The following is a 65,478-nucleotide window of genomic DNA, read 5'->3' as shown; positions in this document are numbered from 1 at the left end:
GCTTCCCTCCGTCGTAGGACCAGATCTCCTACTTGGAAATATCGTGGGTTCACTCGACCGTCATGCGCTACTTTGGCACTCTTCTGATATTCTATTAACCTCCGAGCTGCCATGTCCCTTTTTTCGTCTATGAAATTGAGTTCCGTACCTTGCATCTCATCATTCTCTTCCGGATCGTAATTTTTCTCCCGAGTGGTAGGGAGCCATGCTTCGATTGGGACTCTTGCCTCGAATCCATACGTCAGGGAGAAAGGTGTCTCATTCGTTGCCCGACGCGGGGTGGTCCGGTACGTCCAAAGAACATACGAAAGCTCTTCAACCCAGCCTCGACCCGCAGTTTGCAATTTCTTTTTCAATCCATCCAAGATCGTCCGGTTGGTGTTCTCCACTTGACCATTCGCTTGCGGGTAAGCTACGGCCACCCGGGTATGCCTTATGCCCAAATGAGCCATGAAGTTCTTAAATGGCCGGCTATCAAATTGTGTCCCGTTGTCTGTGATCAATTGAACGGGTACCCCGAAACGAGTAATCACATTTTTCCAAAGGAACTTTTGACACTGTTGAGAAGTGATAGTTGCCAAAGCCTTTGCTTCCACCCACTTAGTGAAGTAATCAATCGCCACAATCACATACTTTTTGCGTCCAGCTGCCATTGGGAATGCTCCGATCAGGTCCACTCCCCACCTCGCAAATGGTATTACCTCGCTGACGGGTTGATAGTAGGTGGCTGGTCGACCTGGTAACTTGTGAAATTCTTGGCAAGTGGCGCATCGTCGAACATACTGCTCGCAATCCAAGTTGATCGAAGGCCAGTAGTAACCCATTAGAACGATCTTTTGCGCGAGTGTTCTCGGTCCTTGATGGGCAGAACAGATCCCCTCATGAACTTCCTCCATCACAATTTTCGCCTCGTCGTTGGTTAAGCACCGAAGAAGCGGTCCACCATATGATCTTTTGTAGAGTCTATCATCGACCAATTGGAAGCGCGGTGCCCTCAACTTAACTTTCTTTGCCCGGGAGGAGTCGTCAGGTAGAGTGCCGTTGGCGATGTAATTCTTCAAGTCGTACATCCAGTCTGGCTCGCCTATCTCGACCGGGTGGACCTCTATGACATCAATGCTTGGCGCTCCGACTTCTTCAATGCGTGCGATTTTGGACACGTATTCAGGAGCTTCTTGAGTCAACTTGGAGAGCATGTCAGCGTCCGTGTTCTCCATCCTTGGTATTTGGATCAGCTCGTATTTTTTGAATTGTTGTAGTAGTTCGAGCGCAATATCCTTGTACTGTATCATCCGGTCCTCCTTTGCATCGATCGTGCTGGATAGCTGTCCGATTATTAACCGGGAGTCTGATCGTGCCCTTAACCGTTCAGCCTTCATCTGCTTAGCCAGTCGCAACCCGCCGATGAGCGCCTCGTATTCTGCTTCGTTATTGGTAGGTTGGAATTTGAAAATCAAGGCTTGATAAATCTTGAAGCCCTCAGGGGAGGTGAGCACAATTCCACCCCCACATCCCTTCTTGCTTGACGACCCATCAGTAGAAACTTCCCACCACGGTTCTTCCAGCGCAGTCGGTCGGTCGGGTTCCGGGTCGCGTGCGGTGCACTCGACGATGAAATCAACCAATGCTTGACCCTTGATGGCAGGACGGGGCTTATACTCAATCGCGAACTGGGTGAGCATCATGGCCCATTTGATTAATCGCCCTGATGATGTTGGATTCCTGAGGATCGTTCCTAACGGTTGATCGGTTAGCACTACTATCGGGTGAGCCTGGAAGTAGGCTGCAAGTCTTTTGGCTGTTGCCCAGAGCGCCAACGCTATCTTCTCAAATTTTGTGTACCTCAGCTCCGGTCCTTGAAGAGCTTTGCTCACGTAGTAGATCGGCTTCTGGATTCCCTTGTTTTCTTCACGGACGAGCACGGAGCTGACCGCTCGGTCGGACACAGCCAAATAAACGAACAAGACCTCATCTTTCTCTGGCTTCGATAGGACTGGTGCAGAGCTCAAGTACACCTTCAAATCTTCAAAAGCCGATTGACACGCCGGCGTCCATTCAAAGCCATTCGATTTTTTCAAAATCTGAAAGAACGGCAGAGACTTTTCGGCTGACTTGGATAGGAAACGGCTAAGCGCTGCTAGTCGACCGGTCAGTCGCTGAACATCCTTGACTGATCGGGGGGGTTGCATCTCCATTATCGCTCTGACCTTCTCGGGGTTTGGCTCGATCCCCCGCCCCGTCATCATGAACCCCAAGAATTTTCCCGTCTGAACAGCAAAAGTACACTTACTTGGGTTCAGACGCAGGTTGAAAGTTTCCATCACCTTGAATGCCCGGGCAAGATCGGCAGGATGAGTTTCCTTCAGTCGACTCTTGATGAGCATGTCATCCACATATGCTTCCATAGTCGACCCGAGCAATCCTTTAAACAGCTTGTTCACCATCCTTTGGTATGTAGCTCCGGAGTTCCGCAGACCAAATGCCATTACCACATAGCAAAACACTCCGTCTGGAGTGATGAAAGCAGTCTTCTCTTCATCTTCCTTGCTCATGAAGATTTGATGGTATCCTTTGAATGCGTCCATGAAACTTAGCAGCTCACACCCGGCTGTTTCATCAACCATCTGGTCGGGATTTGGTAAGGGATATGGATCCTTCGGACAAGCTTTGTTCAAATCGGTGTAGTCCACGCACATTCTCCATGTTGGCGGTTTAGGCGCAAGGACTACATTGGCTAACCATTCCGGGTAGAGGACTTCTCGGACGTGCCCTACTGCCAAGAGTGTGGCGGTCTCCTTTTTCACGAATTCCCTTCTTTCACTCGACAGGTGCCTTTTCTTTTGCTTGACCGGTTTTGAACCTGGCTGGATTGACAAGCGGTGGCAAATGACAGATCGATCAACTCCGAGCATGTCTTCCGGTCCCCAAGCGAAAACATTCTTGTATCTCTGCAACACTCCAATGATGTCTTCACGTAGGTCGACAGGGAGTCCTCGACCGATCTTGACTACTCTTTCTGGTCGGTCGGAGTCAAGTATGATTTCTTCCAATTCTGAGGCAGGTTGTGGTTTTTCCTTCAGCTCTCCTTGGTCGACCTGCTGGGATATGGTGTGAATCCTACTTTCCTCCCGGTCCGACTGCTTGACCGCTCGCACGTAGCATTGCCGAGCAGCACGTTGGTCTCCTCGGACCACTCCAATCCCATTAGGTGTATGGAACTTCATGCACAAGTGGCTCATGGATATAACAGCAGCTGCGCGAGTGATGCCTGGTCGTCCAAGTATAGCGTTGTGAACACATTTCAATTTTACTACCACAAAGTCCATGGTAGTCTTCAATACGTTCGGTTGGCTGCCCAACTCCACGTCCAAGCGGATGACTCCCTCTGCTTCTATGGAGTCGCCAGTGAAACCAGACAGCGGGGTCCGAATGGGGGTTAACCGATCGGTGGACAAACCCAATTGTGTAAAGACGTCAAAATATAAAATGTTCACAGAGCTCCCTGTGTCGACCAGCACCCGCTGGACATCCGTTCCGCTGACATCTAGTGTGACGACGAGCGGGTCATTTTGGGTTTCCCCATGGAGTGGTAGATCATCGTCAGTGAAAGATATTGGCTCTGTACGCTTTTTCTTCTCTCGGGGTTCCGAGTGGATCGTCCCAACGTATAAGTTCCTCGCCCATTGCTTCCTTTGGCGCGAAGAGTCACCTCCTTCAGGGCCCCCGTAGATGACGTGGATCACTGGTTTCTTTCCGACAGCCTTCTCGTCAGCTGTCCCAGGTGGGACGAATGCCTTGTTGTTCTTTTCGGGATTCCTTTTCCACACATTCCTCTCCGTTTTTCCTTTGTTTCTATCTCCCTTCATCACAAATTGCCCCAACTCTCCATTCTGAATGAGTTGTTCGATGAGCACGCGCAAGGCCATGCACTCCGAAGTATTGTGTCCCTTGACTCTGTGGAAAGCACAATACTTGCTCTTGTCCTCCCCCTCAGGTACCGGCTCCGGCGGGTGGACCAGATTGCATTGCTCGGCAAACTGCAAAACTTCCACCAAGGGTCTGTTCAATGGAGTGAAACGTGGTACGTCATCTGGTCGGTTGTGTTGTTTGACGTGTTTGAACGGTGGTCTATTCTTCCTTTGATCATGGCCTCTGTCCCGATTGGCCGGTTGCTCATCACGTCTCTTTGCCATGTTGGCTTCGGTGGCGTCTGCATGATGTTTAGCTCTAGTGATGGCCTCCTCATAGGTTCGGGGGGGATTAACTATGAGGTCGTAGTAGAGCGCCCCAGAACAAAGTGATGCAAGGAAAGCTTGGATTGCTACCCGGTCCTCCATTGGTTCAACCTCATCAACCTCACGTTCCCATCTGAATAAGAAAGTAGACAACGGTTCTCCCACAGCTTGATTCACCTTGTTCAGGCAAGTGTAAGATTTCTTTCTCGATTTACTTGCAGCGAAGCGCTTTACGAACTTATCGGCCAGCTGGCCGAAATTTCTGATCGACCCCCGCTCTAAATCCTTGAACCATTCGGCCGCCTTACCGACCAAGGTGGCGAAGAAAGCTCTGCAAATGACCGCATCGCTTACTCCCAACATCAACATGTTGCCATAATACATGTCGACATGCTCTTGCGGGTCGTATCGCCCGGAATAAGTGTGGGCCAACGGGATCTGGAGGTCCTGCGGGTAGTGGGCATTCATGATGTCGTCCGTAAAGGGGGTGGAAATTAGCGGGCATGATGGTTCTTTTCTCACGCCGACTTTCTCGCGAAGTTCTTGTTGCAAACGATCTACTCTTTCCTGCATCCTGGCCATTTGGCGGCGGGGACTATCTTCTTCATCGAGTCGCCTCTCTTCCCTAGCCGGTTGATCGTCTACTCGACTGGTCCGCCGATCACGTACTCGACCGGCTGGTCGTGCCCTTCTATCAGCTGAACGGGCGCCCCCATATTGTGCACTTCCAGTGCTGCTTTCCTCCACAGTCCTTCGGGACCTCTGTCTCGCGTGTTCATTGTCATTTTGGGGCCCCAAGCGAGATCTAACACTATTCTGGATGCGATCGAAAGCGCTCCTACGTTGGATGGGATCATACCGACGTCCCTCTCGATCGGACCTCCTTGTGCGATCCGTAGATTGGACTTCCTCCAAGTTACGATCTTGAGGTTGGGGGTGCGACTGTTGCCTCTGGGAAGGTTGGGGCACCTGTTGTCCCACGGCGGGGATTTGAGGGATCGCCATCATTTGGGGAGTGGGTGATACAACATAGTATCCAGGAGTCCCCGGCCACGTTTGGTACATCGGAGTCAATCCTTGTTGTGGAGCTCCTTGCAACGGGTTTCCCCCAAGTGCACCTGGTGTTGGAGTCAGCATTTGGCCCGTAGGGGGCAGCATGGCATATGTTATTGGAATTTGAAAACTCGTCTGCCCAGCACGTTCGCCTACATTCGGGTTGACCGGTTGGGTAGGTCGTGCATCTTGCCTTTGGTTGGATGTCAGCTCGTTCATCAGGCTCCTGGATCGATCCAACTGGCGACGTAGATCATCTTCTGGGAGTGGTTCCATCACATTGTTGGGGTGAGGCCCAACCTGCCGGGTTGGACTCCCCCTACGCGCATGACTTTGGCTCAAACTTTTCCTGCTGTTCGTCATTTTGAGGTCAATAGAGGGTTGTGAGAAGAAAGAAAAATAACGGGATAGACGAAGTGACTTGTCCAATCCCCATAGACGGCGCCAATGATAGCGTTAATGTAAACGGGGTCTACGATTACGCTACGAATACGTGTGCTACGGGTGGTGAAGGATGTCGCTCGGTGGGTCACCGGTCGACGACTGAACGGTTCGAAGCTATATCGCTCTACGAGTGACGAACCGTAATAAAAAGTAAGCAAGAGAAAGATGATGATCAAATCGCACGTGTACTAGTCTAGTACTGATGAGTTCTCCCTCTCCCTAATGAGGGGTGTGATCCCCCTATTTATACTAAGCAGGTCACGTGAGGACTCAACGGATGACATGTGGATGGTCTGACGCGTCATGTCGGCATTGGTCACCTTGAACAGTCGCTCTGCAGGATCTCCGTGACGTGCTCGAGGTGGCAGAGCAATTACTCACAAAATGCCATCCCTTGTCGCCTCGAGCATTGCAAACGATTAGAATCTTCGGGGAGCTCAAATGATTCCTATAATTCGGAATCTCCTAGCTCCTTAGTAGGCTGCCCGTAGGGTGGCAATAAGTCGCCCGGAGGATGATAATAGGCCGACCGAGTGGGTGTTGACGGAGTGTAGAGTGGGGGATGCGGACCGACCGAGGGGATGTCGACGGAATGTAGAGTGGTCGATGCGGACCGACCGAGGGGATGTCGACGGAATGTAGAGTGGTCGATGCGGACCGACCGAGGGGATGTCGACGGAATGTAGAGTGGTCGATGCGGACCGACCGAGGGGATGTCGACGGAATGTAGAGTGGTCGATGCGGACCGACCGAGGGGATGTCGACGGAATGTAGAGTGGTCGATGCGGACCGACCGAGGGGATGTCGACGGAATGTAGAGTGGTCGATGCGGACCGACCGAGGGGATGTCGACGGAATGTAGAGTGGTCGATGCGGACCGACCGAGGGGATGTCGACGGAATGTAGAGTGGTCGATGCGGACCGACCGAGGGGATGTCGACGGAATGTAGAGTGGTCGATGCGGACCGACCGAGGGGATGTCGACGGAATGTAGAGTGGTCGATGCGGACCGACCGAGGGGATGTCGACGGAATGTAGAGTGGTCGATGCGGACCGACCGAGGGGATGTCGACGGAATGTAGAGTGGTCGATGCGGACCGACCGAGGGGATGTCGACGGAATGTAGAGTGGTCGATGCGGACCGACCGAGGGGATGTCGACGGAATGTAGAGTGGTCGATGCGGACCGACCGAGGGGATGTCGACGGAATGTAGAGTGGTCGATGCGGACCGACCGAGGGGATGTCGACGGAATGTAGAGTGGTCGATGCGGACCGACCGAGGGGATGTCGACGGAATGTAGAGTGGTCGATGCGGACCGACCGAGGGGATGTCGACGGAATGTAGAGTGGTCGATGCGGACCGACCGAGGGGATGTCGACGGAATGTAGAGTGGTCGATGCGGACCGACCGAGGGGATGTCGACGGAATGTAGAGTGGTCGATGCGGACCGACCGAGGGGATGTCGACGGAATGTAGAGTGGTCGATGCGGACCGACCGAGGGGATGTCGACGGAATGTAGAGTGGTCGATGCGGACCGACCGAGGGGATGTCGACGGAATGTAGAGTGGTCGATGCGGACCGACCGAGGGGATGTCGACGGAATGTAGAGTGGTCGATGCGGACCGACCGAGGGGATGTCGACGGAATGTAGAGTGGTCGATGCGGACCGACCGAGGGGATGTCGACGGAATGTAGAGTGGTCGATGCGGACCGACCGAGGGGATGTCGACGGAATGTAGAGTGGTCGATGCGGACCGACCGAGGGGATGTCGACGGAATGTAGAGTGGTCGATGCGGACCGACCGAGGGGATGTCGACGGAATGTAGAGTGGTCGATGCGGACCGACCGAGGGGATGTCGACGGAATGTAGAGTGGTCGATGCGGACCGACCGAGGGGATGTCGACGGAATGTAGAGTGGTCGATGCGGACCGACCGAGGGGATGTCGACGGAATGTAGAGTGGTCGATGCGGACCGACCGAGGGGATGTCGACGGAATGTAGAGTGGTCGATGCGGACCGACCGAGGGGATGTCGACGGAATGTAGAGTGGTCGATGCGGACCGACCGAGGGGATGTCGACGGAATGTAGAGTGGTCGATGCGGACCGACCGAGGGGATGTCGACGGAATGTAGAGTGGTCGATGCGGACCGACCGAGGGGATGTCGACGGAATGTAGAGTGGTCGATGCGGACCGACCGAGGGGATGTCGACGGAATGTAGAGTGGTCGATGCGGACCGACCGAGGGGATGTCGACGGAATGTAGAGTGGTCGATGCGGACCGACCGAGGGGATGTCGACGGAATGTAGAGTGGTCGATGCGGACCGACCGAGGGGATGTCGACGGAATGTAGAGTGGTCGATGCGGACCGACCGAGGGGATGTCGACGGAATGTAGAGTGGTCGATGCGGACCGACCGAGGGGATGTCGACGGAATGTAGAGTGGTCGATGCGGACCGACCGAGGGGATGTCGACGGAATGTAGAGTGGTCGATGCGGACCGACCGAGGGGATGTCGACGGAATGTAGAGTGGTCGATGCGGACCGACCGAGGGGATGTCGACGGAATGTAGAGTGGTCGATGCGGACCGACCGAGGGGATGTCGACGGAATGTAGAGTGGTCGATGCGGACCGACCGAGGGGATGTCGACGGAATGTAGAGTGGTCGATGCGGACCGACCGAGTGGATGTCGACGGGGTGTAGAGTGGTCGATGCGGACCGACCGAGTGGTTGTCAAGTAGGGTGGCAAAGTGCGCGCGTAGTCCAATTGCGTATTTACCCATCAGGTAGTATGAAGAAAATAATGGCAAAAGTAAACATTCAATGTTTATTGATGGGGTAATGAGTTAGTGTAGAGCTCAATATGGCTGTGCTCGTGTTAGGTTAGCTAAAGACACATATGAGAATAAGTAGTTGATTAATAAAGGTGTACATGTCACTTGTTACGTGACAAAATTTATGTGAGAACTTAAGCAAACGCTGCAAAAATGCATTGTTTGCAAATTTGGTGGTTTGGAGCAAACCACTACTCCAAACCGTCATGTTACCAAACGCTAATTATAAAGTTTTGACTAATGTCAAAACATAAAAATGATGAATTCGCAAAAATTTTGGCGGATCCGCCATGGGCCTAGGCTGAATCCGCCAAATATCTTATGTAATAATAATAATAATAATAATAATAATAATAATAATAATATTATTATTATTATTATTATTGATGAATTAGGTACGAAAAACTTAGTATGTGGATTCATTCTAGACCCATTTGAATTAGGGCATGTGAAAATGTGTTGTCTCGCGCAAGAAAGTATAATTGGATCATAACCATGTTTAGGAATTAGGATTTGAGCACCATATTTAGAATTTGAACTTTATAAATATATTGAAAAAAAAATTCTAAATAGTTTGTTACGTTCTACCAAAAATACAAAAACAATTAATAACAAAATTTCAAAGTTATCTTCAAAAAAAAAAAAATTTCAAAGTATTTTTTAAGTGTTTCACTTCGTTTCATGACCACTTTGTTGGTTAGCCCTGGGCTATTTTGGACTTTTGGTAGTAAAACCAAGTAACAATAATTTTTTTTTTTTGAGTCAGATCACAAAATATTATAAGCAGACTTTTATAGTATGAGGTTAAGCTGTTATCATACCTAGATTAATCCATATTCCTATCGAATCGGTTCAATTAAGAGACAAATGCTGACCAAATTAATTTTTTCATAGTGCATAATTGTATTTCTTTTATACTGTTTAGTTATACACTTATACCCCACCACATATTAATCTAATCGCATTCATAATTAAATGAATTCCGCCGTAGAATTGAGTTATTACAGCCCGGGGACGAAATTGATTCCGGTGGAAGGCAGCCACGAATTGCCGTCGAGGAACTTCACCACCGTGAATTTCTCGGCCTCTTCTTTCCCCATGGCATGAAAACCGGGCCACCCGACTCTCCCACCCAACCCGCCTCTAGCCCCGACGTTCGCGTATTCCCCAAAAAAAAGCTCCCTGAGGGAGGACGACGACGTTCCGGGCCACTCAATCCACCCTCTCGCCGATATCGCGCCGTCGATTTCCGATTCCATCACCACCGCTCTCGAGTACGGTTTCCAGGGCCGGCCCAGATACGAATTCTTCGCCGGAGAGAAATCCGGCCCCGCCGTGATCTTACAGTTCTGAACCGAGAACCCGGTGTTTTGGCCCGGATCAGTCCTCCCGTTGGCCAGGATAACGTTGTAGGAGCGGGGACGGCGGAGCAGCAGATTGCAGGCCTGGAAAACTGCGGCGGCGTTCCCGAAGATGAAATCCACGGTGCCGGAGATGTCGCACTCCCGGTAGAACTGGCGGAGGGAGAGCGCGTAGAGCGTGTCTTGGTAACCGGAAATGCTGCACCGGTAGAAAACGGAGTGGTCGGAAGCTACCATTAAAGCCACGGCTTGTTGCGCTCCCGGCCCCGCCGTGTTCTGGAATCCAATATCTTTCGCAATAAACCCATCTCCGGTGATTGCTGTCGCAACAACAACAAATCATCACATTTTCCATAGTAAGAAGAGCTTATTGGCTTTTATGGTCTTGACTCTTTAAGTATAGGTTGATAACTACTTTCTCAACTTACTAGCACAAAAAGTGCCCCAAGAGAGTGTAACTGGGTACACCCTCAAGCTCTGATTGTATGAGACAATTTTAAGCCTGTATCATACTCAGATTAATTTCCATTCACATCGGACATGTCCAATTAAGGGGCAAAATGCTGATCAGATTGATATTAACCGGTGAGATTTGAGGTGGGGGAAAACATTTTTAGGATGAGGAGCTAACCGAAAGTCGCAGAGCCGCTGAGAGAAGAGCCACCACCGACGCTATCGTCCCAGGTAATGATGGTAGAATATTTCCCATCTCCGATCAACGTGATTCCATCTTTACTGCACCGAATTTTCTCCTTGTAAACTCCTGACTTCACATATATCACGAACCGTTGCCGCCCACTTGCAGCCCGGATGGCCTCCGCCACCGTTCTGAAGTTCCCCGTCCCGTCTTTCGCCACCACAACGTTTGCTTTTGTCGTCGTCTGGAGCAGTCTCAGCTCACGATCCTCCTCCGAAAGTTGACGTCCGGCGGTGCCGGGAATTTCGGTATTTCTGTTGACGAGTGCCAATGCGTTGCTGGCTAGTTGCGACTGGTAGTCCATGCTACGGGAAATCCCAGCAAAGAATTCGTCGGAAAACGCATATTGATCAGCCGAGTCTTTGCAAGCTTGTTGGAACGTCACGGCGGCGCTCAGCAACGTTTGGATGTCGTCCTGTCTGTTCTTCACCGGAGATTCTTTCATCGCCACCAGCGCTTGATTCAGCCGCTGCCTAGACATTCCCATCAACTCCTCACAATAACCTGAACATTTTTGGAACCACAATATATATATATACTATGCTCAACATATAATAACATATATATAAGATAATAAAGATATACTGTAACTCTATTTTATTTTGTTGAGTAACTAGAGAAACTCATAATCACCTCTGGTATATTTGACCTTAGCTAATATTAGAATTACAATGAGGTAAATCAACTTAAACTAAGAAGATTAATAGATTGTACGTTTCACTAAGAGCTCGACAGCTTGACCAACTTGGTTAGGGTTGTTGCTATGTGATTTTAAAATATAATTTTTGGTTACTTAAAAGATAGACAAATGCAAAAGAGAAAACAAAAATTAAAGATTTGTGGTTGGATCACCTATTGCCTGTAGTCTAGGTTGTGGCGTATGTGAAGAAACGAAATGGGAGCTGAGTTGGTCAAAGTGGGCAATATGGAGATCGGCGTGAGCTATCGTGTTGTTGAGAAGCAGAGCCGCAAAATCAACACGTTTGTCGTGGTGGTCGCCGGCGGAGACCAAACCGGACAACGTCTGGACACACAACCTGGGAAATCTAGTATACCCACATTGGATACGTATCCGATCTTGGGCGGCAACCTGCGAAACAGCGGCGGCGATGGTGGAGCCAAAAAACAAAACAAGCATTATTACCCAAGTGGGAGTAACCAAATCACTCTTTCCCCCCATATATGTAAGTGAACCAACGTAACTATAAACACAAATTAAAAGCACGAAATTTGTCGTTGGAAAGACAGTATATATAATGGAATTGATCGAATTGGAGATTGGTATATATAGGGAGAATGGAAGCTAAGATGTTACAGTGACGGGCCACCAAATATTCCCACGACACAGAGTTGGTTTGGTGTTCAATTTCAGACGGCCATTGTTCCACTGGTGATTGGTACGGTCCAAGTCCATGTGACTTGGATGCCTCTCATCTTAGTCTATATTAGAGCAGGGTATGCACGACCACGGCCAAGCCCGTGCCTAGAAAAATTGCACACTGGAATGTAGGCACGACCATGCTTGCGCCCATGCTTACAATGCATAATTTATGTGCAACTTATTTGACTTCTAGAAAACTTTTCACGCCTAAGACCTTTGAATTGAATTAGCTTTTATGGACTTCATGAAAGTTGTCGGTTGTAGCACTTTGAGTTGGCTTTCCAAATTCCAATGCTGCAAAGATCACTTGATTTTGGACATTTTTATGCTGAGATAGGATCAAAATACTAAACAGTTGACAATTTGTGCGAGAATTGCAATTCCTTAATCTTTTGCTCCACTTTTGTCTTGATTTACCTATGTGATCAGAACCATTAGAAACACCATTCTTTGGCTATCCAACAAGTGTTGCATCCATCTCGATCCTCAACTTCTCATTGCCTCCCATTGACTCTACATGCATTCAATATACTCCAAAAACCATTCAATTCATCTAAATCATCAAGATTTACATCTAAACACACAAATGAATCAAATGGGGAACACTGCCCTTTGGACAAAATTATAACAAATGGCAAGCAAAATAAGCTTAGATGCAAGATGAAACTATAAACAATTAGGCGCTTATCATTATCTATTTTATTTTTACGAATATTTTGTTTTGTCTAAAACTCTAAATATTCACCAATTTTACATAGATATGTATGAACTTGATCGATAGTCAAAAATATTATTGTACTAAACTGAAAATCTATGATCAAAGTAATAAAACCGCTATATATAGTCGATAGGGTAGTTTGATGATATACTTTTTTAAAAATTGAACTCTAAAATGTTGTAAAACGTACACTAATCTTTAATTTCACTAGAAGTTAGCAATCTTTTATTCTTCTAATCTTGTTGTTAGAATTTCACTATTGCATTTTCACTAAAGTGCAATAAAGTGACTGGAACATGAAAATGAACTTTCATCCTCCATGCAATATCCAATTTGGGAGCTAGGTCTCTCCTCAGCCACCCGAAAAAATAGCCATGACAAAATTAAAGCATTATGACATGAACCAGCACTACTCAGCAGGTAGCCTCTTCAATCTAAATTTGCCAAAACTAATTTCGTTACAATTTCTGCTTTAATCGATTATAAAAGGAACTTACTTATTCAGAAAATATTTAGTATTTGATGACAATGTGACATGGACTTTTGTTGAAATTACACACCACTTTTTTCTATTCATATAGGATACTTTTGTTAGGCTATTGATTTTTTATTTTATTTTTTTAAGAATGTTTTTGATTGATTTGACATTTTTAGGCAGGATATGGAGGATGGATAAAATTGTGGGAAATCCTTTTTTTTACAAGAAAAATCACTATTGTTTACTAGTTACTACCTTCTCTTGTGCACATGAAATCAAGAAGCTCTACGTTACACCATTCAAATTTATTTAAAGGTTTAATTGCATTTATAGTAATACAAACCTACATCCATTTTCAATCTAGATAAAGGCTACGTAAAAGTCTTTTCAACACCAATTTTTCTCAACTTAAATAAACATATTGTGAGAATATATAATCAATTATTAATTTTGAGTGTATAATAATCAAATTAAACCTCTCACTTAAGAAAATCTGAATCCAATTTAACTCAACCTAATTTGAAAGTTAACTCTACTCAAAATGATCATTTTAAACTAATTTTTCCAACTAAAAACTTTAATGAGAAAAAAAATGGAGATCGAAATGTTATATTTGGTGTATTTATCACAATTTTTTTTTGGAAATGCATATCTCTTAGGAAAAAACGTGACAGAAAAACTAATATTTCCTATAATTAACCAAGCTTAAATGAACTCACATTTTTGTACCCACACTTGAAAAGCTTTCCATAATGCATGGCTATACTTTTGCTAGTCATGTACACCAGTATTTTCTCCTCAATGTGACATGGACTTGTATTATAGCTAGATTTCAAGCCATCTTGGTGGCTTTGGAACTTGACAGCCATCACCTCTAATAAGTGAAAGTGCCTAACATGACACATCTTATCCTTCTTGCATCATTGAGTACTTCAATCCTTTTTTATTTAACCTAATTTTGAACAACTTAAGTTGATTTACTTCTATGTAATTTTTTATCGGCTAAGGTCACAAAGCAAGATTTTACAAAATGCACACTTTAAATAGTAGTTTCGAGTTTCTCATCATTCAAAAATTTGTGTGTCGTTAATATATTTTGCATATGCAATAATTAACCATTTTTGTACCTGTAAATAAATTGAAAACACATCACATGGTAATTACAGACACATGGTAACTAATTAATACAAACACATAAATTGTTAACTGCAGGTACAAGATATGTTAACATAACTGTTGGTTAACATGTGTATGCAGTTAACATATTTTGTACTTGCAGTTAACCGTTTATATGTCTGCAGTTATCATATTATGCGTCTATAATTACCATGTGATGTGCTTTCAATTTGTTAAAGGTATATAAACGGTTAACTACATGTATAACATAAGTCAACTGTAGGTACAAAATTTGAAGGTTATCTTTGGACCAAAATCCGCAATATATACAACATAGATCATGTTTCATGGTATAATTTGTCATCAGGTACTACACCACTTAATTTTTTTTATCATATATATCTAACAAAATCTGGTTGATTAAAATAGTTTTTTTTTTAAATTTTTTGAAAAACATGATGTCAACTAAACATTTTTCAATTCATATATATATGTTATCTTAAAATTTTCCCTTGTTTCTCCACATGTCAAATCTTGATTCAAGGCAAGAAATTATATCAATATAAAGGGTGGAACATATTTTATTATTATTATTATTATTATTATTATTATTATTGGATAAAAAAATGTTTCTTCTATTTTATTGTTTTTCAAAATTTCTCCGTACCCACCCAACTATAATGGAAGAGTATATAGGGTCTAATTGAGTGTAGTATACATATGATCGAAACAATTATTTTGCTCTTCTCTTTATATATATTAGACTATACTAATTAAATAATAAGATGAAACATGTAGAGGTTGGTAAACAAAAAAATGTGGGGCGGGGGGTGAGATCGAATAATTGTTGGGGTTTTCTAAACTTGGTTCACGACTCTAAAAAGTAAAAACCTAGGTTGCATAAAAATTAACGTTCGTAATTAACTAACTGAACTCAAAGGATAGATTCAGTTAATTAACTGTTGAAGCCGAAACTCGCCGGACATCCTGACGGTTTGATCCAAGGCTCTCCTTGTATGAAGGGAGCCACCGTGAACGGCGTCGCCTCGTCTTTCTTGAGTTCGCCTTTGTAACCGCTCCATTTCACTCTGGATTTGGTCTTCGCCCCCGGGCCGGTGTTCGCGAACTCCGCGTAGTACAGCGTTTTCAGGGCGAAGTCGCCGCTCCACGGCGTGAATCCTTCGGGGTCGATTAGGTCGCCGATTTCCGATTCCATGATGATTGTTCTAGAATATTCCTTCCACGGCCGGCCCAGGAAGGTCTTGATCTTCGATTTCACCGGCTCCAGCTTTTCGTCCGCGAGGATTTTGCAGTTCTGGAGGACGATTCCGGTGGTTTGCCGCTTGTCCGACCGGCCCTGCGCCGTTACGATGTTCTGCTGCTTGTCCAGCGGTTTCCGCGCGTAGATGAGGCACTTCTGGAACACCGCCGCGGCGTTGCCGAATATGAAGTCCACCGTGCCCGTGATGTAGCAGCCGCGGTAGAACTGCCGGTGCGCTTGCGCGTACAGCGTGTCTTGGTACCCCTCCATTCGACAGGTCAGGAATATTGCCTTGTCCGCTTGTACTCTCAGCGCCACCGCTTGGTGCTTCTCCGGCCCCGCCGTGTTCCGGAACCCCAGCGCTTGCCCCATGAATCCGTCCCCCATAACAGCTACATTCAAAACAATTTCAACAAAATTAATTACATTCTATCTCAATAAAATGTTTCTTCGTGTAACCCAAAGTTTTCACTAGTCAACATAGTGATTTAACCCCTGAATGGTCTGACACTAAGAGTGGGACAGCTAGCCCTGGAGATTTAAGGTTACCCTATAACTAAAGTTAATGATCTATCCTTACGCTTGGTACGGTTAAGTGTGGATGCGTGATGATTTCCTTCCGCTCAACCACTCCAAGTTCATAAAAGTGTACATTTTATACTCAAAGTGTGTATTGGATAATGTAGTGGCTTGGTGGACAAGGGTGTATTTGGTTTAAGGAAGGTCTTAGGTTCAGTTCTTGTTGGTAAAATAAATACATAATTGTTACTTCAAGTTATCTCTTCAAATTCAATGCTTAGGTCTTAATTATTAGGAGGGAGAAGTGATTTGGGTTAACTTATGTGTTTTAGAATTAATTATAGATTTTTTTATTTCTTAAGTAGCTAGATCAAAAATAAATATTGTGTCCTCTACAAATTGAGGTCCTGTGTTGTTGCAGCCCTAAAATTCGGCATGCCAATAAGGCCAATTGAGTTGTTGTTGTTAGGGTTGAATTTGTAATTTATGACTAAAAAGAACAGTTTAAAGTTTAAACTAATACATTGACCTACCAAAAGTTGCTGTTTGGTATGTAGGGATTCCATCTACATAGTTTTTGCTGCCAGTGATAATAGACTTTTGAGATCCATCTCCATACATTGTGAGATTTACCATCTTTTTGGTGATTTTTACGTTTTCTGCGTAGATTCCTTCCTTGACAAAAATCACATACCTGCAGTAGAAGCAAATTATTGTTTAACTAAGAATTATGCTATTCAGTTCGGGGTTCGTAGAAATGACGTGCCAAAAATAGTTCGTACGTACTAACGTACCGTCCTTCGTATTTCGCAGGGATGGCTTTTAAAGCTGCATTAATGGTGGTAAACTTTCCGCTACCGTCTTTGGCGACAGTGGCGTTGGGTGGCTGTTTGGGAATATCGGCGGCGGCCCCCTTGAGCATCCTGCGATCTTCGTGGTCCATCCATGTCGGGAATTCCTCGTCGTCGGATAGAAGATGTCGTTTGGGTTCGGAATCGGGGATATGGAGCGTGGAGAGCACGGAGGCGAGCTGGGAGATCATGGCGAGCGCGTTGCTGGCGATTTCCTCGGCGATCTTGAGGGATTTCTGAACGGCGGACTTGTCCGGGCCGTCGGGGAAGCCGTCGATGCAGTTGTCCTGGAAGGTGATGGCGGCGCTGAGCCAGTTGTTCAGGTCGGGGGTTTTGGCCGTCCCGACGCTGGACATGGAGGTGTTGAGTTCCTCCATGGAGTCGGTGAGGAGCGCCTTGCAATCTTCCAGCGCGGCTTTCTTCATCGGCATGTCGAGCTTGAGGCCGGCGACCTGTTTCACCGCCTTTTTAATTTCCTCGACGGCGATGGACATGGAGGCCTTGAGGAGATCCTTAGGGTTCTTCGCGGCGGTGGCGTTCTCCTTCGCCGCCTTGTTCAGGCTGTCCTCGCAGGTCGTGGTGAAATCCGTTCCTGTGCAGAGCGTTTTTATCATCTTCTCAGAATGCACGAGATTCGTCTCCCCCTTCGGGACAGACGAATCTGCAGTCTCAGAGGAGGAGGAAGAGGAAGACGAGTCTTCGTCCGATTTTGACTTAGACTTATGAGACTTAGCCTTAGTGGAGTGCTTGCCCTTATCGTCGTGGGGACCTTTCAACACCACAAAATAAGCAAACGCCGCGGCGGCGATGAGGAGGATAATGACGAGCAAAATGGAGGCGGTTATGATCCTCTTCCGCATTTTCGCCTGCTTCTCCCTCTTTCGCCGCTCGGAAATCAGGTCGAAATCTTGGAACGCCATTGTGTACTATTCTATTGATTGGCTTAATTAGCTTGTACGAGGTAGTGGAGGCCCGCAGGCAGGCAGAGAGCACTGCACTCTGCCCTGGATTCAGGCCAATCCAAGGCAGAAGGTAAGATTTTACGTCTGAAGAGATCGATTAAGTCTCGGCGATCTTCGGCCTTTCTCTCTTGCTTCGATTCGGTTCTTTTATTCTTGCTGGTGTTTCATTAGTTTGGCTAAGTGTGTTGCGTGATGCGGATTTGTGAGACATGATTAAATTTGTCAGACTCGCTCATTACTGCCCAGGGCAAAACTTTCTGGTGGATTGGAGACGTTTTAGGACATCCGATCCTCTTTCTCTCCTTAGTACCCATAGCCATAGCCATAGGTTCCCTCCCACGTTGCTGTCTGTCTTCCTTCCTACCGTTTTTATCGTTGATGCTCCATCTACCATTTTCCTACTTGCCCACATCATTTACTTTAGGGAAATCTCATCTCATCATTTTGTATTGATTTAATTTATTTCAATACACATTCACATTAATTTTTCTGATTGATTAAAAAGTGTAACAATAGGGTTGTTATGCCGTAGAGTCTACATCCACATACACCATACTCTACATTCACATACACTATACCCTACATTTACAATTTGTAAACTCCACATTCACACATTACATGATTATATGTTTAGTAACTATACTCTACATTCACAATTTGTAAACTCCACATTCACACATTCAAAACTCTATATTCACAGGTCCTATACTCCACATTCACACGTGCATAACTCTACATTCACGATTTCTATACTCCGTATTCACAATTTGAAACCTCCACATTCACACATTTCTGGGCAACTCTACATTCACACAATCATAAATCTACATTCACGATTTCTATACTCTACATTCACACATTTTTGGACAACTCTATATTCAACAATATATTTACTAATTATAAAATAAAATTAAAAAAAAAAAAGAGGAGACAAAAACGACGTAGTTTTGGATCCAGATCCACCTTGCAAGGTGTACCTGGGTCCACAGCATAATTTGCCAATGTGGCTATAGGTGTGGTGTATTATGGGCTCACCATATGTTGGGATGGAGGCATTTCGAGAATTAATACTGAGACTAACTCGCTTGTCTAAAATATAAGGCGGTTCATGGTATAATTCGTCCTTTGTAGTTTGTGTAGGCGCATAATAATGAGACTGTTGTTTAAACCCAAAGTAAATTTTCCAAATATGAAAAACTTCGGCCCATTGTTCTATGTAGCCCTGGACCTTCAGCCCAATCCAAGGATGAACTACATATTTCTTCGACTACTTAATTAAAATCATATAGGCCCTGTTTGATAATGGTTGTTGGCTGATTGGGTTGGCTGTTTGGGTTAGAAGGTATGATTTGTTAATAACATTAGTTGATTGTAAAAAGTTGTTTGATAGATTAGCTGTTAGCTGATAGTTGTTTGGTATAAATTTTTTTCTCAAAAAGCTAATTAAAAAGGCTGCTTTGAGTAGCCTTTTGAATTTTAGTATTTTAGAGGTACAAAAAGCTTATTAACCAAACAACTAATAGTGATCAAATAAGCTAATATTGGCTGATAGGCTGATTATTTACCAAACAGGGCCATAACAAGATTAATCTTATTGATAAGTTTTTTTTTGTTTTTTTTTTTTGTTTTTTGTTTTTTGTTTTTTTGTTTTTGTGATCCATGATTCACAGAGTGCTGTGTAGATCATAAAAAGTACATTTTTAATATACTATAAATCTATTATTTGGGTACTGAAAATACATTCTCTGAATACAAGATGCATTTTTAATATACTATATGTATATTATTTGATAGTATACAAAATAATGTACTTTCAGTACTCAAATAATGTACGTTATTTACACAAATAATGTACTTTTTATTTGTGGTCTACACAAATGTATCAGTCATTGTCAACATAATAATGATTGAACTACAACTAATCGTTATACCATGGATCAGGGTCCATACTGCGGACATTGGTCCTAAATGACATAGTTTAAAATTTTAATTTTGATAGCAACCGTTTGTTGTTCAGTTCACATTATAAAGCTTCTTTTTTAACTATAAAACATGTTTATGTGTCTTATGTTATGCGTTTCTGTGCCACATGTTATGCAATTGTATTATGCAAAGTGTATGGATTTTGTACTTGAAATAAAGTAAATATAACATGCACTTTTGTGTTTGTGTTATGTGTTTTTGTGTCTTGTGTTATGCGTTTTTAATTTTTTTAATGTCTTATGTTATACAATTTTGTACCTGAACTAAAGTAAATATAAAACATGCGTATGTGTCTTGTTTTATGCATTGTTGTGTCTCATGTTATGTAATTCTGTACCTTAAGCGTATAGATTCTGTACCTGATATAGATTAGTAGTTGTGTAACACACAACATATTTGTGTCTTATTTTACGAATTTATGTATTGTATTATGAAATTATGTGCCTGTAGGACATATATTATCTACATAAATCAGATTTGGGAATAAGTAAATATATAACATGTGTATGTGTCTTGTGTTAAAAAATTTGGTACCTTAAGAATATTGATTTTGTACGTAGAATAAATTAAAATTTGTATTGAAAGTTTGAAACATGAGAAACGATGAACTACACAATCTGTTAAAGCTTAAATATCAAAATGACATCATTTTGATTCATGATCCACAATATAAACTGCCAACTACAAAATCGTTGATTAGTCCATTCATCCAACCTCACATATTCACATGCCTGATTTTTGTAAATCATTTTCAGGATTTACAATGTTTGATAAAGAGTGAAAAAATGTGAGCCAAAGAAAAATAAGTGTTTGGTAAAAGGAAAATGCTCTCACATCACTACCGCCACTATCACACTACCACCACCACCAACACGAACACCACTACCACTGCTACCACGGCTACCGCAATCATCGCTACCACCACTACCACTATCACCACCATCACCACCATCACCACTGCCACTACCACCATTTATATTATTATTATTATTATAAATGTTGTTATTATATTATTATAAATAAAATAATTAAAATATTTAATTATACAATTATGCTCATTTTATTAAAAATGAACTAAAAACATAAAGATAATTTTATGGAATACATCTAACACGAAAAATAAAAATATTTTCTGAAAAATATCTAAGAGTCGTTTTCCTAATTTTTATATACAAAGAGATAATTTTCAAAAAAAAAAAAATACTATAAACATATAATTGAGTAAATAAAAATGGCATTCTTTTTTTAAAATATTTAACTATACAATTATGCTCATTTTATTAAAAATGAACTAAAAACATAAAGATAATTTGGTGGAATACAACTAAACACGAAAAATAAAAATATTTTCTGAAAAATATCTAAGAGTAATTTTCCTAATTTTTAAATACAAAGAGATAATTTTCAAAAAAAGAAAAAAAAAACTATAAACATATAATTGAGTAAATAAAAATGGCATTCTTTTTTTAGGAAAAAAATTATCAATCGAAGAGCTTATCACTAATTGACCTTGGAGTCGGGGCAAGATGCAGTCGTTATACCTTGGGCCATGTCCACAATGCATTGTGGACCATGGGTGATACTGCAGTTGTGTTGAAAGGGAACTGTAGTTGCGCGGAATCGAGACCGTGTCATCCATCTGAAACTGCAGTTGTGTAGAACGGATACTGCAGTTGTGTTGAACAGATATTGTAGTTGTGTTGAACGGATGAACGGTCTCTGTTTTATGTATCTGCAGTCTCCTTTCAACACAACTGTAATTTTTTTTTCCAACACAACTGCAATATCCGTTCAACATAATTACAGTATCCGCTATAATCATGGTCCACAATATAACTTGCGGGCAAGATGGGCGTAACTTGACGTATTGAAATTGAATTCTCGTATCCTGACTTTTGGCCGTTTGGGTACATTGTATAAAGCGAAATGTGCAAATATGTTAGCCTGCCACTTTCCGTCCGCTTTTTGGGTGAACGGGTGAACAACACGTGCAACGTTGGTTAAACAAAACCTATACTTATGTGGAATGTTGATCCAACTAATCACGTTCGGATTGAAGCGACACGTCATTCTCACCATCTCTTCTTTTCCTCTTGACAATGATTTCATTCGTGAATCCATCACCTATGCCCCACTACTAATTATTAATTATTTAATTAAACATTACCATATAAAAAACATCAAAATCGTTTTCCTTTACTTTTAATTCATATATGGACAATTTTTTGATAATATAAATTTTTTTGGGCGAATATATTATGCATCTTATAAACTCGCTTTTAAGTTTATGATAAATATAGACAAATTTTATCTGTTAAGAATTATAATCTTACATATTTCATACTCCATATAATAACTCTATAAAGCAAAATATTAAATTTTTTCTTTGTATGATATTCAAGATACACCAAATTAAATACCATCAGAAACAAATAAATAAGGACTAAAAATGTGATTTTTTAAAGAATTTATTACAAATAGCACTTTTAGACATGAAAATGACGAAAATGCCACGCATTGCATAGTGGTATTAATATCCAGCGGTGCAGCTGATCACTGAAATGCAGTTCAAATTATCGTAATTGTGATTGCATGCTATGCTTGCCTGCTCCAATAACTGCACAGAACAGACAAAAGCTGGTACATTATAATCCACCGTTCCCCCAATCATACTTCGCTGTTTGCTTGGGATTATAGAATTGTTTACCGCTTAATCATCATCAATCTGTCATTTTCAGTTTCACATCCGCCGTGAATCACATTTGCTGATTTGCTTCACTCCACCTTTTCCGACCGACGGACGGCGAGTCGGCGACAGATATTTTGCTAGCCTTAGGTAACGTGATCTTCACTCGCTCTGTATTCTGGATCAAGAGCTCTGTTGATTGTTTCTGCTTTCGTACTCATAACTGTTGTTATTTCCGGGAAAATAAAGTTGAGAAGTGTTATTTTGAGCTGTCTCTGATTAATCTGTGTTCATCTGTCTGTTTCGTTTCCTTCATTACTTTTTTTTGGTTACTAATCGCTATGGAACTGTGTGCGGTAGGTAAGGGACAAAAAATTCTATCGAGATTAAATCGAGAATGAGTGCATCTGAAATAAGTAGTCTAGTCTACATAGAAAATAGTTTACTCTTGTGCTTACCATGAATCCATGATTATTACTTCTGCATTGAGGTTTAGTTCAGAATTTACACTTTGTAAGGCAATAATATTAGATGTTGCAATGTAGGGGTGTTAGGTAGTAACCATGCTTGGCAATGGGATTGTTGGAATCCTTGCTGAGTCTACTAACAAGTGGGAAAGGAGGGTTCCTCTGACCCCTTCACATTGTGCTCGACTGCTGCATGGTGGCAAAGGTAAAACTGGAGTGGCCCGCATCGTTGTGCAGCCGTCCACCAAGCGCATTCATCATGATGCACTCTATGAGGATGTTGGTTGTGAGGTATCTGAGGACTTGTCAGAGTGTGGTCTCATATTGGGAATCAAACAACCCAAGGTGCTGGCATTTTACTATAATTGACTTTTTGATGTGGCCAATGGGTTCTGATTGCTAACACAAATTGGTTAATCTTGCTGCAGTTGGATATGATTCTTCCTGACAGGGCTTATGCATTTTTTTCCCATACTCACAAGGCACAAAAGGAAAATATGCCTTTGTTAGATAAGGTTAGGTTTTGATACTTATTGGATTCATTGAAGGATAATGTAGGCTGGTGACTTTTTCTGTTGACTGTTGAAAACTTTGCTCCTGATTTTCAGATCTTAGCATCAAAGGCATCATTGTTTGATTACGAACTTATAGTTGGAGATCATGGGAAGAGGCTACTTGCATTTGGGAAGTTTGCTGGTAGAGCTGGAATGATTGATTTTTTACGTGGGCTAGGACAATGTAAGTATCACTACATCTATTGTCCAAATTGCATTCGAGAAGTAATGAAGTATCTCTTACTGAATGGTTCTTCTATTTACAGGGTATCTTAACCTTGGATATTCAACACCTTTTCTCTCACTGGGTTCATCTTACATGTACTCCTCATTGGCTGCTGCAAAAGCTGCTGTAATATCTGTGGGTGAAGAGATAGCCACTACAGGACTTCCTTCAGGGATCTGTCCTCTTGTTTTTGTTTTCACTGGTTCAGGAAATGGTACATTAGAATCTTATGGGATCCTCTAATCATTCATTTAATGTAAGACCACACCATTGATTTTAATTACATCGGAATAACTATTGATATTTTTCTGTAGTTTCTCATGGTGCACAAGAAATTTTTAAGCTCCTTCCTCATACATATGTGGATCCAAGCAAACTTCCAGAACTGTTTGGCACGGTAATGTTGGACTTGGTTCCTTATGACAGTACACATGTTAGCATGTTCCTTTTAGAAATTTGTGATCAAGTCATTCTGCTAGACTGATTTTTTTAAACATGAATTTAGAACTAGCCCTTGAGATATACCACCTCTAGTAATGGCAGAACAAGGGTTGTTCCTTGAATAGATTGTCAAATCCCTTCATAATATATCTACTCCAAGAGCATATTATCTTTGCTGCATAGTTTTATGTAGCTTAGGTTCAACTGCCATGTATTACTATTAGAAGTACAACACTTCCATGTCCCTTTGCTTGTGTATTAAGCAACTTCCTTCGCTCAAGATTTTATTAATCTCTACATGGACTTGGCTAAGGTTATTTTATTTTATTTTAATTTTTTTTAGATTTATATTTTATATTATAAAGTATATGTCACAAAAAGAAATTATTATCATATGGATGACTGTTGGTTTCTTGAGTTTTCCTGTCCTGTTTTTTCTTTTCATTTGACCTGTGTCCACATTTGTATCCACTTCAACAAACAATATGGTTGGTAGGGATTCAGGAAATAATGTGTTGCTTTTGTTTTTCTTCTTATATCACTGTTGTCATAGCTTAAGTTAAACATTTACAGATTTACTAATGGGAGTTCTCATTGTTTAGGACAAGGATCTTACTCCAATGAGGCCATCATCAAAGAGGGTCTTTCAAGTCTATGGTTGTGTTGTGACCTGTCAAGACATGGTGGAGCATAAGGATCCTTCAAAATCATTTGATAAGGTTTGTGAATTGGCTTCTTTTTGTCTGATAACCACACCAATGATACTGGTTTAGTGGTTTGTGATTTTCTTTGTTTCCACTTTCCAGAATTTATCTTCTTTATAATAGTATCTAAGAGTGAGGTCAACCTATTCGGTCTTCATTATGTGAAGAAACTATTAGGAGAATAATATATAGCACTAGTGATGTAGTTTCTATGTACTGCTTTTTTATTCAACAATTTTTACTTCTTTGCTGTTTCTGGAACTGACTCACTGAGAGAATAATTGAATTTCCCTTATGTCTTAAAGGAAAGGATACTAAGCTTTAATTTAATTTTCTTTCAGGTTGACTACTATGCACATCCAGAGCACTACAAACCTGTTTTCCATGAAAAAATAGCCCCTTATGCATCTGTTATAGGTCAGTGATTAACCCTCATCATAAAGAGTGAAGCATCCCAGAACTTAATATTTATGCACTACAGACTTTATTTTTCATTTGTTCCCAGTGTCATGCTCAGAGTAAGCAGATGCAATGTTGTGTTGCATGAGTCACAATTTTCCATCAAGTCTATTATATAAGCTTAGAGATCAGTGTTTTAGGTATTCTCTAGAAGTGGGTCAAGGGCTTTATAACACCTAATATTCTAGCTTACTATGTATCAATGCAACTAAATAGTGTGGAAAAGGGCTTTTCCCAATGGCATGAATGTAGGAAGATCAAGATGTGAGAATACTGAACACTTGATCACTCTTGTGAGGTTTGAGTCATAGTTATTGAACCAAAATGCAGTCAACAACTGCATCTGACAGTTCAGGTTGAGTAATGGATGCTACTGCACCTCTATGAAGTTCCAACTTCACTCTTCATTTGATTTACCATAATATGATATTTAACTTTTCTTCTCAAAAAGATAATGATTTTTAACTCCTCTTAATTGCTAGACAGTATGGAGGTACTAGCAACACCAAGGGGCAGGCGCTGACATTTAGTAAATAGTAAGCAAACCGCCAGCTATTTAGGATTGAAAGTAAGGCAATTCATCAATGAATAAATGAATTGAAGATAGGTTAACCCATAATGTAAATATTAATTTTGTTGGAGGTCTAGTCTCTAAATTCAGCTGGACAACTTTTTACTCTTCACTGATTTAATAACTGACTCTGTAAACCATGTCTTCTCATAAACTCATACTATGTATTAGAGTTAGGGTCACTCAATTGGGCAATAATGCACATGAGCCAAATCACACTAAAAGATTGAATCCAACCAATTAGCTAGTCTAACCCATGGCCTTATAAACCCATATATTCTATGTTATTTTATAAATGTGGGACTCTTAACACTTCTGTTTCTTTTTTTCCCAAAAAGATAAAATGCTGTTTTACTTGATGTTTGTTTCAAGTGCCTAACTCTTTCTTCCAGTAAATTGTATGTATTGGGAGAGAAGATACCCTCGATTGTTAACTACCCAACAGTTTCAAGATTTGATGAAGAATGGATGTCGACTTGTTGGAATTTCTGACATAAGTTGTGATATAGAAGGCTCAATTGAGTTCATCAATCAAACTACATCTATTGATTCACCTTTCTTCAGGTATAATTTGGTATGGGTTATGCATTCTCCAATTGGAAGTTATCTTCTTATTTGACTACCTGGGAGCTTTGGAAAACCATTTATATACATATACACATTTCTTCCTTTGTTAATCAGTCAATTTTAGTGCATAATGAAAATCTATTCCTTTTACACAGAATTGTGGGCTCCAGATTTATAGTTTTTCTCTTATTTGAATTTTTATCTAATCATAGACTTTCATTTGATTCAAAAGCTTTTTATTCAAGTCACCCTATTACACACACACACACACACACAATTTTATTTAGAATTGCATTTATTTATGGAGTATTTCATTTTTTGATGGTCACAATCATTTCTTGAAAATTGATCCCAGATATGATCCCTTTAATAATACATATCATCATGACATGGAGGGCAATGGTATAATATGTTCAACTGTGGACATTCTTCCAACAGAGTTTGCAAAGGAGGTGAAGTGACATGATCTTGTAGCATTAACTGATCTTTTTATGTCCATAACCAAGCATACCAAGTACTGCTTCATTTTCCATTTCTTTTGCATTCTTTTATGTAGGCTTCACAACACTTTGGAGACATTTTATCACAATTTGTTCGAAGCTTAGCATCTGTGAAAAATATTGATGAATTACCTGCACCCTTAAAGAGAGCTTGTATAGTTCATATTGGGAACCTTACTCCCTTGTATGAATACATTCCTAGAATGCGGAAGTCCGATCTTGAGTATGTTCTTTATATATACCATCTTATTTTCTTTTGTTTCATTGCCATACTCTGCTATCTAATTGTCTTTGACTTCATCAAACTTTTAAGTGTTTTTGAGGTTTCATACTAACCTGTGTTAAAGTATGTAGACCCAAGAATGTAGTAGTGGTCAGTGTCAAAGCCGTTTGGATGTTAGAAACTGTTATCCAAGTAGTCTATTTCAGTTACAATTCAAACAAATATCAATATGTTTACCACTTTCTTTGGCAGAGATTCACCGGACATTCTTAATCACTTGCCATCCAATAAGAAGAGATACACCACATTGGTATGATTATTAATTTTAATTTATTCTTAAATTCTTATTCTAATTGTTATCCTTATTGTTCTTAGATCACTAGTTCTAGAAAGGGGGAAGGATTGAAGAAAGACAAGCATATAGGGCTTCTTAGAACCATTACAACACATCCTGAACTAGTGTAGTACTCCCATATTCAGCTAGAAAACCTGCCTACCCAATAAAAACATGATTGATTATTAATTCTGCCTTGAGTTTGGGCAAATATTAGACGATGGGTTACAAAAAGGGTGTATCAATGTTCATTCATAATCTTGATATGGTTTTCATAAGCTATTTATTATCACTCGTCACTGATAGAATTTGCAAACTGGCAGGTCTCTCTAAGTGGTCATTTGTTTGATCAGTTTTTAATTAACGAGGCTTTGGATATCATTGAAGAGGCAGGTGGCTCCTTCCACTTGATGAAGTGCCAAGTGGGTCAAAGTTCAAAAGCTTTATCATACTCAGAAGTTGAAGTAAGTTAAGCTCTAGCATATGCTTGGTTCATCCAGAAAAAATATTTTCATGATGCACTGCAGACTAGCATAAGCCTATCTGTGGGGCATCTGGGAATTCGAAATCACATTTTCTTGGGTTCTTGATTGTGAAATCTCAGTCTGATTCTGATTGATTAGAGTCACTGCATTGCTATTCATCAGATGCTTTAGAATTTTATATTGCTTCTCCACCAAGAGAAAGCCATCAGAATTTCTTCATTATGTGGTTCCCTGAGCAACATGGTTATTTATTTGTGGTTTTCAATTACAGGTTGGAGCAGATGATAAAGATGTGTTAGATAAAATACTTGATTCTTTGACTTCAATAGCTTATCCAAATGAACATCTGGGATCTAGCAACAAGGACAAAAGTATGATATCTTTAAAGGTTGGGAAAGTCCTTGAGAGCAGTGTTGAAAAGGATTGCAGTGCAAACAAGAAATACAGAGTCTTAATTTTAGGTGCTGGTCGGGTGTGTAGACCAGCTGTTGAATTTTTAGCATCATTAGGTGGTATTTCTGCTGAACAACAGCTAAAATCGTGCATCTCTGATGATTTTGAAGAACAAAACTGTGTTGAAGTCATTGTTGCTTCTTTATACTTGAAGGATGCCAAAGAGGTATTTGCTTTTTGAATTCAAGTTTTAGCCCTTGTGTTGAAGTGAAGATAAACTCTCTCCTGCTTACATTAATTTGAAATTCTCCAGTTTGGTCATATTTAGTTGTGCTGAACTTGGGAGCATTGTTATTAGTCTATATCAAGTTCCACCTTGTATCATTTGATAAACTTATTTCTTGAAATTGGGTATGTAGTCTGATATTAATGCATGATTTTCAATTGTGGTTAGGTATTCAACATATAGAAAATTGTAGCTATGATGATTTCTTTCACACTATTATTACATTTATCAATGAAGATAGTACATCATCACTCTTCCGATGAGATTCCAACACTATATGAAAGTGCAGGTTACAGAGAGTATTCCAAATGCAAAAGCAATTCAGCTTGACATCTCAGATCGTGAGAGCTTGCACAAATACATTTCACAGGTTCTGTCTTTTGTATACTTTGAGGAATTTCATTCTCTCTAAACAAATCAAGATAAAAAATGGTGCTAGCGTCTTCATTACACTAGAGGAAAAATACATTGAATGTGAGCTCCCTCTTTTGTTGAAACTTACAGCTTTATGTTACACAGGTAGATGTAGTTGTCAGCCTACTGCCTCCTAGTTGCCATTCTACTGTAGCAAGTGCATGCATTGAGGTAATCTTCTGTTGTATTTATTACTCTTAGTAGTTATCAGAACTCTGCACATTAAAGATCCAGTTTTACCTACTGTAAGATTGCACATTAGGTCTTAGGGCTCCATAATGTATTTCAAAGTAAAAACTGTCTGTCACTCTCTTTGAGAGATGGGATTAGATTAAGAAACAGTTTATTTCAAAAGAAAAGAGGCTAACTTTTGCAAGTAGGGAAGCTAAGTCAAGCACTTCTTTTCCTCTAGTTGCTACCTTACAATCTGTCAAGAAGATGATGGCCGGAAATAATATAGTTAAATAAGGAATGCGCCATCATTGCACTGAATGAGTGAAACAAGTGTACAGACTGAAAAAGTTTGCATTTTTGCAAGGGTAATTCAATGATTACACACTTTAATTTCCTCAAGTAATGCTGTGTTTATGTTATGATGTAGCTGAAGAGGAACCTTGTCACCAGCAGCTATGTTGATGATTCTATGTCAAGTCTAAGTGAAGATGCAAAAAGCACTGGTGTTACGATTCTTGGTGAAATGGGTTTGGACCCAGGAATAGGTAATGTGCGCTTATAGATATGAATTCCAAAAGGTCAAATCATGTTATTAGCTTCCAATCATTTCTTTTAAAAAAAAAAGTTTAAATACATTTAAGATAGAAAATTCATAAAAAGTTGCTAAATATTTCGAAGATGAGAGCTTTTTGTTGTTTTTATTGCTAATGCCTTTTAGCTTTGGTCTTTTACCCTTTGTTCCAAAGTAATCAAATTTCCCTGTTTTATGTTTCAGATCATATGATGGCAATGAACATTATCAACCAAGCACATGCACGGAATGGAAGGATCAAGTCCTTTGTTTCTTACTGCGGTGGTCTTCCATCCCCAGAAGCTGCAAACAACCCATTAGCTTATAAGTTCAGGTATAGCTTTAACCCTCTGAATTATGGTGCTTCAGTGTAATTTTTTTTCTGAACTTGATGCTGTGAAGTTGACTTCTGAATATGCCAGTCCATCAAGATAACAAAAAATGTGGAACACTGCCCGACATTCCCTTCCCTTGTCCCTGAGTCTCTCATCCCATGTCATTATTCCTCTATTCAAAAACAGATTTTAACTGTCTTACTCTCAAACAATTTTCCAGTTGGAGTCCAGCAGGGGCATTAAGAGCTGGGCGCAATCCAGCTACCTACAGATTTCAAGGAGAAGTTGTTGAAGTTGAAGGTGTCTTCTAAAGTGCCTTCAATTTTTACTAGCTTGAAATTTTTTTTTCTTATGGGGCTCAACTGCTCAATTCAATAGCTCTTGATACAAGCCAATAAAATTAATGTTAATGGCTAGATGTAGTCCTGCAGTGCTTCTTTATACTTAAACAGTGTAATATGCAGGTCAAAATCTTTATGATTCAGCTTCAAAGATTCGCATACAAAATTTTCCAGCATTTGCATTGGAGTGTCTCCCAAATCGCAACTCCTTAATTTATGGGGACTTATATGGAATAGGAGAAGAAGCATCAACAGTGTTTCGAGGAACCCTTCGTCATGAAGGCATGATATCTTTTAGGCTTTCTATAATATCCTTGTTTAACTGTCTGAGAGCAAATTTGCTCTTTCCCGACTGCATTGGAAAAGCAGCTATTAAGTGTGTCAAGCTTTCTAGGATGATTAAACTTACAGATTAAGATGATTTGCAGGTTTTAGTGAAATAATGGGGACACTTGCAAAGGTGGGCTTTTTCAACACAGAAACTATATCCATTCTTGAACATGGAAAGAAGACCACATATGCAGAATTTCTGCATGAACTCCTTAGAATTGATAGTAAGAAATTGTCTGCACCATCGGTTGGTGAGAAAGACATAATAGATCAGATTATGGCACTGGGACATTGTAAAACTGAAGACACAGCCGCAAACACAGCCAAAACTATCCTGTAAGTTGACAGCATAAGTCTTTATGCAGTATGAAAGTAATAAATACTACGAGTATATAGTTCTCACTGTTCTATGCTGAAAAGAGTTGTTACTGATTGAGCCAATATTTTGTTAGATTTCTGGGATTTCACGAGTCAATAGAAATTCCAGTATCCTGCAAATCTGCATTTGATGTTACTTGCTCACGTATGGAGGAGCGGTTGACATACACAGAGGGAGAGAAGGTAACTTGTCAATTAATGATACTAGCCTGTCAATCTATTGCCATTATTCATTCATTCATTCATTCATTCATTAATAGTATGATTGACTTGATAATGCCATCAGGACATGGTGCTTTTACACCATGAAGTGGTGGTAGATTTCCCAGACGGCCAGACTGAAACCCACCAAGCCACTCTTTTGGAATTTGGAAGGACTAATGATGGAAGAACAACCACCGCAATGGCTATAACAGTCGGGATTCCAGCTGCCATCGGGGCACTGGTAATTTTCTTCAAATTATTCATATTTTCACATCATACATTAGAGTGGGTGACGAAGGAAACCCACAACCACTACCTGAAGGTGTGCATTGGTTAAACTAAGCATTATAACCCTAGCCGGCAAATGACTAGGTTGTCGAATAGCTGACCAATTCAAACCAATAAGGCCAATAGGTCACTCCCGTTGAGAATTGAACTTGTAACCTTGACACCTTGTAGACGTGTAGTTATCAAGTCAACATTCTGACCAACTTGGTTGGGGTTGCCCCCCACATCATACATTTGAATCAATGGCTGTGATACCATACTAAGATTGAATTCTCTACTTTGCAGTTGTTACTGTCACAAAAGATAAAAGCAACTGGCGTTTTAAGGCCTACTGATGCAGAGGTTTATGTACCAGGTACTTTAGTCTTTCATTTCTGGGGTTTGCCCAAACACAACCTCATCTTTTACTACCTTAGATTGCTCTTCTCAGCTTCATATACTGAATACTAATGATTACCTTAATGCTGTAAGTAACACGCTTGTTCTGTGAGAATTTGCAGCACTGGATATTCTGCAGGCATACGGTTTAAAGTTGGTAGAGAAGATCGAGTAGCTGAGAAGCCCTAAATGTTCATCCAAGTGTTTATAGATGTTAGATAGCCTCTTCCCAATTTAATGGGAAGATATGAACACCAACATCATAAGCAGTAGCAGGACCAAGTTATAAGTATAGTTGATAGCAGAATTCCTTCACTATGAGACTATATTGGAAAAACAAGTAAATCTAATGGGAAAGATGGAACCCAAATGCTTTTATTATAATCATTGAAGTTACCAAATAAATTCCATGTTTTATACAAGCTTCATTCTATTGTCCACCTTTGTCATACAATCTACTTGAAATAAAGATTTTAGGAGCCTAAACCTTGCCCCATTTCTTAAAAATAATGAAAGTGGAAGGAGGGTTGGCCCTGAAAGGGAAAGGGAATAAACTCAGGTCTATCTATTATCACAGATTTGATTCAATGGTCTCCCACCAGCATTCCACCTAGCCAGGACCCAGGATAATACAAGAGTAAGAACTCAGATGAATCATCAAATTATCTACCGAACCTACTTTGCAATGATTTTGGGAAAAGTCCACGATACTAATTGCTGCTCCACTTCTTCCCAATTATGAACTTTAGTGACTAGGGGGTGGCCTTCAACCGACTCTGTCTTGCACCATGGATAAGAATTTTCGTAATCAAAGAGAAGAACCTTCATTCCAACTTCAGCACACTCGATCGCATATCTTGGATTATCATCGATCAAAACCTTTGCTCCGAGTGACCTACCAGAGTTGGTTCATCATGAATAACGTTAGACAACATTTCTAGTTTTCGTTCCTTTTGTCTGCAATAATCTATGAAAACCATTCTCCGAAGCCAAACTACACAGAATTAAGTGGCTTAAGCAAGCTGACAACACACACAACCACGAATTTTGATTTCGGTACCTGCAAATTTCTGATTTTGGTATGGACTTTCCATTTAAAGCAAAATGATTTCCAAAGTACATATTCTGAAAAAGACCAGGATAATGCTTCTCAATCCACTCAACTGTGTGATCTTTAATTGCATTTTGTCGGGACCTGTGAAGAAATTACCAAATGATCATTAACTCAACACTAAGATCACAATAAAAAGCCATTACATGTGTAGCCAGGGAGTACATACGTAACTATTGAAAGGTTGCAGAATCTGGATAAGTTTTGCAGAGCTTGCTTAGCACCTGGAATTGGATGTATCCCTTGTTTGAAATAAGATGTCTTGAAGAATTCATGAACACGAATATCAGCTGTCACAAGGGAGGAACTTTTTTACCCACAAATTAATCCACTTTTTGTCAGACATATAATCCCAATATTCAGAATGAGATAACTTAGTCTAGATATTAATAAATTTAAATAAATAAATAAATAAAAACCACATATGGATATAAATCAGAAAGTAACAATTGCACTAAATATGTGAAGAACTAAAGCCTACACTTGAAATGAGATTTGACAATACATCTATTTTTCGGTTTTTATTTATCTTTTTAATTTTTAAAGATGCTGGATGTCTGGGAATGCAAGATACTAGGTAACTAGGACAATGAGAGATAGAAGAATATATGAACAAGGCAGAGCTCTAGTTTGTAATACTGACAAGATTTTGAATCAGTAGAAAACCCGAGGAAAAAACCTCCCTCCTCAAAAGTTAAAAGATTATTATCATATTTAACATGGAGACAATACCTTCATCCCTGGAGCAATTCCATATCTGTAACAGGAAAGAGAGTGGGTCAGAAGGTGTAGACAGGTTTTGTTTCTAAACTACATCAAAACCAACTGAAAAGAATATATAGGCTAATACTCACAAAGACTGAAATCCAAATACATATTCTAGACAGGGGAGCACAGATGAAAATTTGTAGCAGGACTGAATGACCAATGAACATCATAGGCATGGGTTATTGAGTATTATTCGTATTTAAAGCTATATTTTCATTCTATGAGAAAATAAGTATATATGATTAACTCGCAGATATCAGTAGGGGATAGATAAAAGAAAATGTTGAAGTGCTACTCATAATACCTTGAAAAACTCATATACATGATATTCAGAAACCGAGTGATGCGATGCGTAGCGATCAGCAATAAACCGATTGAGAGCTGAAACAAAGTTTCCAAGAACTGCATCACACCAAAGGATAAATAATTGATTATGAGAATGGGATAAAAGTAATCAGAAAATAGAATATCACCAAATCACATGAATTAGGTAAGAAGTTTATAACATGGTCAGTCATTTAATAAAACCACCCATGGCAAGTCAACAAACACCAACCAATAGGTCAGTAAAGTGTTGATCTGAAATGGTCAAATGGCATAGCTTGGAAGGAGCAAGAAGTAAAGGTCATCAGCTATTAGAGTAATAACACAATAAATGGTTCAAATGGGACACAGAAAATGTTAATATTACCCTCATCGACATCAACAGCAACTTCGATTTTTTCAGGCAAATAATGATTGGAGAATCCAAGAGAGCTTCCTCCTCGGAGGGAAGCTTTACTGTTACTATTAGAACAGCTTGAAAGCTCATCACCCAGCCTAAACTCCTCTGAATCACGAAGCAAATGAGGCAAACAGGGAGAAACTGCACGTGGCTTAGGCAAACCATTGTTATTCCCATTTATACTACTACTGGCGGAATAAAAATTGCCGTCGGTAGGCCATTTTCCGGCGGCATTTGAAGCTTTGCCGGAGCAACAACCCCTGAGCACGAGAGCAGCAGATCCATTCCAGTATCTACCCCTACCACACACATCAAGAGACGGCCTCCCACCAGGAAAACAGCGGAACCCCAATTTAGGATGCGAGGCGAACGGAGGCGACGAAGCGGCGGCCATTAAACAACCACCACCGCAAAGGCCTCGACGGCGAGGATGATGATGGCAGAATGTACGAGAAGTAACTGCGATCGAAAACAAGCGCGCGCAATTTCGCCTGCTTATCATAACGATCTCTCAAGAATATAACCTCTCGCACATCAAATCCAAAAATAACATCTAATTTAAGGAAATCCGAATTCCAAATTGCTGTGAAATGATTTGCGAAAAGGAAGAGTCAATCTATAAACACAACACAAGCATGCTGGACGATGAGAAATCGAAACGGATAGAGCAGATCATCATCCTCTCAGCTTTGTAAGTGAATCAGGAGGAATTTGCGAAGATATTCCTATTGGGATTCAGATTTCAGGAGAAGAATCTGATGTAGATTCTAATATTATTATGTACTTTTTAGTTTTTATGATGCACCATTTCTGTTCAAAAAGAGGTTGTGATTTTGCATTCGTGTAGCCCACTAGCCCTAGCTAGCACAACCGCCAAATACTGTTTCTTTTTTAACCTTTTTTTAATATATGAAATATACCTGAAAATAGTACTGTACCTGACAGTACATAAATTTGATCGAGTCAATTTCAGTCAAATTTGGTCAGATAATTAATTTAATAATTATAATGTTTCAAGTTTAACCAACATGGTTGGCGTGGTAGTACCTCATCCCTTAATCCTGAGGTTGGGATTTGATCTCTATCCAGATGAATGGAACAGACCATTCATCCCTTAAACCTGAGGTTGGGGTTTGATCTCTACCCAGATGAATGGAACAAACCATTTGGTCAGGATCCTTATAATATTTCAAGTTTAACTCTTTCAAAAAGTTGTAACTGATCGAGGAGATCTTTTATAAAATTAAAATTATATTTTGATATTTAATTGAGTTAGATTTATTGATGACGAGAAACTAAACATGAAAAAGAATGTAAGTGATCAACAAGATCTCTAGTAAAATTTAAATTATATTTTGATATTTGATTGCATTAGATTTATTTATGTCAATAAGTAAAAAATAAAATGCTACTTGGGTAGCTTTTTGGTCTAGATTGATCATATTTCCTTATAAAATTTAATTTGCTCTTAATAGTTACGTAGTATTCTTTTTGTCCCATTTTACCTGTCCTATTTACTATTCATTGGTCAAACCAATTCTTTCTTCTTTGCTTATTTTCTTTATTAATTTTCTATTATTTTTAAATTTACTTTTTTTGTGTTTAATAGTACTTTTAATGTAGTTTCTATATATATAAATTTTATATATTAATGCCAAACTTAATATTATGAAAAATTGGATTAAAAATTACTTCAGTCAAGTCTCGTTAAACGAACTAGACAACCATTTTGGGACGGAGGTAGTATTATTTATTGTGATGCTTACAATCGTATGGACAAAAGTGCAGCACAATTCACAGATCACTTAACAAACAAATATAAATATATAAATATGTATTTACAAATAATTTCTTTGAATATACATAAATATTAATTGTTTATTAATTTTTAAGAAATGTATTTTTAAATTTAAAAAAACAATTCTTCAAATGTTTTATGAAGTGTCTATAAATTTCTTGAGAATAAACATATGGTTAACCAAGAAGATCTGGAAGTATACTGAAATACTGATAAATATACATTCAAGCTGGTCCTGATCATATTATTTGAAGAATCAACAGAAGAGATGCTAAGAAAAGAAGGGAGTAAAATGTAAAATGTAAAATGTTGGAGAGTGCAACAAAAGTTGGATGCCAACATACACTGTGTAGGATGATCAAGGTTTGAGTTCAGAGATGGCTTTTCATATCTCAAGGAAGAAAAAGAGCTCTCACTTTTAGATCACACATACAATTCTCAGCCACACTGCACTGTCTCTTCCATCTTCTTTTTCATCTTGTATTGCAACGTGGCTGGGGCGCAATCCAGTGGGGTCTCACCTGAAAATAAATAAGGTCGCATTTTTGGCGCCATAACAGTTAATAACGCACAGAAGTTGATCCAGTGAAACTGAAAATCTCTGTTGTCTATAGCACATAAGTTTGCAGCGTAGTTAAACCAAACCGGGAATTGATCGAGTTCATATAGTTAATGTTTACCTTGTGGGTTTTTGTAGTTCAAACTTGCTCCGCTTTCCATGAGGGCAAAAGCTATCTCAGTTTGATTAAAAACAGTCGCCTGTGTGAAGTAGTACATTGTTTACAATTGTCAATCCTCGTAATAAAATTGCTGTTTTTACAGATAACCAAGAGATAGAGATAGAGAGAGAGAGGGTGCGTACTAGATGCAACAAAGATGACCCTTGCTTGTCACGGTAATTTGCATCCACTCCCTAAAAGTTGAATGAGTTCAAATGGTTAGGACTATTAAGAGCAAATGACGGAGAGAGAGCAAACAGAATACCTGACTTAAAAGTCGCTTAGCAGCGGCCGTGTCACCGTTTTTTATTGCTTCTCTCATACCCTGAACAAATGAAGGTCATAAAACACACTTCTGTAACAAAGTGTAGGACCCTTGACTCAAACATACTACAGCGTTAACGGATAGTGCTATACCTCCCCACTAACTTCATAATCCCCAGAAGTTGGTCCTGAACTAGTACTTGTAACTTGGCCACCAAGATTGAATACCGTGCTGAAAGATTTACAAAGAAAATCACTTCTTACCAGACAGGATAAAGTAAATCATCAATAGAAAACAACAGTAATGCAAGTTGAACTACTCCCTATATTTTAGCCAAATAGAAAATTATTTTTCCCAATTATTGAAGAAGAAAACAAGACTGGAGCTTTGATTAGAGTGTGTATTATCATCTGTAGCTTAAACAAGTGGAAGAAAGAACGGAGAAAGTATCAGTCTCCCTGTATAGGAACAAGTAAAATCACTTAAAACCCATTTTCATATAGTGATGAGAAAAGAAAAGCATGCATGCACTACTGCTGTCAATTATTAAAACACCAAAAATGGCAATTATAATGATGTATAAATTGATGGGACATTAGATTGACCTAGTGGATCTTGTAAATATTTCACTTACCCCTGCTTGTTGTTTGATGCTGAGCCTCTACTCTTTGGCGCTGTGTTAACCTTTTTCGGTTTTGGGTTTGTCTGAGCTGTAACAGTGGAAGAAGTAGCCGTGCCCTGCTGGAATTAAAAGAAAACTGTAAGGTCATAACCTATGCCTAAAATGCACTTAATGAACAAAAATATCCTTTCCTGTAAGCTAACAGGAACAGTTTCCACTTCAGTTTCACAAATGCACAAAGGCATTCCACATTTGCATTCTGATTTGCTTGGCACAGGAAATTGCTTTTTTTCATTTTGATCATTTTCAGTACATGGAACTCCACTGACATCTAATCTTGAAATTGAATCTGTGATATGATTGACTTCATCTGATGAAGCTGCTGCGTCAGTTCCCATGAATCTAATTGGAATGAGATTTGCAAATGAGCAGAACACCGAGGTGTATTAATTTTGCACAATCAAGTCAACATGAACTCAAACACCAACACGAGTAAAATTGAAATATCAAGTTGGAACCTAAAAATAATAATAATACAACAACAATAACAAATCAAAAAACCAGGAAAAGAAACAGAAAATCATGAAACTAAGCTAAGGGGTCTGCTTTGAACATATTTTGCATGCCAAGCAATGGGGTCAGCCTCATTTTCAAGAGAAGTGCATCAACAGAACTCCTCGCATTCAATTTCAGGTTAGCATTGAAAAGAGCACGAACATTACTTGTAAAACTTAAAAGGTTTGCAGCAGATGCTGCAATATCTAAATAAAATTATGTGCACCAGTAGTTAGATATTAAATGCCTTGTGTTGTACTGTTGTCAACAACTAGATTGAACAAGACATAGTCAAGCACATACTTAGAGAAGACCCAATCCACTTAACCTATTGTTTAGTCTAATTCCAAAGCATACTCTAGCCACCAGCTAAGCAACACCATTCTAGAAGATGTCACATGTTCATTCAAGCAGTTGTGACCTCATTCAAGCAGTTGTGACCTTATATGCCTTTGTGCTTGTGATCCTATCCACAACTATCATTGCAACGTTGGATCAGAATTCACAATTTTGATTTCCCATGCTTGAGGAAAAAAAAAACACAGTGAATCTACTTGGCCCTTTTGCCCCTTTAATGGCATAGTTGGAGCTTGCTCCTAGTTACAAAATTTAATTCATTGCCATGGACTGCTTTTAAAATATTTTCAAATAAAAGCAAAATGTAGACACATAAAAGAAAGACCAGAGAAAGAACTAATGATTAGGAGAATATCCACAATCAAATTGCAAAGCATGATATACTAGTCTATTTGATACTTCAAATTGTATTTTACTGGGCATTCTTGTGAAAATATACCTAGGGGCATCATTAAAACATTCGGCGCAAACTCTGACCGGCGAATGAATAGCAAACTGTGGCAAGGCCTGAAAACAATGAACCCAAAAAAAAAAGAAGAAAGATGAGCTACCAGAGAAAATTTACATCCAGACAGATTAGAACATACACATATTTCTGGAGTACATACCATTTGATTTGATGAGTGTTCAGCACACAGAGTTCGCCCACAACACCTGCAATGATGCTACACAAAAAAGAACCCAGAGAAAGACAAGACTCAAGGCATTGCATACAATCGTGCACAATTAGTAAGTAAAAGGGAAACATCTTGACCAAAACTGAACAGATAGCATTCAATTATTGTAAAATCAAAATAGAGTAAGAAATTAGGAAAGAGAAAAAGACACGAGCATGTGCACACCCAATGTGAGTTCAATAGCATATAATGCATCACAACTTGATTAAAAAGTAAGTAAAATTCAGGTGTAAAATCTATAGGTTACGCAACACAGTTCCTGATTTTGTAGAAACAAAAGCAAGTGTAATCTTATGGTAGTAATCAGGATTAGGTACTACCATATTACAGAGTATCTTATTTTCATACAACTTGAAGAGACATGCCGTTGTCTTTTCAGTCTACTAGAATTCTCAAGAAAGGCTTTTCACTTGGTTTCCCACTAAGAAATCCGGGATTCATCATAAATTCCCATCTATATGGACTCAGCAGCCAACCTTGAAGGCTTGAAGAAGGTAACACTGAGTGAAGTTGATCTTTAAAACTAAAAATATACCAGGAAAGCAACACTGCAATATAAAGATTTTACAAACTTATTAAATCTGAAGGGACTTTCAAGTTTCGACATACAATGCCCTCTGTGCCATCTACTCTTGTCTTTACACCAAAAAGTACCACTCTTTATCAGAAATACTTCCCTCTGCAGCACAGGTTGATAAGCCACCAAAACAGTATCTACTCATGTCCTTCCAAAGCTTGCTTGTTTAAACCAATAGAAAAGCTAAAGTTGACTAAGTAACCAATCCTCAACATCCAACTAAGAAAAGGTAAAATATATCAAATCAAAGGAAAAGGTATTTTGTCATGTCTACCATCATCATACCTATTTGGGGATGAAAAATCATGAATCAATATGGCTCTAACTAAACCTTGGATTAGGAAAAGTACAGTTGCTGTCTTGCTGAGTTCTCAAACTTAGCCCTCTCCCTACTACTGCATACCAACTTTACTAAGATAATAAAAAGAACAGCTTAAAAACAACCTAGAACACGTTGAATTGTACAACGCTAACTGCATAAGAACTCCCCCAACTGTTAGGTATTTTCCAAAAAAAATAATAATTAAAGGACAAAACTTCCCACATCTGAAGAATCGATCCATGTCTCAATTCCTTTATTAACAACCAAAAAGCAGTTTCCATTGCAGAAAATGCATATGCAGATCGGATGGAGAGGTAACTTCACTCCACATCAGAGTGATCATCGGATAATATCAGAAACGGCTTTAAACGAGGAAAATTAAAATAAATAAGCAATTACAGCGTACCCGTCGCCGGAAGGTGCCGAAGCTACATTTGCAAACGTCGCAGCGCGATGCTTCCTGAAAGGGCGGGGGTTCCGACGACATTTTCCGACGAAACGCAGCACTCGATCCTGCTATCGGCCTTTCCACCGTTCGTTTTCACCGTAAAGGCGACTTTGTGAGCTGATATTCAAAGAAAATAAAAAATAAAATAAATATTTTTAAAAGCAGTGGAATATTCTTTTTATTTTTCTTTTTAAAGATATTAAGAAAAACAAACAATAGAATTTCATTTCATGTGAAATTACCCCATGTAATGTCTCGTGCCAATTATGATAAATTTCATTTAAAACTTGTTTTCAAGTAAGAGTTGTGTGGTAAAGTGATCTTCAAATTTTCATAAACATTGGGAGTGTTGTAAATTTGAGTTAAATTTCTTGTGTACAAAAATATACTGTTTGATGTTAAATCTTAAAACTGATTTACCTCTTTATGAGCCTTTCATGAGATATATTCCTTTCTTGAGATATAGTCCGGTAAAAAGGGAATAAAATCATAACATTAGCAAATTAATAATTGATGTGTTTTATAAGGTGGAAGATGACCAAACTAATATGGGCCATGGTAATGGCATCTTTGAATCTTTCTACTGCACTACCACTCTACGAGTGAAAGAGACCAGAGGAGAATCAATGTTAATGTCATTCCCCTAGTAAAAGATATGAAAACACACAAAACACAAAAGGAGAAGAGAAAATTTTACAATACAACAACGCTAGCAATATACAGTTCTTAATTTTTGCAGCTCTCATCTAAAACTTCTACAGAAGATGATTCTGAGTTGGCTGTACGCGGTCTTTTTTGTGGCGTTTCATGTTCAGCGATCCCGCCACCATCATCAGCTTCAAGCTTTGTTGAAGCCACATCAGACGAGAGCGAAACACTCGTTGGAGAGGATGCAAGACAGGGTTCAGAATCTGCACACGAACCTGTCTGGAGAGGAGCAGGAACACTGCAGCCAGCTTTCTGTTGCTCCTCCAAGATCTTCTGCAAATACCTCGCGTGTTCCTCAATCCGCAGCTGAAGGGCTCTTTGTACCTAAAATGAGGTCGGGAGAGATAAGAAGAAGAATCTGGGCTCTCGAGATATGCATAGACACTCTTTTAGAATACACAAGAAGGTTCAAAAGGGGGAATGCATAACATCAGTACTTTTAATGGTACAATGATGCTAAGATACTTCGGCCTTTAACCATCAACTAATCATCAAGCATTTACCTCCAGTTGCTCGTGTAGCTGTTTCTGAACCTCCATTTGCATTCGTAGAGCTTCCATGACTTGAATGTTCCTGCATTTAAAAAGCACCTCTTATACTTCAGGAAGACAATAAGCAAATGAAGAAGACAAACACGATAATAAAAAGAAACACAGAACAAAAGAAAACTAATTTTACCCTTTCTTCTTTCCTTCACTTCCTTTACCAATTACAGTTGCTTTCTTATCTTCAGAGCTGGAAGTCTTTTTCTCTAAGGGGGGAAATAGCACGAGACATTCAGACCATTAAAAGATTAGACCATTTACTGAATGCAGTTTGCTTTTAAATACCATATTCAGACAACAAATATAGTAAAATATGATGTCAATGAGCAATTGAGCATAACCTTAGCCAGGCTAATGAAAAAACAGAAAAGATAGCACCCTGCAACTTTTTACCTTCAGTTCTTTCTGGCATATACTTTGCAACTCTATATTTCTGCATAAAGCATGTAGTTCAATTGGCGATATTCATTAACTATAAGCATTAGATAAGGAGGTTAGCATTAAAAATCACCTGGAGGTGGCTTTTCACATGATAGATAGTCAAACCTTCAACGTTCATTAGTTTAAGCACGGCCTTTGGGGTTGCCTCTACATATTTTGATATGGAAAATAAGATAATTCTGATTTTTGAACACAAACTTACAAAAAAGAGGAAATTTTTGTAACTTAGACAAGCATTAGCACAAAAATTGCAACCCAGTTTTTCTACCTAAGAGGATGAATCGAATTGGCTTTAGCAAAGAAATATTACTTACTTTCTGCTCCATCAAGTTTCTTGACAGCCTCCATAAAACATTCATGAAGCTCAGGCGTCCATCTCATTCGCGGCTTATGCAAAGCAGCAGGCCCAGAAGAAGGCTGAACTGAGAGCTTATCGGTAGGCAATGTACAGGATACGAAATTTTGGCTCGGTGTCAATTCCCTGCTTTGTTGAATTAATGCTTGAGGTTCTTCATATATTTCCTAGGTCCAAAAAAACATTTATAATCAAGCCAAGGACAAAAAGTACTCCGTACTAATCAATAACCACTAAGGTTATAATTGATTATTTAAGCATGGCTTGAAGGGAGCTCTTGATAACTGTAATTCAGCATTTGAAGCTCCACTACTCAGTATTACATAGCATACGGGAAGGAGGCAAACTAAATGAAAGAAATTTAAAATAACGAGCTACAATAAGCAGGTCAAAATAGAAACAGAACAAGATTAATAGACAATAGACCACAGATTCTCAGCTTAAAGTGTTCGCGACTCATTACAAGTAAGACTTATCTATCTAACCACTAAAAGTAATGTAGGCTGTTTGACTCTTACAAATAGTTATTTTTCAGCATACACTTTTTTCCAGTTAAACAAGACTAGTTAAGCTCTAAACCATCAAGCTGATTGCTGAGTAGTTGCACATTCAATTTATTAATTTTGTGTAGAGCATCAAAAAAAATAATTCTAGTTGCATAAAGGATGATTCCAGTAAGGTCAGTGTTTTCAGCTTACTAAAAAGTATATAAAATTTGCTCATTACTTACATCAATCCGAGGATTCTCTACATCACCACCTATAGCAATGTCAAGTTCATCTGATAGTAACTGTAACTCCATTTGCTCAGTCAGTTGCAAATCATTAATTTCACAGTGACCGTGATTAACACTCCCATCTGACTCATCTAAGAGTATATTTTGTAAAATTTTCAAACTAGACTCTGAAGCTCCCTCGTCACTTTGAACGTGCAATGGAGAGTCTGAAGACTGAATGGTGAAGTTTTTTGGCAGTCTGTGAGGTGAAGGATCTGGAAGAAACGGCAGACTCCCTAACCGCAGGGTAGTTTCTAAACTAGATGAAGATGACAAGTGCAAACTAGTACAGAACATGGAAGAACGAGAAAATTGGTTCTGAGGTTGCTGAACATGAGAAGCGGAAGAAAAGGAACTACATTGACTGGGAGTTGGAGAAACTATTGGCGATTGTTCTGTACATTTATGCAAAAAATCAGACAAGTTATGCGGCGCTGACCCTGACGAGCAATCATCTGCCAGCAAGTGTTGTCCTAATTCCCCAGATGATACATTATGAATATCAGATTCGGTGGTACAATAAGATTCAGAGACTTCATCTCCCAGTTCGGAGTGCTTCCCAGGTAGAAACATGTAATTCTTCATCACAATAAATGCATCAAGAATGTCCTAACCACTCAGATTGATATCCACACCGGTAATAAAGTAAGTTTAGTGTAATTACCACTACCCAACAGCATAGACACATCAATTCTGAGATATCAACTGCCACAGAGAGGGCAACATCCTTTATCACCCTGAATGATACAATATATGAAATCAACAGATCTCATAACCAGCTTTGAAGCAGCAGCCATCACCTGCCATGACAGAAGAGAAAATAGTGTAATCAACCTGAAATTCAAATATCTAATTCTCCGGAATTGTGCACGGTGCAAAGAAATCACCAAGCCTGAAAAAAACCCTAGCCCATTTTCACAGTGCCGATGACCGGGACACCTATGCACAACCTACAGGGTTTAATTATTGTGCCTCTATTTTACTATTTAGAGCAAAGGACACACAGCTCGGTGAATTCTGGCATTCTTATTAGCACTATATATACATACACTAACTTGATTCATCTCAAGATCGCTGTAACTGTAACCCTTCTTTCTCCGCTGATTTTCAGATTTATTTCTTCCTAATTACCTGAAATGTGTATCATTTTTATTCCAGTTTCTGTTTCAAAGACTTTAAAACTTTAATTCACCAGAAACTTCCAAGAGCGAGGTCGTACCTGGGAGACGGAGAAAATTCGCCCCTACGGCAGGATTCAGAAGCGAACCACCCTTCAAGTTTCAGTACCGACCCCATCGTCGCCGGCGAAGCATTAAAAGTTTTATGCGCTGTGTAACTGAGAAGTAGGAGTGAGGGTTGCAGAGGAGCAGGAGTGGAGTCACCGCGTCACATAGATGGCCATTGCAATGGTGCAAGAGCTCTTGTCCCGCTCAATTCCTATCATATTACCAGTAAAAAATGTGTAGTTGAGGGTCTTGAGGTGAGAAAATTTAACGGTTGGTATATCCGTATCTGGCATATTGGTGATACCACTACCAGTCTATCATCTTCTTTTTCCTATTTTTGTCCTGAACTCTCAAATCATTATCCCTGCCAACATCATTACATCAAAGTAATCATTTTTTTTTTAAGATTAACGTACTTATTCCATTAATTCATAACATAAAATGTTTATATCAACGGCCAATGAAATGGTAAACCATTCCTTACAGTCAGACATAGAAACAACTTTTCTAACTATACTATAGAAAACTTGAATCGCAGACTGTTTCATAACTAGGAAGCTATGTTCCTCCAGGGAGCTTAAAGCTTCATCAAAGATCTGGGTCTTCGTCATCATTCTTTTTTGCTCGTTACCCAGGATAAGATCAACACTTGCCGAAACCAAACCAAACTAAACGATTTATGCTAATAAAAATGAAAAGCTCGTGAAAGTAATGAGATGAAAAATGCTTGTGAAAGTAACAAGAGGAAAACACAATAATAGAGAAAATAAAAAGTGGGTAAAGTCAAAGTAGGGTTGGGAATTCAAGACTACCAACACAAACCCCAATACCTACCTGCTATTATTTTATTCAAAGGGAGAGAAAACGAAAGAGGAAGATCTGTGGCAGTGGTCGGAGGCGGATAGAACTGCGACGGTGGTCGGGGAGGAAGAAGAGAGAGAGCAAACGTAGAAGGTGACCAAAACCGCCGGCTCAAAACTCCATTAGAGCTCCGGCCGGAGGCCGGCGGTGGAAGCCGAAGATGAGCAGCACAGAAAGGCGTTTGGTTTTAGAGAGAGAAGGGAGGCAGCATTAGGGTTTTTAACCAATATATCATTTATATGTACTTGATTTTTTATTTTTTATTTTTGGAAAGTATGTACATGAATTCAAAGGGATGTTTGGTTGGAAGGACAAGTTTTTTCATTGAAAATACGAGGAAAATATTATTTTTTGATGTTTTGTTCATGATAATAAATTCCTCACATTTGAGGAAAACAAAATCCTTGGTAACATATGAGATTTTGTTTTCCATGACTCTAAGAGAGTTGAGAAAGAAAAAAAATGAGGTGACTTGACAATTTTACCCTTATTCTTTTTTTTGATTATTATTACTTTTAGTGATAAGGGTCAAAGAGACTCTTAAACCATAGGTCAAAGCGCAATTAGCTATATAAACAAACAAAAGCTTCAATTAGACCATTCATCTCAGAAAGTAGTTATGAACATATACTTCATTATAACAATGTAACATAGTCAGTAGTAGTACTAAAAAAGTAAACCATACATCTTGTCACTTTATGCAATTAAGCCTATAACTTGTTAAATTTGTGCAATTAGCTTAATTTGCATGTAAAGACAATGTAATAGCAGGTAATTTATTTTTATATATGTACTAGTTATCACACGCGCGTTGCGCGATTAAACCAATGTCCAATGCGTATTTTTAAATTAGTGTTCTTTAATTGATTAAAGTAGTCATATAATAATCAGAGAAAAAAAAATGCTAAATTAATAAAAATCAAAGAAATAGTCTCGATGCTTATATATTTTATTAATAAAACATAACAAAATTGTAAAAAGCTAAATTGCAACTAAAATAAGTAGAAACAAATAAACCACGTACATGGGAGCAAATAGTGACTTGTTTGGACACCGGTCTGACCTTTTAAATTCATGTGTAATTGTATTTGTGATCAAGTACTTTATAGTTTGTTCGGACAGGTTTGACAATAACATTTGAGATGATGTATCATTTGTTGGTTTGTAGAGTGATATCATACATTTCAAGTGATTATCAAATACTATTGATTGAACCCGAGTTCCTTGCATTTAGATATAACATTTACAATGATGTTGGTGGTGAATGAGAGCATCTTCATAATAATAATAATACTAATAATGATAATAATAATAATAATAATAATAAAAGGAGACAAATTTTACTATTTACTTACTGTTTCATCCTCAAGTACGATGAGCATATACTTTTTCTCAGACGTTCCAATAGCGTTTTTTGGTTCGTTTTTCTCAATGATATGAACTGTACAACTTCAGCCCACAGTTTGTGTGTCAATATCAATTAACTTTATTGCATTTGTCATTACTAATATCATTGTGTCATGGAAAATATGTTCATAAAAGATGTTATGAAATAATATAATGGGAATCGCAACATAAATTCAAAAACGTAACCATAGATTAGGGAGTTAGGAGTAACTAAAATGTGTAGATTATAGAGGAATATAATAAGAACCACAACATTACATACAATGATACAAGTATAGATGAACAAATTATACAATAAGTATATTTACATAACGATATTGAAGTTATACTAATTAATGAGTATACCATCATTGATTTTTTTTTTATTTTAAAAAAACTGTAATTATTATGAGTACAAATACAAATAATAAAATTAGCATGATAATATTTTGACAATCACACCTATAGAATGTCAAGTAGATGGTGTGTTGCAGAATATGTTAGGTTTAGTTTTGGGTGAATACCAATGAAAAAGGGGAGGGGATTTATATACTGTTGTTTTGGGTAGAATAATGGTTTAGTTAGGAATCTATACAAAATTGTATTATAGAATCTTATTAAGACTTCAATATTCTAATTTTAAGTTATGAATCTATACAGAATTGTATTATAGAATATTGTCAATTTGTTTGAAAACTGCAATAAAGAAACAAATTGCCTAAAGAATTTAATGTTAACTTCCGTTATATTTAACAGAAAAATTTGGTAAAATTATAAAAGATTAGGATATATTAGGAATTTAATTGGAGGTTGCACAATAAGAAGAACACAAAGTACAATATGTTATAGCAGACTATTACACCGACATTTTTCTAGTTCCAGTTAAGGGTCTAGCATTATTGGCTCTTATTATAAGTGTAGATGTTTAGTTTGAGTTATTGGTTTGACGGCTTAGCTTATGAGTTTGATGTTTAGTTTGAGTTATTTGTTTGATGGTTATTAGTTTATTTTGAATGTAAAATTGTTGCACAGGTTATAAAAGTTGATGTGAAGTATAAATTGTAAAAACTGCACAGGTTTTGGTTGAAAATTGTAAAATAAATGTAATAATAAAAAAAAACAATAATAATACAACGTCAGCTCTTGCTAAGAACCGACATCCTATATATATATTTTTTTTTAAAACACCTACGACGTCGGTTCTTGCCAAAAAACCGACATCGTATCATTATTATTATTTTTTTTAATAAAAATCTACGACGTCGGTTCTTCGCTAAGAACCAACGTCGTAGGTTTTTTTTTAAAATAAAAAATAAAAAATTATACGACGGTTATTTATAAGAACCGACGTCGTATCATATATATGACATCAGTTCAATACCCGACGTTGTTTTTTTAACATACTACGTCTAGAAGAACAACGTCGAAAGAAAACCGACGTTAAAAGTCTCAAAAAACTGACATTAAAAGCCTTATAGTAGTGGGGATTTCAGTATGGCCATGAGAGCAATGTGTAAAGCCCATGCACCTTTGTTTTACATTTCAGAGGGTTGTTACATCATTCTAGACTTTTCTTGGGCTTTTACATAACTTCTCATAGTATAGAATTTTCTAGAAGCATGTATATAATAATAGTAGTAATAGAGATGTATGGAATATTCTAAAACCTTGTAACCTTAGAATTGTGTAGATATTTAGGGAGGGTTCTAGAGAATAATTTATAGCCGTAGTATTTAGTAGATCTCTACCATCCATTAAGAAAGTGAAATGATATAAATACCCTTATGAGACTCATTTGTAAACAACCACCACATCTAATTAGATAATGGTTTGTATTCTTTTATTATTCTTTTTTGAAGGAGTATTCTTTTATTTATTTTTACACTTTTTAAAAAGATAAAGGCTTAAACAATATTTGTTATTGCGATCAGCTGATCTAGTGATCTACCATAGTACTAAAATATTGCCCTCACTTAGTTATTTATGAATGAATTCTTTTTCGAATTGAATTAGAAAATTCTTTAAGATTAGGAAATTCTATTCATTTTCCACTTAGGGCTATCCAACCCCCCATGAAAATTACCGCCGTGGTGAATGTTTATTCGTGGAATACACCTCTGATTTTACCATGGAAGAATAAATCATCCTTGCTTTCCATCAAGAAAGCTATATTGACAACAATTTCCAGTACCCACAAAGATTGTGTAGTTGCCATTATATGTAGGAATGGAGACAAGGAGTGGAGTGCAATTCAGGATGGGGATTCTAACCCATACTATGATATATGATGATTTACTGTACTATTTGCATTGGGGAAAAATGCATCAGTTCAAGTATGGATTTGATGTTTTTCTGGTTCTTCTACCCTCCTCAAGAAAAAGGGCACAACTATTCAGCCTTCCTATCCAACAAAGTTTATGGAAACCATGAAAAACACTATCCTGAAATGCTTTATGCCACAAAGTTCTACTTAGTCCCCTGCGCCAAATCTGGACAGATCTTCTTGAGGTATGTTGGGGAGTTTGTGACCGTGATCATAAAGTTGTTTATGAAGAAGCTATGTGCGAAGAAGATGATGTGTCTGTCGTTATAAAACAATCAACTTTCACGTTTATTGCCGGGATACAACCACCTTAACTTGGGAGGCAGTGAAATCATTGAATAATCTTGGGTTGTTTCTGAGAGGAAACCATTCAGTTTCCATGTTTACTTCACAGACGATTATTGGGATCGAATGGACGAGGATTACTTGTATGGAGCCCATGACATGGGAGTTTTCAGCCCGAAAGATGAAAGAGTACATCAGTTTTTGAATATCCATTTGCAGAAAATTACACCACCTCCCTTTTGGCTTGTTCCTGAGTTACATGTACTGATCCAAAATTCTATTTTTGGATCAGGGTAGGGAGATTCTTGAATTTATATATCATCTTCAGTCATTGTTTATATTATGATGTAATGTTGACGCAGAAATTTAATTATATATTTGATCTTTGCATGTGGACATGCAATATAAGAAATTTATGTCAACGTGTTACCTAATTAGCTATTCTGATCTTTCTCTTGTTAAGTCAGTCTCGCTTAACCCTGGAGAGTAATGCTAATTTAATAATGGAATGACTAAGTAAGTAGTAAGGCAAGAACCTCACAAGAAAATTTTAAGAAAGAACACGTTGAAACTTGGATGTTTGAATTACTTGGATACTTAACTTGGATTCTAATTTAAATTATAGGCCTATTCAAAGACAACATAATGCATGTTCAAACCTTTCATGATTGACAAACACCTGTGAAAACCATTCACATTACGCATAACAGTTAGCTTAACAGCTCTTCAGATTTCAGCTTTGAGCTTATAGCTTTTCAGTTTTTAGCCACTTTTAAACTTTCAGCTACCTTTTCAGCTAAGTTTGCCAAACATAGCCTAATAAAGTGTTGACAAAATTAAATTTTATTCACTTTATACAATAAATTGGACCAAAAATATATTAACAAAAAATAAACTTATAATTTTATAATTGCTATTTATATTTGATTTTATCCGTTACATTTTAACTTTTAACAGCTTAAATTCCACGGCTCTCGAGAAGGGTACATTTGATTTGGACCGATGCTAGTGGGCTGCGGACATTGGCGGGACCAAAACTCAAAAATAGCGCCTCTGAATTTCCTGAAAACCCTAAAAATCTGACATAGATGCTCCATGGTTTTTCACTTTTGTTGTTTCCATAAAAATTCAAACTAAATAGAAAAAGTGAAGCCCCACTCCTTCCGCCAGTCCCCGCCGTTTGTCTGAACCCAACGGCCGGAAAAGGCAAAGGACAGCCTCACTCGTTGGCGGCGGCGGCGGAGGAGGAGGAGGAAGAGAAAGCAAAGCAAATATCTAGAGAGTTGTTCCTTTATTCATTTCTTAATTATTGTTATTCTTCGGTTTCCTTTTTTTCCGGCCGATCGCGAGAATCCGAACTGGATAATCCAAAAATATCATATGGCGCGTCTTTTTCTTTCTCTGATTCTCACTATGTTGCCTTCATTTGTTTAAAGGTATGGAGAGAAATGAAGCCGTGTCTCTGAAATGCGCGCTCGGTGATTCATACTTATTTATTTTTTGTTGATTCAGAGTTTCTGAAGCTTTCAACTGAATCTGCGAGTGAGTCATGGCTGTTCAATCGGAATCGCAGAAGAAGAACCTGGTCAGCTTTCTGCCTCTGGTCGGAGAGGCTTACAGTTCAGTTGGGATTGAGGCGCCAAAGGATATTTCTCAGCACCGTCTTCTTCAATTCAACAATGGCAAGAACAAAGAGCATCTTCTTGTGTTCCCTGACGTTGGTCGAGCCTTTCAGGTTCATTTCCACCGAATCTTCTCTATTTTCAGATGATCTTACATTTTCAAACATTCATCCGTTATAACCTATAGTTTGGAAAACAAAAATTGAAGTTTCTGGTCCAGTCTTCGTTTCCAGATTGCATTTTTTTTAATCTTCCAGGATTAGTTTAGGGCTCTATTCACAGTCTCATCTTTTAACAGAATTGTTTGTGTGATTATTATTTAGGCGCCAAATTGCACCAAAAATGGCATTTCTTTGTAAAATCTTTACTTTACTGAGTGCATTCATTTGCTTCAGGATTTCATTAATAGCAGAGAGGTTCGTGAGTTTCTCAGTGGTGCTTTGGCAGGGGCTATGACTAAAGCTGTTCTTGCTCCTCTTGAAACCATCAGGTTTGCTCAGCTTTCATCTTCTCTTGTTACTTTTCAAACCCTCTAGTATCTTAAACATCTTGGGTGCTAGATTCTAAACAATCTTATATTCAGTTCACTCTTCCCCATTTCATTTTGTTTGATCATAAATTATTTGAAGATTTGGTAAATAAGCAATGTAGCTTTTAAATGGTATTCAAATTCGAGACATTTACATAAAAAGTTTAGGGAAATACGTGTATTATAATGTTTTTGTAAATTTCTTGGATGAAACATTTCTTACATGCGGAAACGCTGATTGTTAAGAGTTTTTGTGCATCACTTGTTTATATTCTAAGAGTCAAAGTGATCCATTGTATGAAAGCACTTTCCTCATGTGGAAAATTAAATTTGCAGGACAAGGATGGTGGTTGGGATTGGATCCAAAAGCATTGGTCAGAGTTTCATCCAAGTCGTTGAGCAGCAGGGTTGGCAAGGACTATGGGCTGGTAACATGGTTAACATGGTGCGCATAATTCCTACTCAGGCAATTGAGCTTGGAACATTTGAGTGGGTTAAGCGAGCAATGACTTCATCACAAGAGAAATGGAAAGAGACTGGTGGGCCAAAGCTTGAAATTGGTGATATTAGCATCAACTTTTCTCTCAACTGGCTCTCTCCAGTTGCTGTGGCTGGTGCAGCAGCTGGTGTTGTGAGCACACTTGCATGCCATCCACTTGAAGTTCTAAAGGTATTTTTGCTAAGCAACTAATGTTTTGCAGAGAAAAGTGTATATATTAAGCATCGGTCTAATTAATTGTGCACTTCACAGGATCGCTTGACGATAAGTCCTGAAATATACCCCAATCTAAGCATTGCAGTAAACAAAATCTACAAGGATGGAGGGGTTGGTGCATTGTATGCTGGCATTGCACCGACATTGGTTGGCATGCTCCCATACAGCACATGCTACTATTTCATGTACGAGACTGTGAAGAAATCATATTGTCAGGCGAAGAGTAAAGAATCTTTAAACCGTGCTGAGATGCTTATAATTGGAGCTCTTTCTGGTATGATACTTGAGTTCAATTCTGCTAATTCATGTTAAGTTCCATTTTGACAAGAACATATCTTTCCTCGAGCAGGCTTAACTGCCAGCACTATTAGTTACCCATTGGAGGTGGCGAGGAAGCGTTTAATGGTTGGCGCCTTGCAAGGCAAGTGCCCACCCCACATGGCAGCTGCACTATCAGAAATCGTCAGGGAGCAAGGAGTGAGGGGACTTTACCGAGGTTGGGGAGCAAGTTGTTTAAAAGTGATGCCTTCTTCAGGCATCACCTGGATGTTCTATGAAGCTTGGAAAGATATATTGCTCAGGGAACAACGTCGTGTGTGACCGACCATATCCCTGTTTGGAAACAGATTGGACTGAATACATCAGTCATTATAGCGTGACTCAGAACTATAGACTCGCCCCCTTGCTAGAAGAAGCAAGTGTTCCAGAGCTGTTGTTCAATTCATTATGAACATTTTGACTTAGGTGCCATTTTATTTAGCACTAGTGTAACTTTTGTTTCTTCTCTTGTTGAACTCCAAAAAAATATTTAAAAAAAGGCATTTCTTTGGTTTTTTGCAATTTGCATTATCAATTCAGTAAGACTTTCTGGCACATAGGATTTATACAAGGAACTATTCTGCATTGAAACCAGGGGTATGATTGTACCTCCAAATAAAATGTAGCTATAATCCTCAAATAATACAGAACCTAATCAGTCCAAAACAAAATTAACTATAGATTTTGTAAACTCTTCACAATGTGCAATTTGCATTATCAGTTCAGTAAGACTTTCTGGCACATAGGACTTATACAAGGAACTATTCTGCATTGAAACCAGGGGTATGATTGGACCTCCAAATAAAATGTAGCTATAATCCTCAAATAATACAGAACCTAAGCAGTCCAAAACAAAATTAACTATAGATTTTGTAAACTCCTCACAATGCTACACAGAGGGCTAATGTATGCTACGTACAGAGAAATGCATGAATAACACAACAATCAACAGAACAGAAGGGTATGAGACAAACTTGGATTACACGCTGTTAGCTAACTACTATGAATTATCCTGCACTGTTGAGCAGTCTCTTGTCTGATAAATGCGGGAGGCGCATGAACTGATCAATTGTGAGTTCTCTGCAAGCATGTAAAGACAAAACAAGCACAGACCTGCACCAAGAAAAGTGAAACAACAAAATACCTGAGTGAAACGAAACAAATATGTTGGACAAAGGCTACGTGGTTCATTGCCTGAATTTAATGACACAACATGTGTTTGCTTCTACAGACCCTATGAATAATGAATTCCCATTGAAGAACCAATGATAGATATCCATTGTTTCCACTTTTAAAAAATGTTGAAGGAATCAGCAGATGCGATAAACAGTTAATTATAAAATTGTTACAGAATGAAGGCAGAAATGAACCAATGCATTAGAAGCAATACTTGTTTAGGTATTACAACTACTAAGAAGAAGAAAGCATACATATCCTATAACCTGTCAAAGGAAATGCAAAGTGCCACAGCAGATATTATGACCAAAAGGAAAAACAATATATGTGATAACATACCAGCATAGGCAAGGGTAATTCCTGGGACCGCCCTCCCCAAAACAGATAGCATGTAAAGTGCAGCAACAACCTGGTAGAGAATAAAAAACTTGTCACTAGAAGCTCAATCTAGTTAGCAGTATAGATACTGAATCAAAGTTTTAATGAAAATAACACTACAGTTTGAATAATCTCGACTTATGCATCTTCTGTCATAAAATTAAGAAGAATAAGAAAATACTGCAGATTGATCATAGCACATTTAGTCACAAACACTAAAATCTAAGATTTGTATTACCTTTTTGTACTGCATAAATATTAGAGAAGGGACAGACACCTGTATGAATTAACACTTCACTATTGTATTTGTCAGACCGAAAGGAAAGGGCTAGCTAATGTTTTGCTTACTGAAAAGGTCCCCTTTCATTTCTCTCCAATTCATTAATGAACAACACAAATGCTATGATGGAACACCTTTTAAAGCAATGAATGATTATTGCAAGAATATGATGAAACAAAACAGTAATGATAGTTTGATACCATTGGATAGATTCATATAAATTAAGACATTGAATATGGTTTTAATTATGATCACAAAAACATTGAAGCCAATGATGGCAGGAGGAAGAGTAGGAACCGACCTTGAAGAATAACCTCTTATCATGGCCAGTAGCAGCAACGCGGAGAACGGACTCAGCAGCGCCAATGGTATTGGCCAAGCAGGCAAATGCGGTATTGGCCGTATCCTGACATATCTGCCATTCTAGCGGATCAACCGGTACACTGTGGTTTTATTAATTAACAAATTAATTAATCATCAAAGATTCAAAGTCCAGAAAATGATAGATTCCTGTACTACAATATGTTCTTCACACAATTCACATTGCAGAGACGGATCGACATATAAATCTAGAAAGTAGCATTGAATTAGACACATACGGGATGTTCATCTGCCGGAAAAGGAGGCCGAGGATGGCGAGGGAGCAGAGTAGGACGATAAATACGTCGGAGACGAGAGAGACAAAGCTTGATTTCTGATAGGCGCAATGGTAGTACACCAGACTCCCGCAAATCATCACTATAACCGGCTTCCCTATTCCTCCGCCGCCGCTGCAGCCTAATCTTACTCTCTTCCTCGCCTCCGCCGCCTCCGCACTGCTATTACTATTGCCGTTCCTTCCGTTGCCGCCAGCAGTAACCGCCGTCGCGCCGGTAGAATTGCCGTCACCGTTGTCTTCCATCGATGCCGGCGTCGTTCGTTGCCAAATCAACAATAGAAAGATCAACTCATCATCACTTTATACTTCGCAATCGGTTTGATCTTCACAACTCATCCTTACAAGTTAGAAGTTGGAATTGCAGGCTTTAGGAAATTTCTCTCCTTCATTTTCCTCATTTATTTAATATTATTTTATTTGTATATTTCAAAGGTCAGACCGTCAAGAATAGTATTCTGTTCTGGTTGCCTCACAGCTTTTCAAGTTTCAACAACGTATCACTATAATAATAAATTTAATTTACACACATTTTAATGGTTCCTCCTAAGTATGATTAACTTCTTTAAAAAGTGGTTAAAAGCATATTTTCTTTTTACAATAAAATAAAATTGCAGAATATAATAAAGTAAATTATATTTAATCTTTTTTGAATAGTACTGACTATGTTACAGTGTAGTATTAACCTACAAAAGCACAAAGAGTCAATACGAATACATGATCTCCTATTTGGGAGAGCCACCCCGTTCCATTAGATTACAAGTCATTGGCAAATTATTTTTTAATCTAGTCATTATTATCTTCTAACATTTATTTAGTTTGTAAATTTTTAAATTGCGAAAAGTCTACTCTTAATCTCGTGATTATTGAAGTATTGTTATATTTAGTCCTCAATTTATAATTTGATGATAACCAGTCACAAAAAATTAATTACATTTGATTTTTTGTTACACTTTTTGTGATAATTAGATAATTTTACAAGCTTAACACCTTTTCCTAGCGAAATGTGTCTATAAAAGACAATTTAATCAACATTTTCGTGAAAATGAATTTTTCTATGTTATGTTCTTTTAAGTAGAAAAAAACATTGTTAATATCGTAAAATTATCACATTGTCTCAACAATTAATATCAATTGAATGAAAATTGTAACAAGTGATAAAATGTAACAAAGCTAGCAATATCGTGAAACTAATTATGATTAATTTAAAGAATAAAAAATTAGCCAAAGACCTTGTGGTCAAGGGGCATAGTTGTGGTCCTCCCAAATGAGAGGTCATAGGTGTTAATTTTGATGTCAAATCGAAAGATATGTTATGTCTCAACTAAATGTCTAAGTTAATAATTGAATTGTATATTTAAATATATGATGAGTATGTAAATTATTTACCTTTTATAGGGACATAAAGAAAAATATGTAATTTTTTTTTAGTATTTTTTTTTGGTTTGAAAGTTACAATAAAACATCAATTGGGAGCAAAAAATAGAACAAGACGTGATTGTTAATAAATCTAGGCTATTGACATTCATTTTGCATGGCTCTAATACCAAACCATAGTTTTTTTTTCGGGTGCGGGTGCCACGAAGATTCGAACCCATGACCGTTAGCATGACTCTGATACCAAATTAAAGCATGCGCTCCATCTCAACTAAAAGCCTAAGCTGATAGTTGGATTGCACATACTATATTTATGCTCACACGCCCCCTCAACGTTTGAGTGACCTTTTGCATGGCTCTGATATCAAATTGAATCATGTGCTCCATCCAACTAAAAGCCTAAGCTGATAGTTGGACTGCACATTTATGTTTATATTATATTTATGCTCACAAACACCACACTAATCTAGTACAAACCAAAAATGAAGAAGACATGCATGTAATATAATATTGCTTGGCTATTGTTCCTTTAGAAAATTACACAAAAATTCTACTTAAATGTGTAAAATGTAGAGGAAATAAAACATGCAGCTAATACAACCATATTGTTGTGTTAGCGTAGTTTTACCTATATGACAGTCTCTTCATTATTTCTATGTATGTATGCACAAACACAACAAGTTCTCCAATGGGAAACTAGTAATTGAGAACCCAAACTACTTCTGCAGATCAATAAAGGCATTCCTTTCAACATAGCTTCTTGAAAGGCTTCAAGAATCCCATAATATAAGGCTCACAGGTTTGTTTCAGCTTCTGTTTCTGCATCATAGATAGTTCAAAAACTTAACCATTGACTGATTAGAATACATGCGAAACGTGATTATAAAACCAAATTGCAGAATAAAATTTACACCTTATTTATTTATTTATGGGAAAATACTATATTTAGTCCCTGAGTTAGTCCTTTCGTTATTGCTCTATTCCAGAAGTGACAATCTTGGCTCTTTTCGTTAATATTCAACTGCGTTTGACAAAAGATCAATAAAAAAGCTTAAATGGTAGTAGTAAACATGAAAATTAACCAGCTTGGCGTGACTGGCCGTGCACTCTTGTCCCTTAAGAGAGGTTGGGAGTTCGAACCCCCTCTTGTATGAAAAAACCAACTATATGATACGGGCTTAAAGGTGCCTCTTACAGTTAGGGCCTGCTCAGGACAGCTCCACAGTGGAAAACAAAGGTACAAGTCCTAATAGGATCTCAAAGTTGTCAAATAAACTAACTAGAGAAACATCTATCTAATATAATGAGGAGAAGAGGAATACCCCTACCATTTATTTTTATTATTATTATTTTTTATAATCGATTTTCTGTCCAAATGTAGCAAAATATTAATGAAAAAGGACCATAACTACAGAGATAGAGTTTATACCTAGAGGTCCTAGAGTATAACTCAGGGACCAAATATGTCAATTTTTCTTTATTTATTTACTTATTGTGTGGAAAAAGGAAAATAAAGAACCAGATAGGAGTTAACGAACCTTTCCCAGAAAGCTGTTCAAATCTAGCCACTATGTGTTTACCATAGGTGTATTTCCTCAGAGATTGAAGATGAACCTTGATACGATTCAGCAATGTTGCTCGTTGTTTATCGTTGCTGATTTCGAGAATCTTCTGAACCACGTAGTTTGCAAACTGATCCTTCATCATCGTCTAAACAAGGAGAGCCGCCAGACAATGTAACACTCGTCAAAGGCACCTCGATCGAGATGTAATCACAATTCATGCACTCAAGGGAGAACAATGAAGGAAAGAGCTAAAAAGTGTACTTACCAGCAAACCGTCGTTTCCCTCAGATTGAGCAAGAATCTCCTCGATCAAGAGCTCGCGTTCAGCAGAATCGCCATGTTCCAAACACTTCTCGACAACGTTGGAAGCATATTTATGCTGACTCAACTGTACAACTTTCCCGGCCAGCTTGTCAATAATCTGAAGCCTTTCACGTGGTCGTGCCCTTTGCAAAACATGCTGCAAGTGTACGTTCAATTCAAATACTGCAACAACTGGGGAAAAGATGAAATCCGCCCACGTTGAACACTCAAACCCTCTTCAAAATCTCTCCATCTAGTTATTCGAGATGGCAAATACTTACCATAGTTTGCTTTTCCTGAACAACTCCTAAACCTTATCTGAAAGTTATTCTTAGATTTCTAAAATAATATCCGATAATTTTCTCTACAAATTTTTTAAGAGTTGATGACCTTAATTTTTAAGTCTCAATAGGTTATCAACACATGCTGCTACATTGAAGCTCAAAAAACAAAGTCGAAACTACAATACCATTATACAAATCTGAGAACCGAGAAGCACAAGTTAAATGATCCACAAGACAGATAAAATTTAGTGAGCTGAAAAAACTTATTGTTAGATGCGATCTTAAAATAAACACACCTGGGTGACATAGTTTCCATACTGATCCTGAGCAAGATCATACGCTGATTCCAAGATTTCATCCACTATACATTGACTTTGCGAGTCATTTGAACAATGCTCTAAAACTCTCTGTGAAGTAAATACAAATGAGATTAGTCAATAGCATGCAAAATAGGATTCGTGACTGGTGCTTGTATTTGAAAAGCTGCAGAAGACTACCTGGATCACACGACAACCATAGGGATGGGTAGACAGCATAGCAACTTGGCCTTGGAAAGAAGATAAAATAAAACCAATTTTTTCTGTTGGAACACATTCGATGCATTTTTGTATTACATGATTTCCATTCTGGTCCCATACACATTTCATTACATGCCCGTCGAGTTCATGCATAAGTTCTGTTTTCTGGTCAAGATCAATAACTTCAAGGGCCTACAGCGAACATTGTAGTAGTATCATAAGTGGAATGCAATTTCTACAGCAGTAAGCAGACAAGAATATGCATGAATTTATCAAATGAGAAGTAAACTTTTTGGTGTCAATCAATCAAGAGAAAGGACATACTCTGAGTCATTGGCAAGAAAATTCTATATATCACAAAATACACATAGAACAGTTGATATGAAGTGTCAGATACATATGTGTGGGAATCACAGACCAATTGGGGAAAACTGTACAAGTAATACCTTTTGGATAACACGGCAACCATACATTTGCAAACTTAAAGGTAATATCTGCCCAGATAATTGACTAGCCAGCTCCTTCCTTTGCTCATGAGTCCCATATTCAAAGAACTGAAACATTATGCACAATTGCATGTGTCAAACAGGTGTATGTGCTAATAAAAAGACTTGGAATATTGCACTCAACAATTAAATACACACCTTCTGAATAACGTAGTTCCCAAAAACATCAGTGATCAGCTTTGAAGCAAGTGGAAGAACTTCTCTGAAAACAGATACCTTATCTTCAATACTACAGTTTTCCAACTTCTGCTGTATGAATCGGCTCCCATGCTGATCAACACTGAGGATGAATAAGCATTAAAGATAATCTGGATGGCTTTAAATGGTATAAAATAATCAGAGTTCAAAGGCAAATATTTGTAGCATAGATAATTACCTAAACTCGGCAATTCGACCCGCAATATCAGAGAGACCAATTTTCCTACTGTTGCTTGCTTTTAGATCTTCAAGAAAATACTTTTTAGGATCATTGACTCCATTAGATCCTCTTTGTCCTTGCCATCCAGAGTAAACACCAAGGTTTCTACCAGAACCTTGAGAGAATCTTGTTTCATTCCTCCATCCAAAAGGACTTGCCCCTCCAACTGGGGATCCTGGCAAAATGGGACTGCCCAGAGGGGGTACTGGAAACTGTGGCACAACCCCAGGACTAGTGGGACTTCCATAGTAACTATTTTTTGGTGCTTCCCTTTTCCTTGGAGTTGGTACAGAAAAATTTGCACTAGGAGTAGGCTGAAAATTCTGATCACCAAAGCGATAAGAAAGAGTGGGGTCTTTCTGTAAAGTGTAAGAATTGACTTGGCTTCCTACCACACTTGTTGATGGAAAATTAACATATTGCCCAGAAAGATGGAATGCATCTTCAACAGAATGCTGGAAGTACGGGATTTGGAAAGGATCAATGAAAGGATGCAACATTAATCCCTGGTGACCATAAAACTTGTTTATTTGCTGGAAATCCCCTACGTGTGGAATGCTTTCCTTAGTCGAAAGACCAGTAGATTGATCACTAATGATTTGCGCAGCAGTGGCATCAACATGCACAGGCAGACCACTATGAGATGGATATCCAGTGGCATAGGCTGGAAGAAATTCAGAACCAGCGGCATAACCCCCCATGTTGTATTGAGGAGGATATACGCCAAATGAGTTCACACTAGAATAAAATTGGTTTCCTGAAGCCATATAGGCTGCAGCTGTTGCATATAAAGGAGGTACCAGTCCAGAAGTTTGTTGTACTACTGGTACCTCAACCGAGGAGAACCTAGGATGACCATGACCAGGTATTTGAACTTGTGGGCCAGTAGCATGGTAAGCTGTGTTCTGCCACGAATAATAATGCTGTGACTCTGGTACATTTTTTTCATTGGAACTTTCACTGTCCTTAATTTTCTCTCTCTCCACCATTGCGTGTTTCTTGTAAACATCTGCTACTGTGCTTCCTTCTGTAAGTTCACCTCCCAAGCATGGGCTACTACTTGCTTCTTCATTGTTAAGTTGGGTATACGGTGTCCCTAACACATCTACATAAAACATCTCTTCAAAAGGGACAGGTGAAGCATCATTAGACGAAGATGCACCATGCCCGACTGAGCCTTCAGTGCAAACATCTGAACCTGTCTCGGGCGACTCAGAAATACCAATAGAAAGATTGTTTTCAATATCACATACAGTTGGTTTGTCCACTGCAACAAGGTTTGAAGAAGGAGATTGGCTAAAGACCGGTGATGGAGTGCGTGGGAAACCTCCCTGTGAATTAACTCAATGAACAGAAAGCACCAGTCAACATGGAGAAACATCTTAAGATACTATAGACTGAGTAACAAACACAACAATACATGAGTAAAGGAAATCATGGAATGCACCAAAGGGGGGTAAAAAAACTCCAGCAAAACGAAAATAAAAGACAGGTGGGGTGGATGGGGGCTTCCCTCTACTTAAGAAAATGTAATTTAAAAAAAAAAAAAATTATATGCTCAGCTGGGAAAAGAGGAAAGAGAGAACAAAAATAAAATTTACTAATTTAGTAAACTTCTCATCCAAAGTTATTAAAACACAGGTTCTCCAAATGTCTTGCAGCACTTTACATTTGTATACTAATTTCAATCAAAATAAATATTCTCTAGTTAGGATGAGAATAAAAGAATAATAATTTTAGACAGCCTTGATCTACTCCACTTTTAAAGTCTGTTCATGTGTGAAGAATTGGAGGATTATTCATAACAGTAGAGTTTATGTAGATGAAGTTCAAGAGAACTAACTAATAAGGAATATATCAAACAATAGCTAGGTGAAGTTATTAGAAGATAAAATGTAATTCACTCAGTAATTACTAGCATGGAAAGGAGCTTAAAACAAAATATAAAGGCTCAAAAAATATAACCACATTCAATACCTGAGTTATATCATCCAAGCTTTTGTCTTGACCTGCCAAATTACCTAGTTTATGTACAGGCAGTTCTGCAGTACTATTTTGTGCCCAATTATCTGCAGCATTCGAAGGTGAATTATCATCTTCTGGCTCTTCAGTATGAGTTGAAAGAGAGCTTCTATGCAAGTGCAATGATCCATCACCACCGTCATCAGAAGAACTGAATTTGTAGTTATCAAGATGTCTGTTCTCCCTTGAGTTTATAGGAGGATGAAACCTAGGATTCAGGTTGGCATTTGAGCAATGGTATGCAAAAGAGGATGGGTCAGCATGAATTTGTTCAAGGGATTGGCAGTTTAGCAGAGTACTGTCAAAGCTCGCAGAGCCTACATTCCGACCTCCCCTTTTCTGACATATCAGGTTCTGAAAGGCCAGAAACGAGCCTTCCATACTTGGAGGTGCACTTCCACAGCGATTTGGAACCTTGCCTCCGTTATCACCTTGAATTGTATGCCCTTCTAAAAGCAACCCCAACTTATCGACTGCCATGTCATTTATTGAGTTTACATGTGGCAGAGCATCCTTGGAAGAAAACCATTCCCCAGGTCTACCACTTTCCAGTATCCTCATAGGAATTTCAGTTGTCATGTTGGTTGAAGAATAGAATTCTGCCCTCTCCTCTGTCAATTATGAGCTTTTACCCAAGGCCCTAATTCATCAATATCAGGTCACCCGTGGGGCAATGAAGAAAGATTGAACTGAATAAGACTTATGTAATCTCAAAAGGCAACATATTCAAATAAAGTGGAGTACTTGTAAAAGGAACTGTAAAAACAACAAGAAAGAAGACAAACCTCCTGGATCATTACAGAAAAAACCTGCACATTAAGAGTACTTTACCCCGCAAACCGTGTAGATAACATGATATTAAGTTACAAAGTTCTAATAGATCAATGTGCTACCCTTTCACCACTTCAGTTAAACCAAGCACAAGAAGACAGGGAAACAGCTGAATGATAAATTTTGACTACCAGATACAGACAACAGACACCCTACATGAAAAATCCCCACTCACAAATAATCCAAAGATAGAAAAAACCTCATCAATCCTCTCTCAAAGTCCAATAGAGTCCATATTCACATTTCACCCATAATAACATAAAATTATCAGATAGCTAGAAAACAAATGAGAAATTTTAGAGCTTATTACTATCATGAACTTACACCAAATACACTATGACTCTATGAGTCTACAACACAAAAACGTTGAGATTTTCATCTCACCTTTCCCCGTTCAAAAATAAAATAAAATAAAGCTAGTCAAACAAGAAACCAGACCCTGAATCAAAACCACCCAAACACTTCCCAGAAAAAGGAAAAACGAGAAGGGTGACAAGCAAAACAAAATGAAATTTTCATAGCTTCCATACATCCACCCCACTGTGGACTTGAAACTTGAAACTTGAAAGCAATCCACTGAAATAAACAGTGAGTTCAAGCCAATAATCCATTGATGCATATCATTGATTGAGAGTTTAAAAAGCAAGCACCTTGAACAGAAAGATGAAACCAATAAAACAGTCAAACGAACCCTAAGACTAAAGCGTGGCCTCAGTATCACCCTTTTTTGCAACAGGGAAGAAAACAGAGCAGTTGAAGAAATGATCGATTGGATAATGTCTCACCTCAGAGGCTGGTGCTCAGGCAGAAGCTCCCGACGCTGACAATGATGATGGTGAAGTAATCATGGAGTAATGATCAGGTCAATCCATCGGAATTTCTGCAGAGCAGGGCAGAGAAAGAGCATGAAAGAAATGCAGAGAGAGAGAAAGAGAGAGAGAGTTTTCTTGTCTGCTTGAAGAGAGAGAAAGAGAGTAGAAATAACAAATGTCGCTTGCAAAAACCACCACGGTGTAGACAGGGTTTCCTAGTTTATGCTTTCTTTATTCAAAAAATTGAATAATATTTATGGAATAATTTGGTTCATGATATCTCACATCATCTAAGAAATGTGAATATGATAATTTTAGATAACCTTGATGATTCAAGGATATGATGTCAGATCGTGGGGAACGTAAAATTGTTAATTTTTTTTTAAATATTACTGATACTGTTATAATGTAATATCTGTTTATACTTACTTTACTCGGGTGAAAAGCATTAATATTAGTAAGGAAATTTATTAGTAATTCCATTAGTAATTAGTAATGGTCTCTCCTCCCAAACTTTACTCATGTGACCAGTTGAACTGTCCAGCAAGTTATTGTAACTAATTCTTTTTTATACATTTAGAGTTTATCAAGTTGTACTCTCATATGGAATGTTGTGGATTCGAGCCTAGTGGAGTCAATAAGTTGATTTTTTGTGCTTCAGTAAGTTGAAAAAGTAATTAAACAGATACTGCATTGTAATAGAATCAGTAATACTAAAAAAAATCTTTTTTACATTTGGAATTTAGAGAAAGAAGACAGAACTAAAAATTGCATAAATTTTTACTAAAGTAGCTCCAACACCCTAAACATAAAGTTCAAATTTAATGCCTTATGAGGTAGTTTAACTTTCTTTTTCTTTTTCTCTTTTTGGAATATGTTTGATAGTGAAAATTGAATCTTAATTGATAAATTTCTTAGTCCCCAGGGCCAGGGTGACATGGAAGTACTAATCTCTTGCCGCCAATTGCTTCTTGGGTAGAGTACCTTTCTTGTAAAAAATGAGTATATCATTATTTGATAATTTATTACATATCTGATAGCGTAAATGTAAACGGGGTCTACGATTACGCTACGGATACGTGTGTTACGGGTGGTGAGGAATGTCGTTCGGC

General features: G+C 38.7%; 9 protein-coding genes across 13 annotated transcripts; 2 read left to right on the top strand and 7 right to left on the bottom strand.

Annotated features, from left to right (window-relative positions):
- Positions 1–9,522: 9,522 nt before the first annotated feature.
- LOC116023822 (probable pectinesterase/pectinesterase inhibitor 54) lies at positions 9,523–11,857 on the bottom strand. Its single transcript, XM_031264839.1, has 3 exons — positions 11,484–11,857; positions 10,566–11,135; positions 9,523–10,254 (listed from the first exon to the last, which is right to left on the bottom strand). The coding sequence occupies exons 1-3, from the start codon at positions 11,809–11,811 to the stop codon at positions 9,575–9,577; spliced, it is 1,578 nt and encodes a 525-aa protein (XP_031120699.1). The 5' UTR covers positions 11,812–11,857; the 3' UTR covers positions 9,523–9,574.
- A 3,267-nt stretch (positions 11,858–15,124) lies between these two features.
- LOC116023246 (pectinesterase) lies at positions 15,125–18,105 on the bottom strand. The gene is made up of 3 exons (XM_031264236.1): positions 16,899–18,105; positions 16,638–16,798; positions 15,125–15,977 (listed from the first exon to the last, which is right to left on the bottom strand). The coding sequence occupies exons 1-3, from the start codon at positions 17,873–17,875 to the stop codon at positions 15,280–15,282; spliced, it is 1,836 nt and encodes a 611-aa protein (XP_031120096.1). The 5' UTR covers positions 17,876–18,105; the 3' UTR covers positions 15,125–15,279.
- Positions 18,106–22,395: 4,290 nt separating this feature from the next.
- Positions 22,396–32,614, top strand: LOC116022700 (alpha-aminoadipic semialdehyde synthase). Of its 2 annotated transcripts, XM_031263531.1 has the most exons (26): positions 22,396–22,540; positions 22,639–22,736; positions 23,132–23,398; positions 23,482–23,568; positions 23,662–23,791; positions 23,874–24,047; positions 24,148–24,230; positions 24,877–24,993; positions 25,320–25,395; positions 26,401–26,572; positions 26,931–27,027; positions 27,132–27,298; positions 27,551–27,608; positions 27,956–28,096; positions 28,389–28,736; positions 29,086–29,166; positions 29,316–29,381; positions 29,812–29,929; positions 30,160–30,289; positions 30,511–30,590; positions 30,755–30,913; positions 31,060–31,297; positions 31,414–31,522; positions 31,626–31,784; positions 32,117–32,186; positions 32,332–32,614. In XM_031263531.1, the coding sequence occupies exons 3-26, from the start codon at positions 23,150–23,152 to the stop codon at positions 32,382–32,384; spliced, it is 3,162 nt and encodes a 1,053-aa protein (XP_031119391.1). In that variant the 5' UTR covers positions 22,396–22,540; positions 22,639–22,736; positions 23,132–23,149; the 3' UTR covers positions 32,385–32,614. The 2 variants fall into 2 exon arrangements, with proteins under 2 accessions (XP_031119391.1, XP_031119390.1); XM_031263530.1 differs by having other exon boundaries at positions 22,468–22,736.
- On the bottom strand, positions 32,571–35,641 carry LOC116022701. Its single transcript, XM_031263532.1, has 6 exons — positions 34,780–35,641; positions 34,393–34,490; positions 34,053–34,077; positions 33,490–33,610; positions 33,270–33,404; positions 32,571–33,104 (listed from the first exon to the last, which is right to left on the bottom strand). The coding sequence occupies exons 1-6, from the start codon at positions 35,312–35,314 to the stop codon at positions 32,885–32,887; spliced, it is 1,134 nt and encodes a 377-aa protein (XP_031119392.1). The 5' UTR covers positions 35,315–35,641; the 3' UTR covers positions 32,571–32,884.
- Positions 35,642–36,786: 1,145 nt separating this feature from the next.
- LOC116023290 (hepatocyte growth factor-regulated tyrosine kinase substrate) lies at positions 36,787–41,264 on the bottom strand. 2 transcript variants are annotated; one of them, XM_031264283.1, is made up of 10 exons: positions 41,111–41,264; positions 39,737–39,793; positions 39,568–39,635; positions 38,408–38,618; positions 38,229–38,332; positions 37,747–37,825; positions 37,595–37,654; positions 37,473–37,523; positions 37,291–37,369; positions 36,787–37,131 (listed from the first exon to the last, which is right to left on the bottom strand). In XM_031264283.1, exons 1-10 carry the CDS (start codon positions 41,189–41,191, stop codon positions 37,049–37,051), a joined length of 873 nt encoding a protein of 290 aa, XP_031120143.1. In that variant the 5' UTR covers positions 41,192–41,264; the 3' UTR covers positions 36,787–37,048. The 2 variants fall into 2 exon arrangements, with proteins under 2 accessions (XP_031120143.1, XP_031120144.1); XM_031264284.1 differs by lacking the exon at positions 41,111–41,264 and adding an exon at positions 40,126–41,054.
- Positions 41,265–41,630: 366 nt separating this feature from the next.
- LOC116023110 (myb family transcription factor PHL6) lies at positions 41,631–44,770 on the bottom strand. The gene is made up of 7 exons (XM_031264083.1): positions 43,932–44,770; positions 43,161–43,368; positions 42,917–42,993; positions 42,799–42,838; positions 42,539–42,611; positions 42,364–42,433; positions 41,631–42,184 (listed from the first exon to the last, which is right to left on the bottom strand). The coding sequence occupies exons 1-7, from the start codon at positions 44,559–44,561 to the stop codon at positions 41,879–41,881; spliced, it is 1,404 nt and encodes a 467-aa protein (XP_031119943.1). The 5' UTR covers positions 44,562–44,770; the 3' UTR covers positions 41,631–41,878.
- A 6,307-nt stretch (positions 44,771–51,077) lies between these two features.
- On the top strand, positions 51,078–53,763 carry LOC116022642 (probable mitochondrial adenine nucleotide transporter BTL1). The gene is made up of 6 exons (XM_031263422.1): positions 51,078–51,493; positions 51,570–51,792; positions 52,075–52,169; positions 52,545–52,878; positions 52,960–53,197; positions 53,273–53,763. Exons 2-6 carry the CDS (start codon positions 51,607–51,609, stop codon positions 53,521–53,523), a joined length of 1,104 nt encoding a protein of 367 aa, XP_031119282.1. The 5' UTR covers positions 51,078–51,493; positions 51,570–51,606; the 3' UTR covers positions 53,524–53,763.
- A 136-nt stretch (positions 53,764–53,899) lies between these two features.
- Positions 53,900–56,136, bottom strand: LOC116022643 (reticulon-like protein B22). Its single transcript, XM_031263423.1, has 4 exons — positions 55,675–56,136; positions 55,377–55,518; positions 54,757–54,826; positions 53,900–54,354 (listed from the first exon to the last, which is right to left on the bottom strand). Exons 1-4 carry the CDS (start codon positions 55,974–55,976, stop codon positions 54,242–54,244), a joined length of 627 nt encoding a protein of 208 aa, XP_031119283.1. The 5' UTR covers positions 55,977–56,136; the 3' UTR covers positions 53,900–54,241.
- A 1,454-nt stretch (positions 56,137–57,590) lies between these two features.
- On the bottom strand, positions 57,591–64,567 carry LOC116022300 (pumilio homolog 5-like). Of its 3 annotated transcripts, XM_031262939.1 has the most exons (11): positions 64,340–64,567; positions 63,509–63,532; positions 62,679–63,363; positions 60,660–62,032; positions 60,422–60,563; positions 60,224–60,331; positions 59,757–59,969; positions 59,556–59,666; positions 58,938–59,132; positions 58,646–58,817; positions 57,591–57,926 (listed from the first exon to the last, which is right to left on the bottom strand). In XM_031262939.1, exons 3-11 carry the CDS (start codon positions 63,300–63,302, stop codon positions 57,901–57,903), a joined length of 2,964 nt encoding a protein of 987 aa, XP_031118799.1. In that variant the 5' UTR covers positions 63,303–63,363; positions 63,509–63,532; positions 64,340–64,567; the 3' UTR covers positions 57,591–57,900. The 3 variants fall into 3 exon arrangements, with proteins under 3 accessions (XP_031118799.1, XP_031118798.1, XP_031118801.1); XM_031262938.1 differs by lacking the exon at positions 63,509–63,532; XM_031262941.1 differs by lacking the exon at positions 63,509–63,532 and having other exon boundaries at positions 62,679–63,334.
- Between the last annotated feature and the right edge of the window lie 911 nt (positions 64,568–65,478).

This window comes from Ipomoea triloba, chromosome 6, assembly GCF_003576645.1.
Source record: "Ipomoea triloba cultivar NCNSP0323 chromosome 6, ASM357664v1".
Lineage (NCBI taxonomy): Eukaryota > Viridiplantae > Streptophyta > Magnoliopsida > Solanales > Convolvulaceae > Ipomoea > Ipomoea triloba.
The sequence above is the reverse complement of the archived record's forward strand: the minus strand, read 5'-3'. Positions and strand labels throughout refer to the sequence as shown.

Bases quoted from the DNA above. Each gene is read 5' to 3' on its own strand.
- LOC116022300 (XM_031262939.1), bottom strand. From the start codon at position 63,302: ATGACAACTGAAATTCCTATGAGGATACTGGAAAGTGGTAGACCTGGG. The intron at 60,564-60,659 runs GTAATTATCTAT...ATTCATCCTCAG, and splicing joins GGTCGAATTGCCGAGTTTAG to TGTTGATCAGCATGGGAGCC. The intron at 59,667-59,756 runs GTAGTCTTCTGC...TTTACTTCACAG, and splicing joins ATGGTTGTCGTGTGATCCAG to AGAGTTTTAGAGCATTGTTC.
- LOC116023290 (XM_031264283.1), bottom strand. From the start codon at position 41,191: ATGTCGTCGGAACCCCCGCCCTTTCAGGAAGCATCGCGCTGCGACGTT. The intron at 37,826-38,228 runs GTAAGTGAAATA...TAAATCTTTCAG, and splicing joins GCATCAAACAACAAGCAGGG to CACGGTATTCAATCTTGGTG. The intron at 37,524-37,594 runs GTATTCTGTTTG...TTCAACTTTTAG, and splicing joins CTAAGCGACTTTTAAGTCAG to GGAGTGGATGCAAATTACCG.
- LOC116023822 (XM_031264839.1), bottom strand. From the start codon at position 11,811: ATGGGGGGAAAGAGTGATTTGGTTACTCCCACTTGGGTAATAATGCTT. The intron at 11,136-11,483 runs GTGATCCAACCA...AAAAATGTTCAG, and splicing joins ACCTAGACTACAGGCAATAG to GTTATTGTGAGGAGTTGATG. The intron at 10,255-10,565 runs GTTAGCTCCTCA...TTGTTGCGACAG, and splicing joins CAGCGGCTCTGCGACTTTCG to CAATCACCGGAGATGGGTTT.
- LOC116022642 (XM_031263422.1), top strand. From the start codon at position 51,607: ATGGCTGTTCAATCGGAATCGCAGAAGAAGAACCTGGTCAGCTTTCTG. The intron at 52,170-52,544 runs GTTTGCTCAGCT...TTAAATTTGCAG, and splicing joins GCTCCTCTTGAAACCATCAG to GACAAGGATGGTGGTTGGGA. The intron at 53,198-53,272 runs GTATGATACTTG...TTCCTCGAGCAG, and splicing joins TATAATTGGAGCTCTTTCTG to GCTTAACTGCCAGCACTATT.
- LOC116023110 (XM_031264083.1), bottom strand. From the start codon at position 44,561: ATGAAGAATTACATGTTTCTACCTGGGAAGCACTCCGAACTGGGAGAT. The intron at 43,369-43,931 runs GTAAGTAATGAG...TTTTGGACCTAG, and splicing joins TAGAGAATCCTCGGATTGAT to GAAATATATGAAGAACCTCA. The intron at 42,839-42,916 runs GTGATTTTTAAT...TGCTTTATGCAG, and splicing joins ATGTGAAAAGCCACCTCCAG to AAATATAGAGTTGCAAAGTA.
- LOC116022643 (XM_031263423.1), bottom strand. From the start codon at position 55,976: ATGGAAGACAACGGTGACGGCAATTCTACCGGCGCGACGGCGGTTACT. The intron at 55,519-55,674 runs GTATGTGTCTAA...ATAAAACCACAG, and splicing joins TTCCGGCAGATGAACATCCC to TGTACCGGTTGATCCGCTAG. The intron at 54,355-54,756 runs GTATGTTATCAC...TTCTTGGTGCAG, and splicing joins AATTACCCTTGCCTATGCTG to GTCTGTGCTTGTTTTGTCTT.
- LOC116022700 (XM_031263531.1), top strand. From the start codon at position 23,150: ATGCTTGGCAATGGGATTGTTGGAATCCTTGCTGAGTCTACTAACAAG. The intron at 27,609-27,955 runs GTATGATTATTA...GCAAACTGGCAG, and splicing joins AGAAGAGATACACCACATTG to GTCTCTCTAAGTGGTCATTT. The intron at 30,914-31,059 runs GCATGATATCTT...GATGATTTGCAG, and splicing joins AGGAACCCTTCGTCATGAAG to GTTTTAGTGAAATAATGGGG.
- LOC116022701 (XM_031263532.1), bottom strand. From the start codon at position 35,314: ATGATAAGCAGGCGAAATTGCGCGCGCTTGTTTTCGATCGCAGTTACT. The intron at 33,611-34,052 runs GTATTGTCTCCA...CCCTTGTGACAG, and splicing joins GAATTGCTCCAGGGATGAAG to CTGATATTCGTGTTCATGAA. The intron at 33,405-33,489 runs GTATGTACTCCC...ATTTCTTCACAG, and splicing joins TGCAACCTTTCAATAGTTAC to GTCCCGACAAAATGCAATTA.
- LOC116023246 (XM_031264236.1), bottom strand. From the start codon at position 17,875: ATGGCGTTCCAAGATTTCGACCTGATTTCCGAGCGGCGAAAGAGGGAG. The intron at 16,799-16,898 runs GTACGTTAGTAC...CTTCTACTGCAG, and splicing joins CCTGCGAAATACGAAGGACG to GTATGTGATTTTTGTCAAGG. The intron at 15,978-16,637 runs GTAGGTCAATGT...TTTTGAATGTAG, and splicing joins ATACCAAACAGCAACTTTTG to CTGTTATGGGGGACGGATTC.